Genomic DNA, 72,089 nt, shown 5'->3' with positions numbered 1-72,089 from the left:
GTTGATTTTTGTCTTAAGGTGTTATTCTAGTACAAACTCTATGATAGATTGAATGGAAAGAATAGCTTCGTGTTATTTTACTACGGACTCTTGTATAGATCGATCAGAAAGGATAACTTTGAGGTGGTTTCGTACCCTACAATAATCTCTTCGTTTGTTCTCCGCTATTAGTGACTTTGGAGTGACTCTTTGTTGCATGCTGAGGGATAGTTAAATGATCCAATTATGTTATTATTGTTGAGAGAACTTGCACTAGTGAAAGTATGAACCCTAGGCCTTGTTTCCTAGCATTGCAATACCATTTATGCTCACTTTTATCATTAGTTACCTTGCTGTTTTTATATTTTTAGATTACAAAAACCATTATCTACTATCCATATTGCACTTGTATCACCATCTCTTTGCCGAATTAGTGCACCTATAGAATTTACCATTGTATTGGGTGTGTTGGGGACACAAGAGACTCTTTGTTATTTGGTTGCAGTGTTGTTTGAGAGAGACCATCTTCATCCTACGCCTCCCATGGATTGATAAACCTCAGGTCATCCACTTGACGGAAATTTGCTACTGTCCTACAAACCTTTGCACTTGGAGGCCCAACAGCGTCTACAAGAAGAAGGTTGTGTAGTAGACATCAAGCTCTTTTCTGGCACCGTTGCCGGGGAGGTTAGCGCTTGAAGGTATATCTTTAGATCTAGCAATCAAATCTTTTAGTTTCTTGTTTTATCACTAGTTTAGTCTATAAAATAAAACTACAAAAAATGGAATTAAGGATGCCTCATATGCTTCATCTTTTTAATGTATTTCGTGAGAATAAGGATTCCGATAATTGTGCTCAAGTGCTAGAAGAAGAATGCATTAGAATGTTTGGCACTAAATATTTGAATGATGAGCATGATTGGAATGTTGTTAATATGAATTCCTTGAATATCCATGATGCTAATGATATGCAAAGCCACAAGCTTGGGGAAGCTATGTTTGATGAAGATGATATTTTTTGTCCCCCAAGTTTTGATGAGCAAATTTATTATGATGATAGCATGCCTCCTATTTATAATGATTATATTGATAAAAGTGGATTTGGAGAGGTCATGACTTTATTTAGTAATGATTCCACTATTTTGGAAGAGGCTCCAATTGATTATGAGAACAAAGTTGCTATCTATGGTGATTATTGTGATGACGTGTATGCTATAAAGAATAATGATATCCATGAAACTTGTCATCATGATTTTAACTTTCAATTGGATTATGCTTCACATGATAGTTATTTTGTTGAGTTTGCCCACACTACTATTAATGAGGATAGATTTGCTTATGCGGAGAGTAATGAAATTTCTATGCTTGGGGATCATGAAAAGAATGCTTTATGTGATAGTTATATTGTTGAATTCATTCATGATGCTACTGAAAATTATTATGAGGGAGGAATATATGCTTGTAGGAATTGCAATAATATCAAGTTTCCTCTCTATGTGCTTAAAATCTTGAAGTTATGCTTGTTTTCCTTTCCTATGCAAGTTGATTCTTGTTCCCAGAAGTTGTTTTCTCACAAAATCCCTATGCATAGGAAGTGGGTTAGACTTAAATGTGCTAGTCATATTCTTCATGATGCTCTCTTTATGTTTCAATTCTTATCTTTTATGTGAGCATCCTTGGAATCATCATGCCTAGCTAGGGGCGTTAAACGATAACGCTTGTTGGGAGGCAACCCAATTTTATTTTTGCTCCTTGCTTTCCGTTCCTGTTTAGTAATAAATTAATCATCTATCCTGTGTTATGATTGTGTTTTTTATGTTTTAATTAGTGTTTGTGCCAAGTAAAGCCTTTAGGATCTTCTTGGGTGATTGTTATTTGATGTTGGTGTAAAAAACAGAAACTTTAGCGCTCACGAGAATAATTTTCATTTTTACCAGAGAGTGATAAAATACCAATTCTACTTGCAGTAGATTAATAAATAAATTCCCTAGGACTTCCTAATTTCTCAGGATTTTTGGAGTTACAGCAGTATTCGAAACCTACAGATTACTAGAGATTGTTCTGTTTTTGACATATTCTATTTTCTATGTGTTGTTTGCTTATTTTGATGAATCTATGAGTAGTATCGGAGGGTATGCACAATATATGAGTTGGAATACAGTAGATATTACACCAATATGAATTTAGAATGAGTTCACAACAGTACCTAAGTGGTGATTTATTTTCTTATACTAACAGAGCTTACGAGTTTTCTGTTAAGTTTTGTGTTGTGAAGTTTTCAAGTTTTGGGTAAAGATTCGATGGACTATGGAATAATGAGTGGCAAGAGCCTAAGCTTGGGGATGCCCAAGGAACCCCAAGGCAATATTGAAGGACAACCAAGAGCCTAAACTTGGGGATGCCCCGGAAGGCATCCCCTCTTTCGTCTTCGTTCATCGGTAACTTTACTTGGAGCTATATTTTTATTCACCACATGATATGTGTTTTGCTTGGAGCGTCAATTTATTTTGTTAGGATTTTCTTGCTGTTATTTAGAACAATGTTTTGCATCTTTTATTTCAATAAATTGGCACTGATAGCCTTTACTATGCCTATTTTACAAGTCCACATGTTGCTGTTTGAAAATAGAAAGTTTACCGCTGTTGCAAGAAATACCTAGAAAAGTAAGAATGTGATAAAATGTTGAAACCTTTTTCATAATAAGATATGATAAATTTACTACAGTGGGAATTTTATTTCATAATTTTTGGAGGTAGGGAAGTATGGATCTTGCTGCACTCTTTACAGACTGTCCTGTTTAGGCAGATTGCTGTTATGTTTGCATTGTCTACATATGTTTGCTTCTTTAATGATTCTATTTGAGGATAGGACTATTAAATATGCAGGGGAATTTAGTATGCAATGTTGAATAATAATTTTAGTGATTTGCTACAGTAGAGTATGATAAGGTTTATACTAACTTACCTCACGAGTCCTTGTTGAGTTTTGTGTGGATGAAGCTTTTGAGATTTAGGGAGACCGTGATATGAGAGGAATTAAGGAGACACAAAATGTCGGTGTCAAAACCGGAGGATCTCGTGTAGGGGGTCCCGAACTGTGCGTCTAAGGCGGATGGTAACATGAGGCAGGGGACATGATGTTTACCCAGGTTCGGGCCCTCTTGATGGAGGTAATATCCTACGTCCTGCTTGATTGTTCTTGATGATATGAGTATTACAAGAGTTGATCTACCATGAGATCAAAGAGGCTAAACCCTAGAAGCTAGACTATGGTATGATTGTATGTGGTCCTACGGACTAAAACCCTCCGGTTTATTTAGACACCGGAGGGGGCTAGGGTTACACAAGGTCAGTTGCAAAGGAGGAGATATGCATATCTGTATTGCCAAGCTTGCCTTACATGCCAAGTAGAGTCCCATCCGGACATGAGACGAAGTATTCAATCTTTTATCTTCATAGTCCAACAGTCCGGCCAAAGGATATAGTCCGGCTGTCCGGAGACCCCCTAATCCAGGACTCCCTCAGTAGCACCCGAACCAGGCTTCAATGAAGTTGAGTCCGACGCACAGTATTGTCTTCGGCATTGCAAGGCGGTTCTTCTCCAAATCTTGAATATCTGTTAAGTAGTGTCCGACCCCATAAATGTTGGACTTCTTGGCTTCTGTGCCCAAAAGGGCTATCTTCCACGCGTCGAACGAATGCGAGGAGCCAGGGCATTTTTACATTCGCCCCCCTAGCCAGGTAAATAAATTGTCTATTAAAGGGATGGGGATTATTAGATCCAATCCATACCATCCTCCCACGGCGAGAATCCATCAGAGCGCGCTTCGGAAAAATCCACTCCAAAATGGCCGACCACCGCAGCTCCTCCTCCCACCCCCGTAGCCCTAAGCCCGGTGATTGGGAGAGGTGTTCTGTCCCGCACAGTCGATTAGTAGAGCTGCAGACTCAGGGATTTGTCCCTCCAGCGTATATGGTCCCTGTCCGAGCCGGGCTCGCCACCTATAATGGCGGGGAGCAAGCGGAGAGCTTCCCCAGTCCCTCTAAGGGGGAGCGGGTGTGCCTTGTCCCTTACTTACTAAGGGGACTCGGATTTCCAATTCATCCATTCCTCCACGGGCTCCTGGAGTTTTACGGCCTTCAACTGCATAATTTCACCCCTGCTTCCATATTACACATCGTCGGCTATGTTGCCCTTTGCGAGCTATTTCTGGGCTGCAAGGCTCATTTTGAGCTGTGGAAAATGTTATTTTGCCTTGTGCCCCGCACACGGAAGGGGTCACTTTATCAAGTGGGTGGAGTCGAAATATGGTGCATCGCCGAAACCGGATACCTGTCCGGTACTCCGAAGAAGACGTCCGAAGACTGGCCTTCGGAGTGGTTTTATATGGAGGACGTCCCCCTTCTAGACCCTGTTCGGCAGGGTCTTCCTGAGTTCAACAATGCTCCTCTGAAGAAACGCCGAAGCTGGCACCCACGGAGCCCCCAGGAGGAAGACAATGGAGAAGTCCTTTACCTGATGAACTGGATTAAAGCGCTGGCTCAATCAGGATTGACAATAGTCGAGGTTATGTCAATATGCATAATGCAGGGAGTGCAGCCACTTCAATATCGAGGGCACCCCCTGTGGTGTTTTAACAGGGAAGATGATGCCAGCTGCTACGGGCGTAAGGGACCGGACTCCGCAGCTGCTTTAGCAAAAATTCTGTCCGAGTTGTTCAAGGGAGAGGAAGAGGAGTTCATCCGTATCAAGCCACGGGATGGATTCTCCATGTACAACCCTCCAAGCTGGGTGAGTTATACCTCTTTAATCCCATTCTTCCCGCATTCTTCATCGTAGGTACTCACCTTGCCATTTTATGGCAGGAACTGCGAAAAGCTATAAGGGAGGTCAACAACCCATCTCCACAACCAGAGGACCCTGGCCGGGCCCTCGGTCCGGGACTCGAAGAGGATTCGGACATATTCGTGGAGCTGATAGACAGGCAATTCTATCAATTGAGCTGCGATGACGCCATGGTGGCCATAATGGCCGACTATCCCGGACTGCTCCCTGCATCACACATAAGAAAAAACCAAAATCCCAACTCCAAAAATAGGATCCCCCTTTTAGAGACTTCACCTACCATACACATATGGTGTTTTACAGGGAAGGCATTCGGGACGCCGTGCTGAACCCACGGCAACTCGCCAACAAGAGGCACCGAAGCCAGGTAGGCCAAAAAGGAAGGCGGCCAGGACGGAGATGCCGGCATAGAGGTATGACACAAAACCTCGCTCCGTGGTTGTCGTCTTTCTCAAAATGTACTGACGTCCATGTTTGTTTAATAGAAAAAACACTCGCCGGACTATATCTGGAGAGGCTGCCGATCACGCCTCCACCAGTCGGGCTCTAGGGCAGGACATGGAGGCGGAAGCCAACATGGGGCGGACGCCGGATGCTCCTCCTACAGAGGATGCAGATAGACTATCCGCTACAAATTCAGAAGTGGAGAGCGCCATGAATCACAGGCGTCACCGGGCCATACTCAGTGACGCTTGTTTCTTGCCAGAGGCATTTGATGCCTTCAATTCCGGAGACGCGTACATCCCTGCCGCTCAAAATGGTCTAGCCAGAGCCACAGACGATTATGTAAGGGATATACGGGTAAGAAAATCTGACGATTATATGTATCAGCAGCCCCTGAGACTTGAAACAGTTGACGCAACTGATTTAAGGATCAATATTTGTGCAGGTTCTTACAAAGAAGAATTCCCAATTGTCTCAAGAGTTGGACGAGTGAAAGGCCCAGCTAGAAGCCGTTGTTGCCGCATTGAAGGAGTCCAAAAAGGGTTCCCCTGGTAACACTTTTGTCTATTGCAAAGAAATGGGTACCATGCATGTATGCACACCTAACAATAGATGTTGCAGGTGGCTCCGGAGTGAATCCGGAGGCCGTGGAGGCGGATACGGCACGTGATAATCGACAGCGAAGTGCTGGCGAGCACGTGCTGACGCAAGTCAGGCAGGAGAAAAATGATCTCCAAGACGCCAATATCCTACTGGGCGTGGAACTGAAGGATGTCCGAGCCCAGCTTGCGGACTCCGTGAAGGAGAATAAACGGCTTCCTCGCGGCATTTTTAGTAAGTGCTTGAACAAACTTTTTAAAGGAGTTCGGCGAAGAAGCCTGATAACAGCGTTATGTCTGCAGGTATGCTGACGGGTCGTCCCGGGGAGGAGATGCCCAGGTCTTTGGGTGATGTTTTACCAGAGCTCTCACAACTGCATGAACAAGTTCGACAGGTGATGCAGGGTATTGCCCAAGCCTTGTGGCCATCCGCTTCCCCGCCATGAGGCATGGGGGAGCTTATAGAGAAGCTCAAGGGAGCACGGCGACGCTTCCGATTATGGAATATATCAGCCTGCCGACAAGGTGCAAGGGAAGCCTGGGCTATGGTGAAGACACGATATACCAAGGCTGACCCAAACCACATGGCCGAGGTCGGGCCTGTGGGGCCCGATGGGAAAGAGATCCCCGTCAGTTTAGTGTATGATCAAGTAGAATTAGCCGCAAAGTATTCCCAACAGGATTGTAGGCTAGACAGCCTGTTGGATGGTATAGAGGAAGAATTTAATCCGTCTTAGTGACTGTGTACTTCCAGTGACATATGTAATGTCCCTAGCTGGATTGTAAATCATTTGTCATGGCAGACCTTTTCGCTTCGACCTCTGGACCCGATAGTCCGGAGTGTATCCGAATACCCACTCGGTTATGTAAAAACGGGGTATGCGTGGAAACCAGGCATAGGGGTCATATGTGCTTGAACAGACAAGTACCCAACTAGCTATGTCCTAACTGCGTGACGTAGGCTAAAAACATCTGGGGGCATGTAGTAATTTAAATGAAAGTCATCTTTTATTCACCGACCGAATATTCCCTTAAGAACGCTAGCTTTCGGCTTCACCCAGTCTGAAGTACACATCCGGCTGACCCGGCAGTAACAATTGCAGAGGTGCTCCCCTTATGCGCTAGCCGAATTAACGGGAACGTAGGGCATAAATACAAGAGCCAGGCAACCCAGCTTGGCCAAAACTTAAGTCATATCGATGCATATAATGGCGAAAAAGGTACATGCGGAAGAATAACACATGTGCGGGGCATAAAGCCCGGAAAGGTAATTAGATTAAGCTTCTGTATAAGAAGCCCCCAGGTATATTGAGCACGGTTAGCGCGTCAAGATTGTGTAACCAAGACACAAGTGTAGCCCTTTAGGGCCTTGAAGAGAAAAAAGAGAAAGAAAGAGAGAGAAAACAGATGTGTAAAAAATTGATGGAGGTAAGGAGACGAACATAGAGTCCGGCGCTAGGCATAGAATCTTTGTAGTCTGGCTGCATTCCATGGGTTTGGCTCAAGTCGATTATCCGATGCATCCCGCAGACGGTACGCTCCACCGGTCAGAACCTGGTCAATAATGAAGGGACCTTCCCATTTGGGCTTGAGCTTGTTATTTTTCTTCTCCGGCAGGCGTAGAACTAGTTCGCCAGCGTTATAGGTTTTGGCCCGCACTTTTCTGCTTTGATACCTTCGAGCCCGTTGCAGATAGAATGCGGAATGGGCTTTTGCCACGTCATGCTCCTCCTCTAGGGCATCCAAACTGTCCTGCCAATCGAGCTCGGCTTCTCTTTCTTCATACATGCGCACTCGAGGTGAGTCATGAATTATGTCGCAAGGCAGCACCGCCTCAGCGCCGTACACCATAAAAAACGGTGTGTATCCGGTAGTGCGATTCGTCGTGGTCCGCAGCCCCCATAGTACAGAGTCGAGCTCCTCTATCCAATGAGTGTCTGATTCCTTTAAGGATCGAACTAATCTGGGTTTAATGACGCTCATGATAAGACCATTCGCTCGTTCGACTTGACTGTTGTTTGCGGATGATAGATAGAAGCATAATCGAGCTTGATGCCCATGTTGCTGCACCAAAGTTTCAGCTCGTCGGCTGTAAAGTTTGTGCCATTGTCAGTGATGATGCTGTGGGGGACGCCATAATGGTGTACAACCCCAGATATGAAGTCTATCACCAGTCCGGATTCAGCTGTTTTGACAGGTTTGGCTTCTATCCATTTGGTGAATTTATCCACCATGACCAGTAAGTATTTTTTCTTATGGGTTCCCCTTTAAGGGGTCCGAGCATTTCAAGCCCCCAGACCGCAAAGGGCCAAGTAATGTGGATTTTTGGAGGGCGGTAGGTGGCATGTGGCTTTGTTTTGCAAAAAGCTGGCAACCGACACAATGTTGTACCAGATGTTGTGCATCTGCCCGGGCCGTCGGCCAATAAAAACCTGTACGGAAGGCCTTGCTTACAAGGGCCCGGGCTGTGGCGTGGTGGGCGCCGAGTCCGGCATGGATTTCTGCCAAAAGCTTCCGCCCTTCCTCTTCGGAGATGCACCTTTGAAGGACTCCGGTTGTGCTTTTCTTATAAAGCTCCCCCTCGTGGACCTTGTAGGCTTTAGATTGCCGCACTATGCAACGTGCCTCATTTTGGTCCTTGGGTAGTTCCTGCCTAGTTAGGTAGGCCAGGAATGGTTCTGTCCACGGGGCGATGACGACCATTATCACGTGGGCTGAAGGTGTTATTTCGGTGGTAGAGCCTCCAATTATGTCAGAGTGTTCGATATCTGGGGTTGTGGCCGGGTCCGGACTATTTTTGTCGGTGTCCCCTTCCCATACCACAGATGGTTTAAACAGTCTTTCCAGGAAGATGTTCGGTTGGACAGGGTCACGTTTAGCACCGATACGGGTGAGGATGTCCGCCGCCTGGTTGTTTACCCGAGCCACATGGTGGAATTCAAGCCCCTCGAACCGAGCTGACATTTTGAGAACGGCGTTGCGATATGCCGCCATTTTAGGATCCTTGGCATCGAAGTCTCCATTTATTTGGGATATTGCGAGGTTCGAGTCCCCATGCACCTCTAGGCGTTGGATGCCCATGGAGACTGCCATCCGGAGACCATGTAATAGGGCCTCGTATTCGGCTGCGTTCTTGGAGTCCGTGTATAGTATTTGGAGTACGTATTGCACTATATCTCCGGTGGGGGATGTCAGGACGATGCCAGCCCCCAGACCAGCCAGCATTTTCGAACCATCAAAGTGCATGATCCAATTGGAGTATGCGCCATACTCTTTAGGGAGTTCGGCTTCCGTCCATTTGGTGACGAAATCGGCCAATACTTGCGACTTAATGGCTCATCGTGGTTTGTATGTTATGTCGAACGGGAGGAGCTCGATGGCCCATTTGGCAATCCGGCCCGTGGCATCACGGTTGTTTATTATGTCATTGAGTGGTACTTCGGAGGCCACCGTTATTGAACACTCTTGAAAGTAGTGTCGTAATTTCTGGGATGCCATGAATACCGCGTATGCTATCTTTTGATAATGTGGGTACCGTGATTTGCATGGAGTGAGGACGATGGATACGTAATATACCGACTTTTGAAGTGGGAATTTATGTCCGTCCATCTCTCGTTCGAGGACGAGCACTACACTTACAACTTGGTGAGTTGCCGCTATATATAATAGCATTGGTTCGCCAACAGTTGGCGCGGCCAAGATTGGGTTGGTGGCCAGGATGCCTTCTATTTATTCCAGTCTGATCGTGGCTGCGTCCGTCCACTCGAAGTGTTCGGTAAGCCGAAGAAGGCGATAGAGGGGAAGTGCCTTTTCTCCTAATCGGGAGATAAAGCGGCTTAAATCCGCCACACATCCAGTCAATTTCTGGATTTGCTTGAGGTCAGTTGGGATAGACAACTACGACAGAGCTTGGATTTTAGCCTGATTTGCTTCAATTCCTCTACTGGAGATGATGAAGCCTAGGAGCTTTCCGGCGGGAACGCCGAAAACGCATTTTTCCGAATTGAGCTTAATGTCGTATGTTCGGAGATTGGTGAACGTGGCCTCAAGTCGTCTATTAAAGAGTCGACGTGTCTGGTTTTAATGACCACATCATCTACATATGCCTCCACAGTCTTGCCGATCTGCTCTTCCAGACATGTTTGGATCATGCGCTGATATGTTGCGCCGGCATTTTTGAGCCCGAAGGGCATTGTGTTAAAACATAAGGGGCTGTATGGCGTGATAAATGCTGTTGCGGCTTGATCAGACTTTGCCATCTTAATTTGGTGGTAACTGGAGTATGCGTCGAGGAAGCACACTGATTCGTGTCCTGCGGTAGTGTCGATGATTTGATCGATGCGAGGGAGTGGAAAGGGATCCTTTGGGCAAGCCTTATTAAGGTCTTTGAAGTCGACGCATAGGCGCCAGGATTTGTCCTTCTTTGGTACCATCACCAGGTTTGCTAGCCAGTCCGGATGTTTTATTTATCTAATAAATCCGGCCTCCAGCAGCTTGGCTAGCTCTTCTCCCATGGCTTGTCGCTTAGGTTCAGAGAAACGCCGAAGAGTCTGCTTGACCAGCTTGAATCCTTTTAGCACATTAAGGCTATGCTCGGCCAATCTGCATGGGATTCCTGGCATGTCTGAAGGTTGCCAGGCGAATATGTCCCAATTCTCGCCCAGAAACTCCTGTAATGCGGCGTCTACAGCGGGGTTTAACTGTGCCCCAATGGATGCTGTTTTTGTGGGGTCCGTTGGATGTACTTGGAATTTTACTATTTCATCCGCTGGTTTAAAGGAGGTGGACTTGGATCTTTTGTAAAGTATCACATCATCCCTGTCCACCATGGAGCGCAACGCGGTTAACTCGTCCGCCACAAGGGCTTCGAATAATGCCTCGAGGGCTAGTGCGGCTATTTTATTCTCGGTGCGGAGTGCTATGTCCGGATCACTAGCTAGAGTGATGATTCCATTGGGTCCAGGCATTTTGAGCTTCATGTACCCGTGATGGGGTATGGCTTGAAAAATCGTGAATGCCTCCGGCCCTAGAAGGGTGTGGTATTCGCTACTGAATGGGGCCACATGGAATGTAATTTCTTCGAACCTGTAATTCTCCGGAGTGCCGAATACCACATCAAGTGTGATTTTCCCAGCGCAATGTACCTCCCGACTAGGGATGATTCCTCAGAAGGTCGTACTGTTTTGCTCAATACGGTTGCTGTCTATTTCCATTTTTTGGAGAGTTTCATCATAAATGAGGTTTAATCCGCTACCGTCGTCCATGAGCACCTTAGTGAGCCGAAAGCCATCCACAATTGGACTGAGGACCAAAGCGGCTGGTGCTTGGGCTGTTCGGAATTTAGGTTTGTCACTGGCATTGAAGGTGATAGTCGTGTCACTCCATGGATTTATTGCTGCCACGTGGCAAACTTCGGCAAGGCTGCGGAGTGCTCGCTTACGCCTATTATTTGAGGCGAAGGTCTTGAAGACCGTTAATACTGTATTTTTATCCATGGGAAGGTGCTCTGAGGTATTTTGGGTGAGGAGATCCTCACCGCTTTTGGCCACCTGCCGGAGTACCCAACATGCTCTAAGGCTGTGTGTTGATATGGTATCCGTTGTACTATGGATTTTGCAGGGCCCGTTAAGCCAACCCTCCAATACAGTTCCACGCCCTGCCGTGGGCTTTAGCTTCTTTGTAATTGAGCCAGGCGACTTATGAGAGTGCACCCTTTTAGTCTGGACTGGGGGTTTTGTCAGAGCCGGATTATCCCAAAATTGCGTTTGGGTTTTCCAGGCACTTTCCATCGCATAGTATTTCCGTACTATGGCCACCAAGTCAGTGAAGTGTGCTATGTCACGGCGACTTATGGCGTTGAGGACTCCCTTGTCCGTGCAATTGTTGCAAAAGAACGAAATTGCCTCTTCCTCACGACAGTCCTTGACCTTGTTCATTACAAGGAGGAATCTGGCCCAATAGTGATGTGCTGTCTCTTGGGGCGCTTGCCTAATGTGGGAAAGATCATTTGTATCTAGGTGGGTGGGTGGATTTAAGTCCAGACCTTGACCCAATCTGTGATCCCGGGGCAGGGGAGTTTCCGATCTTGGAAGTTTGGGCTCTAGGATGTTGCCTTGTGGGTTCGGTATGCGGCCTGATTCTAGATTCAGGGTTAGGGCAGTGTCCTCCCGTGAGCGAGTATCCGGCTCGGGGAGCTCGGGAATCCGAACATAGTTCATCGTCAGGATAGATGGAGAATCGCCGCATTGCTCCTCCACCACCGCTATCTTATGGGTGACCGGCGGAGAGTTAATCTCCCTTTGGTCGGGTTTAAGCCCGATCCGATCATAGTCTGTAGTGACTCCCAGAGCGGCGATGCGATCCAAGAGCTCGTTCAAAGAGGAGAGCTCCATTGGATCCATCTGCTCGGCAAATTTCGAGCCGATGTGGAGGCTATTTTCGATGACCTGAGAAGTCATCGTCCGCGCCGCGGCCGAGCGGGCGGTCATGACGAAGCCGCCTAGTCGGAGAGTTTGGCCTACAGCCAGGGCTCCCCCAAAGGTGGTGTTGTCCTTGACAACAAGGCGAGCCATCCTCCTTATGATGATGACATAGTGGTACTCTCAATGAAAGCACCAATGTCGGTGTCAAAACCGGTGGATCTCGGGTAGGGGGTCCCGAACTGTGCGTCTAAGGCGGATGGTAACAGGAGGCTGGGGACATGATGTTTACCCAGGTTCGGGCCCTCTTGATGGAGGTAATACCCTACGTCCTGCTTGATTGTTCTTGATGATATGAGTATTACAAGAGTTGATCTACCACGAGATCAAAGAGGCTAAACCCTAGAAGCTAGCCTATGGTATGATTGTATGTTGTCCTATGGACTAAAACCCTCTGGTTTATATAGACACCGGAGGGGGCTAGGGTTACACAAGGTCGGTTGCAAAGGAGGAGATATACATATCCGTATTGCCTAGCTTGCCTTCCACGCCAAGTAGAGTCCCATCCGGACACGAGACGAAGTCTTCAATCTTGTATCTTCATAGTCCAACAGTCCGGCTGTCTGGAGACCCCCTAATCCAGGACTCCCTCACAAAAGCTCAAGCTTGGGGATGCCCAAGGCATCCCAAGATAATATTTCAAGAACTCTCAAACGTCTAAGCTTGGGGATGCCCCGGTTGGCATCCCACCTTTCTTCTTAAACAACTATCTGTTAGTTTCGGTTGATCCTAAGTTTTTGCTTCTTCCCATGATGTTTGCCATTCTTAGAATGCCATTTTACTTTGTTTTGCTTGCTGTTTGAATAAAATATCAAGATCTGAAATTATTAAATGGGAGATTCTTCACATAGTTGCATAATTATTCAACTACTCATTGATCTTCACTTATATCTTTTGGAGTAGTTTGTCATTTGCTCTAGTGCTTCACTTATATCTTTTAGAGCACGGTGGTGGTTTTATTCTAGAGAAATAATTGATCTCTCATGCTTCACTTATATTATTTTGAGAGTCCTTTAGAACAGCATGGTAATTTGCTTTTGATATAATAAAAACTTTCATATAAGTGCATCGAATACTAAGAGAAGTTTGATACTTGATGATTGTCTTGAGATAAGGAGATAGTGATATTAAAGTTGCGCTAGTTGAGTAGTTGTGAATTTGAGAAATACTTGTGTTGAAGTTTGCAAGTCCCGTAGCATGCACGTATGGTGACCATTGTGTAACAAATTTGAAACATGAGGTGTTATTTGATTGTCTTCCTTATGAGTGGCGGTCGGGGACGAGCGATGGTCTTTTCCTACCAATCTATCCCCCTAGGAGCATGTGCGTAATGCTTGTTTTTTGATGAATTGTAGATTTTTGCAATAAGTATGTGAGTTCTTTATGACTAATTTTGAGTCCATGGATTATACGCACTCTCACCATTCCATCATTGCTAGCCTCTTCGGTACCGTGCATTTCCCTTTCTCACCTTGAGAGTTGGTGCAAACTTCGCCGGTGCATCCAAACCCCTCGATATGATACGCTCTATCACACATAAACCTCCTTATATCTTCCTCAAAACAGCCACCATACCTACCTATTATGGCATTTCCATAGCCATTCCGAGATATATTTCCATGCAACCTTCCACCGTTCCGTTTATTATGACACACTTCATCATTGTCATCTTGCCTTGCATGATCATGTAGTTGACATCGTATTTGTGGCAAAGCCACCATGCATAATTTATCATACATGTCACTCTTGATTCATTGCCCATCCCGGTACACCGCCGGAGGCATTCATATAGAGTCATATCTTGTTCTAGTATCGAGTTGTAATCATTGAGTTGTAAATAAATAGAAGTGTGATGATCATCATTAATAGAGCATTGTCCCAAAAAAGAGAAAGGCCAAAGAAAAGGAAGGCCCAAAAAAAGAAAAAAAGAAAATAAAAAGGGGCAATGCTACTATCCTTTTTCCACACTTGTGCTTCAAAGTAGCACCATGGTCTTTATGATAGAGAGTCTCTTGTTTTGTCACTTTCATATACTAGTGGGAATTTTTCATTATAGAACTTGGCTTGTATATTCCAACAATGGGCCTCCTCAAGTGCTCTAGGTCTTCGTGAGCAAGGAAGTTGGATGCACACCCACTTAGTTTCTTTTGTTGAGCTTTCATACATTTATAGCTCTAGTGCATCCGTTGCATGGCAATCCCTACTCCTTGCATTCAAATAAATTGATGGGCATCTCCCTAGCCCATTGATTAGCCGGGTCGATGTGAGACTTTCTCCTTTTTGTCTTCTCCACATAACCCCCTCATTATATTCTATTCCACCCATAGTGCTATATCCATGGCTCACGCTCATGTATTGCGTGAAAGTTGAAAAAAAAGTTTGAGATTACTAAAGTATGAAACAATTGCTTGGCTTGTCATCAGGGTTGTGCATGATGAGAGCATTCTTGTGTGACGAAAATGGAGCATGACCAAACTATATGATTTTGTAGGGATGAACTTTCTTTGGCCATGTTATTTTTTTTGCTTAGTTAGTATGCTTGAAGTATTATTATTTTTATGTCAATATTAAACTTTTGTCTTGAATCTTATGGATCTGAACATTCATGCCACAATAAATAAGATTACAGTGATGATTATGTTAGGTAGCATTCCACAACAAAAATTCCGTTTTTATCATTTACCTACTCGAGGACGAGTAGGAATTAAGCTTGGGGATGCTAATACGTCTCCAACGTATCTATAATTTTTGATTGTTTCATGCTATTATATTATCTATTTTGGATGTTTATGGGCTTTATTATGCACTTTTATATTACTTTTGGGACTAACCTATTAACCCAGAGCGTAGTGCCACTTTCTGTTTTTTCCCTTGTTTTAGTGTTTCGCAGAAAAGGAATATCAAACGGAGTCCAAACGAAATGAAACCTTCAGGAGCGTGATTTTTGGAATGAACGTGATCCAGGAGACTTGGAGTTGAAGTCAAGGATGCTTTGAGGTGGCCACGAGGCAGGGAGGCACGCCCTACCCCCTGGGCGCGCCCCCCACCCTCGTGGGCCCCTCGTGGCTCCCCTGACCGACTTCTTTTGCCTATATATGTCCATATACCCTAAAAACATCAGAGAGCAGAATAGATCGGGAGTTCCACCGCCAGAAGCCTCCGTAGCCACTGAAAACCAATCTAGGCCTATTCCGGCACCCTGTCGGAGGGTGCAATCCCTCTCCGGTGGCCATCTTCATCATCCTAACGCTCTCCATGACGAGGAGGGAGTAGTCCACCCTCGGGGTTGAGGGTATGTACCAGTAGCTATGTGTTTGATCTCTCTCTCTCTCTCATGTTCTTGAGTTGGCACGATCTTGATGTATCGCGAGCTTTGCTATTATAGTTGGATCTTATGATGTTTCTCCCCCTCTACTCTCTTGTGATGAATTGAGTTTTCCCTTTGAAGTTATCTTATCGGATTGAGTCTTTAAGGATTTGAGAACACTTGATGTATGTCTTGCATGTGCTTATCTATGGTGACAATGGGATATCACGTGATCCACTTGATGTATGTTTTGGTGATCAACTTGCGAGTTCCGTGACCTCGTGAACTTTTGCATAGGGGTTGGCACACATTTTCGTCTTGACTCTCCGGTAGAAACTTTGGGGCACTCTTTGAAGTACTTTGTGTAGGTTTGAATAGATGAATCTGAGATTGTGTGATGCATATCGTATAATCATACCCACGGATACTTGAGGTGACATTGGAGTATCTAGGTGACATTAGGGTTTTGGTTGATTGTGTCTCAAGGTGTTATTCTATTATGAACTCTATGATAGATTGAACTGAAAGAATAGCTTCGTGTTATTTTACTACAGACTCTTGAATAGATCGATCAGAAAGGATAACTTTGAGATGGTTTCGTACCCTACAATAATCTCTTCATTTTTTCTCCGATATTAGTGACTTTGGAGTGACTCTTTGTTGCATGTTGAGGGGTAGTTAAATGATCCAATTATGTTATTATTGTTGAGAGAACTTGCACTAGTGAAAGTATGAACCCTAGGCCTTGTTTCCTAGCATTGCAGTACCGTTTATGCTCACTTTTATCATTAGTTACCTTGCTGTTTTTATATTTACAGATTACAAAAACCATTATCTACTATCCATATTGCACTTGTATCACCATCTCTTCTCCGAACTAGTGCACCTATACAATTTACCATTGTATTGGGTGTGTTGGGGACACAAGAGACTCTTTGTTATTTGGTTGCACGGTTGTTTGAGATAGACCATCTTCATCCTACGCCTCCCACGGACTGATAAACCGTAGGTCATCCACTTGAGGGAAATTTGCTACTGTCCTACAAACCTCTGCATTTGGAGGCCCAACAACGTCTACAAGAAGAAGGTTGTGTAGTAGACATCACTCTTCCAAGTTATCAAAGTGTAAAATTACCCGACAACAGTCCATTGTGAGCCGTTTAATATGAGATAAGTTTTTTCTCCAGGCCTTTAAGGCATAACGCAAGCGCTTGAACTTAACTGACAAAACTGCAGAAGCAGACAGATCAACAAACACAGGCAGTTCCCAAGAACGTCTGACACAGTCCATAAACCCTAGCATGTCCACCTAATAATTTTCAAACCGAAAAACCCTAGCCTTGGGTATATTTGTATCAATAGAAACCACACAAGGCACATGATCCGAAGATGTTTTTGCTAGAGGCAGAACAATTGTATTAGGATAGAAAGAAATCTAGTGTGAAGTTGTGAAAAACTAGTCCAGCTGCTCTAATAAAGGTGCTCTTGCATATTGGACCAAGTAAAACTCCTACCCTTCAGAGGTAATTCAAGCAGACCTAAGTGTCCAATAATTTCATTAAAGATGAAGAGGTCATTAACATCACCCCCGGTCTGTTTCTAATATCCAAAGAACAAATGATGTTGAAATCTCCTAACAATATCCAGTTTTCATCCGTGGGGATATTCAGGTGATACAACCAGTTAACAAAGTTATCTCTAGGAGGACCATCCCAGGATCCATAAACTGACACTAGGGTCCACTTCTCAGCATTATGGACTGATTGGAAAGAAACAACGACTCCAAAACTCTGTATCTGAACCAGAGTCCCCTTAAAGATTGAGGAATTCCAAACTACCAGAATGCCACCTGAGGCACCTACTGACGGAGCAAACACAAAATTGTTAAAGTGCCTTGGACAGAAGGCTCGAATTTTGCGAATATCAAAATCATCACACTTTGTCTCCTGCAAGCATCCAATAGAGCATTGACTTTCCTCGATCTTTGCTCTCACATCCCTCCGACGAGCTTCAGAATTCAAACCACGAACATTCCAACACATCACATGCCAATTACGACAAGTTGTACTATCCATAAGAAACCATCATAAATAAGTCTAGTATTGCTAAGCATAACAGAGCAGAATAATAAATCACAGCCACAAGTAACAAAAGGGCATAGAGATCAACAAGTTCAGGTAATAAGTAGCAACCAGCAAAAGAAAAACTATGCCGGGCACAACCCCTCCGTCCTGGAGCATAAAACCTAGGTTCACTCATCATCGGACACTTGGTCAGAAGAAGATTTCTTTGGAGGAGCCGTAAGCTTCTCTTGTGTAAGCTGGTCTTCAGAGATACCAAGATGAGCACCTATTGCCTGCATCTCTGAAATTGGTGTTGGTGGAGGTATCGCCTGCGCTGCTTCTTCAGGTTCATCAACTATGACCTTGGCCTTCTTAGCAAGCGGACGCCTCAATGTTGATGCCTTGATGGGAATTGCAGAAATAGGTTTGTAACCCGAGGCCTTGGCAGAGCTGCGTGTCATGCGCCTGGTGGAGAAATCTGGAGTTTATGAAATTGCAATAGTTGCTCTTTGGGCACGTCTAGTCTCACGTCCATGCTTGCCAAGTACAGCAGGTAAAACAAACGAGAACTGAAAATCTCCTTCAAGGTGCTGTGACTGAATGTCCTCTACAGAGTTCTGGGTTAAGCTATCAACTTGTGGTGCATCAATCTCCACATGTTCAGACTGAATTTCCTCTGTGACAACATAAGTTTTGGGTGTTGCCAGTTCTGTATACTGCAGCAGATAACCAAATCTTTCCCCATAGTTCTTGGGCCAGACACAAGTTGTGAGCAAAGATGACCACTGCTTGTTGACTGGCAAAGGAGCTGGCACTTTCTTGATGAAAAATTCAGGCATGAGCGAGCGAAAAGACCTCTCCCAAATGAGGTGAGTAGGTAGAACAGGGCCCTACACCACTCGAACAATTCCAAGTTGGATCGGGTCCAATGGTGCCATTGGATGCTGTGCAACTAGGTCATTGAGTGGCTGCTATACTTCTTCCATATCCATCTCATTGTCAGAGTCCAATGAGGGGTTTAAGACCATCGAATTCTGCTCCTGGACTTGTTCATGCTGCTGCTCTAGTGCATCTGCCTGTTGCTATGGTGGCTGTTGAATTTGCTCATCCCATGGGCCCCATTCGGCATCATGGTTCATGTTCTCTCCCCAACCACCAGCATTATGGCCATTGTTAACTGGATTATGATGTGGTGGCACTGCATTCCACCCAAGCGCTGCATATGGTGGCATAGCCTAAAAGGGTTGCGAAGGATTCACTCCTGGCAAAGGGTGTGCATTGCCACCCAATGGCATCGGCTCCTCATCCTTAGGTATCGTGGCATCGGAAATTCTCCAGTAAGAATAAAGCAACCAACAGTCCATGATACAACAACTCCTCCCCAATTTGCAAATTCCTGGAAAACAATAGAGTGTGGAACCAGGGCATTATCCGGGAAAGATACTCGAACAAGATGACGATCTCTTTGATTCCAATAGTGAAACTGGCCAAATGTTCCAACCATATCCGCCAAGCACTGAGTATTGCGGTAATCAAGTGGCACTCCAATGAACATGAGCCAACTAGTCCAATGTCCATGGATGGCCCTGAAACTCTCTCCTTGGTTGTGCGGAATAAATCTGACAAAGAACTCTTCCCCATCTTCATCCACTCCCAGAGGAAAAGGTGGGTGCTGCGTAAACGAGCCACGCACAACTGGATCTTCCATCTCAAAAAGCCCCACCCACTGAAACCAAGTCTGAGCAGAGAGCATAGGGACATACAGAGTCTGGGTAAGGAAATAAAGAACCTTCAATCTACGAATCGCAACCAGATGAGCTGGTGGTAGCGTCTCAACAATGGCCACCATATATTGCTCATGGGAGCGAGGAAATGGAATTGCCGGCGTGTAGTAAGTCCGTGGAAGCCGATACTCGCCACCATCATGATGTCGTATCCAACAGGGACGAACCGATGCAGATCGATCACGTAGACCGCCATTGGGGACGAAGACGATGGTGCTGCTAGTGGAGAGGAAGCAGGAATGGCAGATGATGCTCGTGGGCTTGGCGGCGATGGGTAGGAGGTCGACGATTGGTGATTTTTGGGAGGCGGAGGTGTCTGGCTTGGAGAAACCAAAGAGACCAGGGAGTTGTCTTTCTTGGCGCGGGCTCCAAAGCCTTTGGATGGGACTTTTGGCACCCAAAAGGAGGAATTGGGTGGTTGGCCAGTGCAATCCCGTTTAATGTGACTAGACCGGAAGCAATTCCTACACCGAACCCGCACTACAAAAAAAGACACTTCCGTGATGATACGTGTTTGTCACAGTAGGTCACTTTTTCTGTCATGCATGTACATCCATGACAAATTTATGACAGAATCAAGATATTCATACCTGTGTTGTCATAGAAGTGTTCCATGACATTACCAAAATTATCATCATGGAAGTGTCCACTTCCATGATGATAAATTGCGCGTCATGGAAGTGATTTCGTCAAGGGTGACCGACACGTGGCATCCACCATAACGGAACGCCGTTAAGCTATCGGGTCCGGTTTTGGATCCGATAACCCGCTAACAGCCCGGACCAATGAGGATTTTCCACATGTAATATTCTCATTGGCCGGAGGAAACACGTGCTGGCTCACTGTTGGGATAGATGTCATCCATTCATTGGACAGGAGGCGCCTATGATACGTCAACATGTGGCACGGCCCAACAAAGGCCCATTCCAGTGAAAAGGCTGGCCCGTTTGACTTGTTCAAAAGGTAACGGGCCGGCCCGCGGAAATCCTGTTAACGTCATGTTCGTATATAGCCATTTACGGCCCGCTAACTCATGGCTCATTACGGCCTATCCGAATTAAGCCCAGTAGCTTCATCTGGACCTTCCAATATGATTCTAGCCCGTTATAATGTCCGGCCCATGTATGGCCCATGATATCTTTCGGCCCAAACGAGACCATTTGTAACTCTTGGCCCATTAACGACCCGTGGTGAATCTGGCCCTCAATGAACAGTGTACCCCTTTATACCCATTAATGGCCCATTATTCCATTGGGCCGTTTCCAACCTGTGTTATCTTTCAGCCTTCTCAGGGCCCATTTATTCTTGGGCTCATTTCCAGCATTCGGTTACTTACGGCCCGTCATTGGGCTTTTCTGCCTGCGGGCCAAATTCAGCCCGCGGTTACAATCGGCCCGTTTGCGGCCCGTTACTCCGTTTGGCCGTTTTCATAACGTCATCAAATACGGCCGATTAATGACGGCCTGTTATTGTCGGCCCATGAATGGAAGATTCCAAATCTAGCCCGTTTACGGCCCATAATGCGGTCTGTTATTGGCCCATGTTTGGCCTATCGATCATACGACCCGTAGAAGGCCCATTGATGCTAGGGCCCGTAGAAGGCCCATTCTTTCTACGGCCCTAAGAAGGCCCATTGTTTCTACGTCTCATAGGAGGCCCATGGTAACTACAGTAAATATGTAGCCCATGGTTATTGTGGCCTAGTTTTTAAAAATAGGTTATTGCGGCCACTAGCAAACCGCGGAAAAAGAACAGCACTGACTACAAGCAAACAAATAAACAAGACAACAAGGAATTAAATAAGAAAACAACTTATGCTAGGCTATCCCGGCTATTACACATATTACATCCACTGGGCATCAAAGTTCGCCACCAGTACAAATATAGGGAACAAAGCAGCATATCATATACACTGGTTGTCAAAGTTGGCGACCAATGCAAATAAACGTCGTAGCAAAACAAGTCTAGAACTGAAACCACTTCAAAAGATCTCAAGAAACAATATCCTGGGTACCCATAATGCTGGCAAGATGCTTAGCAAGCTTATTAACTTTCTCTTGTTTGGCGCTTAAATCCTCCAGCGGTTGCTGTTGCACCCGAAAGTATGCATCTGAATTCTGCAGGGACTTTCTCAGTCCTTCAGCTTCCTATCACAGCACATCTGATCAATGTCTTTCAACTTGAAGTTCAGACTCAAGAAGACTAACTGATTCAAGCAGGGAGTTCGAAGAGCTTGTGCCAGTAGTAGCGGCCAGTAACTCGAACACTACATCAAGACGGGACTTTGAGGTTCTCTCACTGTCGTCAAGGTAGTTTTTATCAGCTTTCTTGGAGACCAACAGGGATGTCTCACTATCTTGAACCTTATCTCCATTACTTCCTGTACCATTGCATAACGGGGTACTGTTCTCCAATATTTTGTCCGCATTCTAAAAGAGAAACAAGCAGACACATCATAGGATTACCATGTTGTATATGGAACTCATTTTGGTAAATCAGTTCAGTAGTAAAGTGCATAGGATAACAGCATGAAACAAACATATATCTATTTACCATGGTCACTGTATGGTCTATATCATTCTAGTTTTTGTTGCCAAATCAAGATAGAGACACAATTCAAGTAATATTTCTTCAAGACAAAGCAGAATAGACAGAATATAAGTGTGGGAAACTATAGAGCAATAACAACACTTGTAATGTGCATGACATGAGAACATAACTTTTTATTCAATCGAAACTGAAATCAACATAGAGCAAGTTACAACAGCAAACCAGTTAAAGAAACAGGTTTAAAACATACCTATTGCGCCATTGGAGTTTCAATTCCATCCTTCAAATTTGAAAATAGTTGGTCTGAGTAAATACAGTGATGCAAGAGCAAAGGAGTATGAACCATAGCTACAGAACCTGACCTGAGAACAATTCTTCTTCTCCTTCAAGCGTTGAGTTGGGATTCGAAGTGGTGGTCCTCGTGCTTTGGGCACTGCAGTTCCCTTACTAACTGCTCGTGTTTGGGTGCTCTGTGGTGGAGACGGTGCTGTGTCAACTGGAACTGGGTTACTATCTGCTGGGGTTGGTGTCGTGGGATTGTCACGGCAGATGTCCTAGTGTGAGGACTTAGTCGTGGAGCCATCGCAACATAGTTAACTTAAAGGGGTTAAAGCGGACAAAGGATGCAAGGAATTATACTGGTTCGACCCCTTACGATGGGATTGCTATGGTTTTGATGACCAGCGAGCGAATACGCTTTGCCTGGCTCTCAAGTTGTTGTTTTCTTGTCCTTAAACCGCCGCCGGGTCGTCCCTTTATATACACAGGTTGACGCCCGGCGGTTTACAGAATCCCGGCCGGCTCATAAATGTGTCCGGCTAGGTTTCTATCCTTTCCTATCTTACAACACAAGTTACACACTTTATGGCGGTTTATGTCTACGGGCCCTAATCCGCCTTTGGGCCCTGGGCCTTTAGATCTCTTATAGTAAAGCGCCATGCTCCTTGTCTTCATGGGCTTTGTGGGAGTCCTGGATTAGGGGGTCTCCGGACAGCCGGACTATCTCCATTGGCCGAACTGTTAGACTATGAAGATACAAGATTGAAGACTTCGTCTCGTGTCCGGATGGTACTCTACTTGGCATGGAAGGCAAGCTAGGCAATACGTATATGGATATCTCCTCCTTTGTAACCGACCTGGTGTAACCCTAACCCTCTCCGGTGTCTATATAAACCGAAGGGTTTTAGTCCGTAGGACAACAATCACAACATACAATCATACCATAGGCTAGCTTCTAGGGTTTAGCCTCTCTGATCTTGTGGTAGATCTACTCTTGTACTATGCATATCTTCAATATTAATCAAGCAGGACGTAGGGTTTTACCTCCATCAGGAGGGCCCGAACCTGGGTAAAACATCGTGTCGCCTGCCTCCTGTTACCATCCGGCCTAGACGCACAGTTCGGGACCCCCTACCCTAGATCCGCCGGTTTTGACACCGACATTGGTGATTTCATTGAGAGTTCCTCTGTGTCGTCGCCATTAGGCTTGATGGCTCCTACTATCATCGATAGCGATGCGGTCCAGGGTGAGACTTTTCTCCCCGGACAGATCTTCGTATTCGGCGGTTTTGCACTACGGGCTAATTCGCTTGGCCATCTGGAGCAGATTGAAAGCTACGCCCCTGGCCATCAGGTCAGATTTGGAAGTTTGAGTTACACGACCAACATCCATGGGGACTTGATCTTTGACGGATTCGAGCCACAGCCAGGCGCGCCGCACTGTCGCGATGGGTATGACCTAGCTCTGCCACCGGACGATACTCCAGAGGCCGCGCCCGCAGCTCTGACGCTTAGCTCGGAGCCAACTGCGCCAATCGAGGACGGGTGGCTAGACACCGCTCCAGGGGCTGCAGTCTCGACGGCGATCGAGCGAAACACCAGCATAATCCTCTGCATAGCCCGTGACTCCAAGGTGCCGGACTCTCTTCTGGACCCCGAACCATCCGCGCCCCTGCCAATCGAATCCGATTGGGCGCCGATCATGGAATTCACCGCTGCGGATATCTTTCAGCACTCGCCCTTCGGCGACATTCTGAATTCACTAAGGTCTCTCTCTTTGTCAGGAGAGCCCTGGCCGGATTATGGCCAACAGGATTGGGATGCAGACGACGAAGAAATTCGACGCCCACCCACCACCCACTTAATAGCCACTGTCGATGACTCAACCGACATGCTCGACTTCGACTCCGGAGACATCGACGGTATGGACAACGATGCGGGAGGCGAAGAGAAACCACCGCCCACAGGGCGCTGGACGTCCACTTCATCATATGACGTATACATGGTGGACACGCCAAAAGAAGACGACGACGAGGAATGGAAGGACGCACCGAAGGCTTGTTCCCTCGAGAAGCAGTCAAAGCGGCGGCGCAAGTGCCGCCCCAAATCCCGCCTCGCCAGAAATAACGATCGCACAGACCCAATGTTGGAGCAGGGCGAACCACTGCCGGACCACGGCAATACGGAGAATCAAACCGAACAAACCAATTCTGTCAAAGATAATAGTCCGGACGACACAACGCCGGACAGGCACCCGGAGCAGCAGAATGCCCGTCAAAGGCTTGTTGCCACCGCGAGGAGTCTGAAAAAGCAGAAGCGAAGGCTCAAGGATGCGCAGGACACGCTCCAAATCAGATGGAGTAAAGTACTCAACACATCAGCAAAGTACGGCAACAATCGCCCCACCAAGAGCTACCCAAAGCGGAAGTTGCTACCTGAATTCGATGAGGAGGCCTCAGACCCCTCACAACCAAAAATCAAAACAGCCACCTGGCCGGATAGACGACCTCACGGCCAACATAGAGCGGCAAACAATGCCACTCACAAGACAATACGCGATTCACGCGAGGGCTTGCACCAAAAGGACAGCGCAACCAGATCCATCTATGGACCACGCAAGCGCGCCCCAGCATACGATATAACACAACAAACATCCGAACAACGTGGTACACCCAGATACAGGGGTGCTGCACACCCCCTATGTTTCACCGACGAGGTGCTGGATCATGAATTTCCAGAGGGATTCAGACCTGTAAACATAGAGGCATACGGCGGAACAACAGACCCTGGGGTCTGGATCGAGGACTATATCCTCCACATCCATATGGCTCAAGGAGATGATCTCCACGCCATCAAGTACTTACCACTCAAACTCAAAGGGCCAGCTCGTCACTGGATTAAAGGCCTCCCTGAAAACTCCATTGGAAGTTGGGCAGAGCTCGAAGACACTTTTCAAGCAAACTTTAAAGGGACTTATGTCCGACCTCCGGACGCGGATGATTTGAGTCATATAACTCAACAGCCCGGAGAGTCAGCCCGAAAGCTTTGGAACAGGTTTGTTACTAAAAAGAACCAAATTGTCGACTGTCCGGACGCCGAAGCCTTGGTAGCTTTTAAGCACAATGTCCGTGACGAATGGCTTGCCCGACACCTCGGCCAAGAAAAACCGAGAACAATGGCAGCATTAACAAGCCTCATGACCCGCTTTTGCGCGGTTGAGGACAGCTGGCTAGCCCGATGCAGCACCAACGACCCCAGTACATCTGAAGTTAGAGATGAAAACGGGAAATCACGGCGCAACAGCAATAACAAACGCCGGAATAAAGGAGACATCACGAAGAGCACGACAGTAAACGCCGGATTCAAAAGCTCTCGGCCAGGTCAGCAAAAGCCGCCCTCTAAAGGCGCCAGAGATGAACTGTCCAGCCTAAATAAAATTCTGGACCAAATATGTCAGGTCCATAGCACCCCTGGCAAACCAGCCAATCATACCCACAGAGAATGTTGGGTCTTCAAGCAGTCCGGCAAGCTCAACACCGTACACAAGGGGGAGGATACACCAAGCGAAGATGAGGATGAGCCTCTCAAGGAAGACACTGGGGAACAAAAGAAATTTCCACCAGAAGTCAAAACAGTAAACGTGTTACACGTGATCAATGGAAGAAACAAAACGACACTCCCAGAAAAATATGCCCGAAGGCCTATCACCTTAGAGCCCTGCCACTGGTCGTCTCAACCGATCACTTTCGACCATAGTGATTACTCAGCAAGTATCCGGCATGCAGGATGGGCTGCCCTGGTATTAGACCCAATAATTGACGGATACCACTTCACACGAGTCCTGATGGATGGTGGCAGCAGTCTAAACCTGATATACCAGGATACAATCCGCGAAATGGGGATAGACCCAACAAAAATTTTCCATAGCAATATTACCTTTAAAGGAGTAATGTCAGGCCCAGGGGCTCATTGCACGGGCTCCCTGCTACTAAAAGTTATATTCGGCTTCCCCGATAACTTCCGTAGCGAACATTTAACCTTCCACATCGCTCGATTCCAAAGTGGCTATCAAGCACTACTCGGATGCGAAGCTTTCGCTCACTTTAATATAATACCACACTACGCTTCCCTCACACTCAAGATGCCCGACCCATGTGGCATCATTACAGTGAACGGAAGTATTAAGCGCGCCGAAGAGCGTGCGGCTGCCCTGGCAGCCGCACACTAAAAACGGCCTCACCAACTAAAGCATTTAGCAGGTCGTCATGACCTCGGACACGGTTAGACGAGTCCAGCGCAGCTATATGCAATTTATACCGGATCAATGATCACACCCCTCTTACAAATAGAAGGGGCTCAACGTGCACAGACAAGTGGAAATTCTTACTCACCTTGAATTATACATGGTTTCTTTAAAAACTATCTTTTTGCACGACAGCTTTTTCACCTAAGATCCTCTCTTTTACAGATAATCATCGTGCTACACTCATCCAGGATACGGCACAACAAAGACATAGGCGCAGACGGGAAGCAGGGACCCGCTCCAAGGATTCTTTTTTGATTAAGACCCTGCGTAAACCTTTTTTACTGTCTCTTGTTGATACATATCCACCGAATTCTCAGCACAGTTGAGAAGGATGCTGATATCTTGGCATGTGGCCACGTCAGAATAATGCACGTACCTGGACACAAGGGGCTTCTTACAAGCGGCACTATTTCGGACCGGTTTATACCATAAAGACCGAATACCTTAGGGAGTGTTCGGCGTCGCGAGTTTAGCCTTATATGCATCAGCTCCGAATCATTGTCTTTGGTCAAATGTTGGGTTTGCCCGGCTCCTGTGTTTTGGTGCCTTATGTTCCGCTTTACCGGCTAAGGTAGCACCAGGAGAACTACTGCGACTGTGCCCTGGTTCATCCGTACGAGCACCTCAGTAGAGAAAGCCGAAAACTGACTGTCATGATATAGCGTGAGACTGGTCAACCACTCGATGACCTATCGGAATGTTAGAATTCCTCCGCCTTAACGAAGGGCCATTTTCCGGCCAGGCATGTATGCACCCCGCGATCTGGAGAGTGCGGAGCCACCAGGGGCTATCTAGTAGCCCCACTGTCAAACTCCTATGGCTAAGTGAAAGTGTTAAAGCATTATAGTCCGGTTGCCTCGCTCGCTGCGCTATCACCTCCTTATTAGGACCAAGACGTTGGGTTAAGTGTGAACACACGTTTTTTGTGAGAACCTCCGCATTATATGCGTGGGGGTTGAAGCCGACGGCTGCAATCTTTCAGGTTATACACATGTATACATAAACGGCCGCACAGGAGGCTTCATACTACTTTCAGGCAAAAGTATAAACATAGCCTTATAAAAACTTCATAAAAGCGTTGTGTTTACAATGAGAATACATATCACTCAAACATAATATTCTTCGAGCATTGGGCCTCTATCAAATGAGCACCCTCGAGAACCTCCACGAAATAATGCTCGGCTGCCACTCGGCTTATGGCCGAACCCTGCGCCGCGACTACGGAAGCGTCCATCTCTGCCCAATATGCTTTAACACGGGCAAGGGCCATCCGCGAGCCTTCTATGCACGCCGACCTCTTCATCGCATTATTGCGCGGCACCGCACCAAGGAACTGCTGCACTAAGCTGAAAAAGCTATACGGCTTTTGCTTCTCCGGCCACAGCTGATCCACAACAGCCCTCATGGCGAGTCCGGACAACCTATTCAGTTCGGCCCATTCGGCTAGCTGGTCAGTCAACGAAAGCGGACGCTCTGGAATGGTGAACTGCGACTAGAACAGCTTGTCCACTTCACGATCTGTCTGACCTTGGAAGTACTTGGCAGCATCGGCAGCACTCGCCGCCAAATCCATATACGCATCTGCCGAACTCCACAGCCGATCCAGAGGGGCATACCGTGGATCTCCGAACTTCCTCCGTAACATGAAGGGTTTCCCAGCCGCAATATCCCTGGCTTCCCGCAGCTCCTCCTTCTTCGCTCTCATAGCAGAATAGGTGTCCTTCTCCGCCGCCATGGCCTTCTCGAGGTCCGCTGCCTTTGCTCAGTTTTCCTTTTCAAGGACCCAGGCAGTGTATTTTTATTCCACGGCCATCTTGGCCATCTTCTCTTGGCTCTCGTAATGTGCGGCCTTCTCGGCCTTCAACTCTTCGGCCGCCTTCAAAGCAGCGGCATTACTAATCCTCGCTTGTTCCTTGGCTCAGGCAAGTTCTGCCCTCAAGGCTTCCACGGAGGCAACTCCATCTGCAGTCACAACATATTAAAGATATTGGCATTATGCTGCTCTTACTATGTGGCGTTCACCAGATAATAACACTTACCCTGTGCCTCGTCAAGCCTCTTGTTAACAAGCTCGAGGTCGGCGTCTGCCGCATTCAGTTGCCGTTTTAATTTGGCAAACTCACTAGTCCGGCTAGCCACCGGAGCCTCCACCACCTGCACATAAGGGCAGTCTGGTTATTGCCTGAGAATATGATCCTCTGTTCGCCGCTGTTCTCTACGGGAACCAGAGTCTCAGGGGCTACTATCTACACAGGGCACACCTAACACGTGCAGTACTATCACATATTATCTTACGTACCTCATAGCCTGTCATTAGACTCATAAAGGCTTCATGTAATCCGCTTTCGGCGGACGAGATTCTCTCCATCACCGTACCCATCAGCACACGGTGTTCTTCTGAGATGGCCGCTCGCCCCACCAACTCCCTCAAAACGTCCGACCGCACACCAGACGGTGCTGGACTCTTTTGTCTGCTCTTGTCGGGACCCCGATTCTAAGTCACACTGATCTAGCATGTAACACCTCATATCACTTTGCGGCCTCACGCACGGTATTCCCACGGGTGTCGCCTTACCATGGCCCGGGACCGTTTGCGCCTTTTGGCTCACGTATATGATAGTATCGCTAGCATCCATATGACAGAGAACCCGGGCCGACATGGCTAGTCGTGAACCCAAAGCGGCACTAACCTATGGGGATAGGCATACATGATTCACATCGAGCATGTTGGTCAGCAGCGTGTGAATCCGGGTTGTAGCACTGGGCTAACAGGACTTCGGATGTCATCGTGTGACATTTCCCCGAAGGGACAGACACAGGAATGAAGTGAAACACATGCCGGCCAGTCAAGTGTCCTGAGCAGTAGTGCTGGGCTAGCAGGACTCCGGTGAACCGGGCTGTAGTGGACTACTATGGCTCAAAGAAGCACTAGACTACATTTTCCCCATAAGAGAGGCTGCCAAGGATAAACAACTAGATTGTCGGATCCCACACATAGCAATACACGTCACATGTACGCATAACATGCAAGTATGTGTTGTACAACATGGCATCACAACATAACTCAAACTCATAAAGATAAAGGCCCAGAAGGGCCACATAGCATTAAATACAAACAGGGGTCACATGACCCATCATTCAGAGCATGCAAGCAATGGAAGCATTACATGTCTGAGTACAGACAACTACAAAAGAAAAAGGATGGAAAGCCTGACTATCTACAAGTCCCTCCCAAGGGTACAAGATCATAGCTGAGGTAACAAGCTACTCGTCGAAGTCCAAGCGGTACTACTAGTGCGACAGATGTCTCACTTACAAAACATAAATAAAGCAAACGTGAGTATAAAGGTACTCAGCAAGACTTACATCAAATCCTATCATACATGCATTTGTATCAAGAAGGTAATGTGGGGTTTAGTTGCAGCAAGCCAGCTTTGACTCAGTGGCTATCCTATTCTACGACAACGAGAAACTTCTTTGAGACGAGGCAGCGCACACGAGTCCACTAACCACCACATCAATACACTACTATGGATTCATCCCCGTCTCCTTACGAGAAGCCATCCATAGCACTCACACTAGTCTTGAGCATTTTAGAGTATCCACTTTAAGTTGTCTATGTACCACGTAAGCATCAAAGAAGTCCATAACTGAGGACATGGCTATTCGAATAGATCATGATAACCCTGCAGGGGTGTACTTCTTCACACACGCTCTCACCACTTATCACCATGTACACGTCATGTACCTCGGCAACCTTCAAGCGGAAACCTGGCGAGGGTGTCGGCCACGACCTGAGTAACCACACAAGTCTCTTATCCAAGTTTATCGCCTATTCGGGTTCCATCCGCAAGGAGATCTGGCCGGGGTGTCGCTCACGGCCCCAAACGATGTGAGCAGGTGTCAGGACCCCGACTCAATGTCACATCGATCTAGCCTGTAACACCTCATATCACTTTGCGGCCTCACGCACGGTATTCCCACGGGTGTCGCCTTACCTTTGCCCGGGACCGTTTGCGCCTTTTGGCTCACGTATATGATAGTGTCGCTAGCATCCATATGATAAGGAGCCCGGGCTGACATGACTAGTCGTAAACCCAAAGTGGCACAGACTTACAGGGACAGGCATCCATGACCCAACATCGAACGTGTCGGTCATCAGCAAGTGGGTCCGGGCTGTAGCTCTGGGCTAGCAGGACTCTGGTAAACCAGGCTGTAGCGGGCTAACAGGACTCCGGTACTCAATGCGTGACATTTCCCCGAAGGGACAGACACTGGAACGAAGAAGGACACATGCCGGCCAGCCTAAGTGTTCCGGAGCAGTAGCAAGCTACCATGGCTCAATGGAAACACTAGGAGACATTTCCCGGTAAGAGAGGCTACTAAAGATAAACAACTAGATAGTCAGATCCCACACATACCAAGCATTTCAATAACATACACACAATATGCTCGATATGTGCAAGTACAACATGGCATCACAACATGACTCTACGACTCAAGTATTTGTTCATTAGGCTCCGAGGAGCGGAATATTACAAACATAGGTCTCATGACCCAACATTCAGAGCATACAAGTCAAAGCACAAGCAGAAGCTATCATGTCTGAGTACAGACATCTATAAATGAAAAAGGCTGAGAAGCCTGACTATCTACCAGATCCTGCCGAGGGCACAAGATCGTAGCTGAGGTAACAAGCTAAACGTCGAAGTTCATGTGGAACTACTAGTGAGACTGAAATCTCTCTCTGCAAAAAACATAAATTAAGCAACGTGAGTACAAATGTACCCAGCAAGACTTACATCAGAACTAACTACATATGCATCATTATCAACAAAGGGGATGGTGGGGTTTAACTGCAGCAAGCCAGCTTTGACTCGGTGGCTATCCTAACTACGACTGCAAGCAACTCTTTTGAGGAGGCGCACACGAGTCCACATATTCACCAACCAATACACCACTATGGAACCGCTCCCGTCTCCCTACGAGAACGCCATCCATAGCACTCACGCTTATCTTGCGTATTTTAGAGTATCCACTTTCACTTGTCTATGAACTGATATAAGCAACCCAGAAGTCCTTTACCGCGGACACGGCTATTCGAATAGATGATGTTAACCCTGTAGGGGTGTACTTCTTCATACATGTTTCCACCACTTAGCGTCTGCACACGACATGTGCTCGGCAGACTTCAAGCGAAAGCCGACGTGGGTGTAGACCACGACCTACCTAAACACTCAAGTCTCTAGTCTAGGTTTATCGCCTATTCGGGTTCCATCCATGAGGAGATCCGGCCGGAGTTTCGCTCACAGCCCCAAACGATGTGTGCAGGGTTCCCGAGATACCTAACGGGTATCCGGTACACCCGGCCACGTGCCTACCACATCACAGCCCACCCCTACGGTCAGCGCTGTCCACGGCCTCCAGCATACTACAAACACCAGAAACTACTTGCAACTCCTGGACAGAGGACAAGGGTGAATAAGAAGTCGAGCGGGGTCATATTTCAGGGCCCAATGCATGGTAGTAGCTGAATCATGGATCACAAACACAGAGCTCAGTTCCTAAGGACGGCTTCAATGAGACAACCCACCATGTACTCCTACATGGCCTCTCACCGATACCTTTTACCAAATCGTGTTCACACACTTAGCTTACACACAGTAGGACAAGTTCACACACCTCTGCTTCATTCCTGATGAATCAGACCTGACTCAACTCTAAGCAGTAGCAGGCATGACAAACAAACATGAATGAGTAGGCACAACAGGGCTCAAGCAACTCCTACTCATACTAGTGGGTTTCATCTATTTACTGTGGCAATGACAGGTCATGCAGAGGATAAAGGGGTTCAGCTACCGCAGCAAGTAACAAATGACTCGTTGTTGTCCTAATGCAGTAAAAGAGAGCATGGCGAGAGAGTAGGATTGTATCGGAATGAACAAGGGGGTTTTGCTTGCCTGGCACTTCTGAAGATAATATAGGTCTTCATCGGTGCCATCGAACAATCGTCGGAACGTCGTCTACTGAGAGGGGACAATTACCGGCAAACAAGAAAGAACACAATCAATGCGATGCAACAATATGATGCATGATAATGACATGGCAATATGCTGGTGTTTTGAGCTAATGCAGCTGTAAGCCAAATTAATTGAAGTGGAATTCAAACAAGGTTAAACTCCAACTCCAAATGTTCTTTCACAAATTACCCTAATCATGATTCATCCTATTCAGTGAGGTTAACTTGTTCAAACATGCATGATCATGGCATAAACAGATTCTTCATATTTTTCTGATCATTTTTCATATATAAATTATTTCATTCTGAGCTACGGTTGAATTTATATGATTTTTAGAAGTTTGGGGTATTTTCTGAAATTTCCTGAATTAAAATAAATCCAGAAAATCAATTACTGCGTCAGCCTGATGTCAGTGTGACATTAGCGGGTCAACGGGACACGGTCCGGGTCAAACCTGACAGTGGGTCCCGCGTGTCAGTGTAATTAGTTAAACTAAAATTACTTTAAACTAATCCTAAATAGTTAACAGGGCTGCGCCCCACCTGTCATTGACTCAGGAGAGTCAACCAGGGCCCACCCGTGGTCAAGGTCAACGCCGGCTACACCGGCGTTTAGCCGCCGGCGAGCCCGACGCGGCGGCGAGAGTGGTTTTGGCCACTCCGACGACCAAATGGGCCGCGGAGGGCATCTAGGTGGAGCTGGGGACGAGCCGAAGCTCTTGGTGGAGTTAGCTGGGGTCGGGGTGGCCAGAATCGGCGCCGGCGATGACCTAGGTGGCCGCCGGAGTTCGGCCGAGGTCGAACACGGCGCTGCGGTGCACTAGAGGAGAAACGGAAGGGCGCTGCGGGCTCCTGGGAGGGCGGCGAACTTGGTAACATGCTCGGGCGCAAGCTGGGGTGGCCCTGGCCACGGCGGCGCCATGGCCGGCGGCGAGGAGCAATCGGCTCCGGTGATTAGGGCGGCTAGAGGGTGCGTTCCGCAGCGAGAAGAGAGGGGAGAGACGGCAGGGCTCACGTAGATCACGAAGCGATGCTCGGGGTAGCCGGGGGCGTGCTGAGGATGACGAATCGTCGAGGGCGATCGCCGGCGACCGAAGCTTGAAGACGGAGTCGAGGCGGTCGTCTTGGGGCGTCCGGCGCTCGGGGCTTTCTCTAGGAGGTGTAATGGATGGGGGCGGAGCTTTCAGGCGACACGGGGAGGCGAGGGGAGCACGGTAGGCGTGGCTACGGCGAGCGGCGGCGACGAGCTCCGCTCGGGAGAGAGCCAGGGAAGGGGAGAGGCCACGGGCGAGGGAGAGAGGGGTCAGGGGGGTGCGTGGCACTCGGGGGAGGCATCCAGAGCGTCGGGGAAGGAGAGCGGCAAGCAGGAGGTGGCTCGGCGCGTGCCGGCGTGCGGTGGCCACACGCCTCGCGTCCTTCTGGCGCGAGGTGGGAGACGGTGGCGGTTCGGTGGGCTGGGCCACTGGAATTGGGCCAGGTGGGCTGAGAGGTGAGCGCCAGGTAGGGTTTCTCTCCTCTCTGCTTTTCCTATTTCTATTTTTTTTATTTTGTTCTGTGTTGTTTTAGTTTAGTAAAATACTAAACCATTTTATAAAATCCTGAAAATAGTTATGTGGCTAGAACTAAAATATACCAAACCACATAAAATGTTCCAGTATTATTGGACATATATTATGTATATATCAAATATATATCCAATGCAAATAGTTACTGAATTAATTCAAAGGCCCAAAATAAATGTTTCAGTCACTCCAAAAATATTGGATTGCATTTTATTCTTGCCAATATTTTTCAAAGCTGAAAAGGAACATTTCCTTGGAAACATTTGAAGCAATTTTTAATGTTGATCATCATTTTTTTAAAATGATTTCTGAGGCTCTCCAATTCCCCAATTAAAATTTAAAGAAATTTAGACATGATGCATGGATGCAATGCCACTAGTTACAAGCAAGCTCTAGGGCTGTGACAGCAGGGTTCCCAAGCCCACCATCCGGATGCCAGTTGGTACACCGTGCCACTGTGCCTAGTCTGTCCCAAGCCCACCTGGCTGGGTGCCACTTGGTAGACTACTGACACTACCTACAAACACCAGAAACTAGTTGCGACTCCTGGACAAAGATCAAGTTGGTTAATAAGTCGAGAGGGGTCGAGTTACCGGAACCCAATGTGTGGTAGTATCGAGTCATTGGACAACATACATAGAACTCAATGCTTAAGGGCGGTTCTAGTGAGACAACCCACCATGTACTCCTACACGACCTCTCACCGCTACCTATACCAAATCGTGTTCACACACTTAACTCTCAACATCAGAACATAGCACTGTACTCCAATTCATTCCCAATGAATCATACCTGACACACTCTAAGCAATAGCAAGCATGGCATGGTAGGAACACAACAATGGCTTCAATCAACTCCTACACATGCTAGTGGGTTTCAACTAGTTACTGTGGCAATGACAGGTCATGCAGAGGAATGGGTTCAACTACCGCAGCACAAAGTAGTAGTTGAAACGTTGTTGTCCTAATGCAATAATTGAGAGCAGGAGCGAGAGAGTAGGATTGTATCGGAATGAACAAGGGGGTTTGCTTGCCTGGTAGATCAACAGGGGGGCACTGCTCCTCTGACAGGTACTCTGGTTCGGTCTCCGGAGCAGGACCAATCGAGAAGGAACGGTGTCGATAATCAATACACAACCATATGCAGCAATATGATGCATGATCATGGCATGAATATGTGATGCTGATTGAGCTAATGCAACTAGCTTTTATTTGGATTAAATCCATTTGAACCAAAGATTCAAATGCATCTCCAAAATAAGCTCTTTATATAAGCCATTCATGTGTTTTCATATATACAGCATGTATAGGTTGGTTTGTCATTCATGAAAATGGTACAGATGGATAGATTGAATTTTTCTGATAATTTTTCATATATAAATTATTTCAATCTGAGTTACGGTTGAATTTCTATGAATTTTTGAAGTTTATATCATTTTCTGGAATTTCCTGATTTATTTTAATACCAAAAAATGATATATTGCGTCAGCACTACGTCAGCATGACGTAAGGGGGTCAACGGGGCTGACCAGGTCAAACTTGATGTATGGGGTCCACACGTCAGTGTCACAGGTTAAACAGAGGGTTATTTCTAATTAAACTTAAAGATTAAGGCGCCAGGGCCTACTGTCAGTGTCACTAATGGGGGGATTAGTCCTAAACTAATCTTGCCACGTCAGCATCACCGAATTAAGCACCAACGACCACATCTCGCGACGGAGGCTCGCCGGAGTTGCTCGGGCTCGCGCTACAGGCGGCGGTTTGCGACGCGGTTGGCCTCTACGGCTAGCTGGAGCTCGTGCGCATCCAGCGGTGGCAGTGAGAGGGAACAAGGTGGTCTATAGCGGTGGTAGCGGCGAGCTGGGCGGCGGCCAGAGCTCGGGTGTCGACGGAGTCGACGACACGGCGCGCGGGAGGACCAGCGGTTTGCACCTACATGTTCTACGAGAGCTCATGAACCCAACGGAGGCACGCACAGGACCATTTGGTCACCGGAGCCTCGTCGGCGACGAGCTCGTGTGGCGGCGGTATACGGGACTCGCGGTCATCGGCGTTGAAGCGAGAAATCGACCATGGGGAGAGGGGGAAAATGCTTAGGGTCTCACTGCGGTCACGAAGAGCTTCTCGGCGAGCTCGGGGAGGCGGAGACGGCGGCAAACGGGCGGTGGGGATCCACGGCGGCCGGCGGTGAAGAAGACGATGGTGGCAACGATGGAGGTCGTCCGGAGGTGCGTGGCTCGGCGAGGAAGTAGCCGGCGATGTGGCGGAGGTTCTGAGCACGAGGAGAGGGCGAGGGAGAGGCGGTGGCTATGGCAACGGCGAACGGCGGTGATGAACGCGCTCGGTCGCGAGCGAGAAAGCGAGGGAGAGGAGAGGAGAGGACTGGGGAGAGTGAGAGGGTCCGGGAGCGCGTGGCCTCGTCGGGTGCCTCCAGCGGTGAGCAGGGAAGCATGAGGTGGCCGGGGTGTGCTCGCGCGCGGCGACCACGCACCCTTCATCCTCCTGGCAAGAGGAGGAAGACGACAGGGGAGGTGGGGATGGGCCGGGCTGGCTAGCCAGCTGCGCCGGCTTCTCTCCTGGGCCAGGTAAGCTAGGTGAGGTTTTTCCCTTTTTGTTATTCTTTTCTATTTTCTAACATTTGTTTTGATTTGATTTTTATACCAAATCATTTCATAAACTTATGAAATTTATTATGTGGCCTGTTTAAAAGTATTCAAGGCCACTTGCAAACTTTCAGAGTTATTGGATCATATTTGAAATATATCAAATATAAATCCAATGCAAATAATTATTGAATTAATTCCAAAAGTCCAAAATAAATACTTATGAGCTCCTGAAAATGTTGGTTTGAATTTTTTCTGTGTCCAACATTTCAGAGAGCAACATGGGCATTTTCTTGGACCCTTTTTAGAGCAATTTTTTTATTTGGGTCATTTCCAGAATGATTCTGAGGGTTTCACAAATCTCCATTTCAATTTTAAATGTAATTTAAACATGATGCACAAATGACTAGCTGGTCTAGGTCATACCAGAACTAGGGATGTGACAACTCGCCCCCACTCGAAGAAATCTCATCCCGAGATTCAGGAGTTGGCGGAAAGAAAGCGGGGTACTCAAGTCGAACACGATCTTCACGCTCCCAGGTAGCTTCTCTCTCAGAATGATGAGACCACTGAACCTTGAGAAACTTGATGTTATGACGTCGAGTGACACGCTCTTCTTGATCCACAACGCGGACGGGGTACTCTCGATAAGTTAGGTTATCTTGGAGATCAAGCGTTTCGTGGTCCACTCCGTGGATGGGATCCGAGAAGCAACGCCTGAGTTGAGAGACGTGGAAGACATCATGCACTCGAGAAAGATGTGGGGGTAGTTCCAACTGGTAGGCAACCTCTCCTCGTTTAGCGAGAATGAGAAAGGGACCAATGTAACGAGGAGCCAACTTGCCCTTGATACCAAATCGATGGGTACCCTTCAAAGGGGTAACCCGAAGGTAAGCTTTGTCGCCAACTTCATAAGCCACTTCCTTATGACTACGGTCATACTGGCTCTTTTGACGAGATTGGGTTGTTTTCAAATTCTCACGAATGATGCGAACTTGCTCTTCTGCCTCCTGGATCATATCCGGTCCAAAGAATTGTCTTTCACCGGTTTCTGACCAGTTCAAAGGTGTTCGACACCTTCGTCCATACAGAACCTCAAAAGGAGCTTTCTTGAGGCTGGATTGGTAGCTATTGTTATAAGCAAACTCGGCGAAGGGAAGACACTTCTCCCAATCCATACCGAATGAGATAACACAAGATCTAAGCATGTCTTCCAGAATCTGGTTGACCCTTTCCACCTGACCACTTGATTAAGGTTGGAAAGTGGTACTGAAGGAAAGATGGGTGCCCATGGTAGTTTGGAAACTCTCCCAGAAATGAGAAGTGAAAAGAATGCCATGGTCTGAATTGATCTCTAGTGGAACACCATGAAGTGACACTATTCCAGAAATATATAAGTCAGCGAGCTGACTAGCGGTGATACTCTCTCGAACAGGTAGGAAGTGAGCCACTTTGGAAAGACGATCAATGACTACTAAGATAGCATTATTCCCTTTCTTGGTCCTGGGAAAGCCGGTGATGAAGTCCATACCAACTTTATCCCATTTCCACTCAGGAATAGCTAAAGGCTGAAGGGTGCCAGCAGGCCTTTGATGCTCTGCCTTAACGCGACGACAAATGTCACAGTTAGCAATGAACTGAGCAATTTCTCTCTTCATCCTAGTCCACCAGAACCTCTGGCGCAGGTCCTGATACATCTTAGTACTACCGGGATGAATCGTGAGAGGAGATTCATGGGCCTCCTTAAGGATTAGTTGCCGAAGATGTTGCTTCTTGGGAACCACCAGACGATTCCCGAAGAAAACAACACCTCGATCGTCTATAGAGAAACTACCAGCAATGCCCTTGGCAATGTTTCTCTTGATCCGGGTAATCCCCGTATCATGCTTCTGGGCTTCTATGATATGATCCACAAGAGTAGGTTTCACCACCAAGGTAGAAAGGAATCCGTGAGGAGCAATGTGAAGGTTAAGTTTACATAATTCCTCATGGAGAAGTGGTTGGCCCTACTGCAATATGTGATTGTTGCAATAGGAGTTACGACTTAGCGCATCAGCCATGACATTCCCCTTGCCTGGGGTGTAGGTAATCCCTAAGTCGTAATCTGAGATCAACTCCAACCAACATCTTTGCCTAAGGTTGAAATCTGGTTGGGTGAAGATATACTTGAGACTCTGGTGATCGGTGTAAATCTCGCAACGCTTACCAAGAAGGTAATGTCGCCAGGTCTTAAGTGCATAGACTACGGCTGCAAGCTCTAGATCCTGTGTAGGATAATTCTCCTCATGTGGATGCAACTGTCGAGATGCATAGGCAATCACATGACGATCCTGCATAAGAATGCAACCTAGTCCCTGTCGTGAGGCGTCGTAGTAGATAACAAAGTCTAGTGAAATCCGGTGGCACAAGTATGGGAGCAGAAGTCAGGCATCTTTTTAGTTCCTGAAAACTATGCGCACACTGTGGGGACCACTCAAACTTTTTATCTTTCTTGAGAAGTTCCGTGAGAGGTTTGGCCACTTGGAGAAGTTCTCAACAAAGCGTCGACAGTAACTGGCTAGGCCGAGGAAACTCCTAACTTGCTTAACTGTTTTAGGCGGAGTCCAATCAAGAACGGCTTGAACTCTCTCAGGATTGACAACAATGCCCTTACCAGATATCACGTGGCCTAGATAGGTCACTTCTGGCAACCAAAATTCGCACTTGGAGAACTTGGCATAAAGGCGGTGCTCTCTGAGTTTCTCTAACACAAGTCTAAGATGTTCGGCATGCTCTTCCTCATTCTTCGAGTAAATAAGAATATCATCGAGGTAAACCACGACGAACTTATCTAAGTACTCCATGAAGATCGAGTTCATCAAGCGAGAGAATGTAGCTGGAGCATTGGTTAGACCAAAGGACATGACGGTGTACTCGTACTGACCATAACGAGTGACAAAAGCTGTCTTAGGAATGTCCCCATTTCTGATCTTGATTTGGTGGTAGCCTAACCTCAAATCCATCTTTGAAAAGACTGAGGATCCAGCGAGCTGATCATACAGGTCGTTGATCCTGGGGAGCGGATACTTGTTCTTTATCATGACCAAATTAACGGGACGATAATCTACAACCATTCGGTCCGTACCATCCTTCTTCTTGACGAAGAGGACGGGGCAAGCCCAGGGAGAAGAAGTAGGACAGATGAAACCCTTTTGCAAGGATTCATCGAGTTGTTTCTTAAGCTCAACTAGTTCTAAGGGTGCCATCTTGTAAGGTCTCCAAGAGATTGGAGCGGTTCCTGGGACAAGATCTATGACAAAATCTACATCTCTGTCAGGTGGAACACCTGGCAGTTCCTCTGGAAAGACATCTGAAAAGTCACGGACTACCGGGATATCTTCAAGGTCAGGAAGAGGGTTGGCATTAAGAGAATAGAGCTGACGCTTTGCAACTCTAGTGGTGACGGTGACTATCTTGCCAGATGGGTGTGTAAGCTGAACAGACCTGGTGTAACAATCAATCTTGGCATAATGAGCTTTCATCCAGTCCATACCCAAGATGATGTTAATATCTGTAGACTTGAGGGCTATAAGTGATGCAAGGAATACAAGTCTGTCAACAAGGATTTCATTACCATGGCTTACACTAGAGGTTTGCCATTTGGATCCAGGAGTTTGAATGACTAGTGGAGAGGGCATATCACAAAATGACATGTTGTGCAAGTTAGCGTAGCTTTCGGAAATGAAGGAATGAGATTCTCTAGTATCGAACAAAACCGATGCTAGATGGCAATTGACAAGAAGTGTACCAAGAACGACATCTGGATCATCATGAGCGTCTCTGGCTGAGACGTGATGCACATGTCCACGTTCAGTGGAAGCTGACTTGACACTGATCATCTTGCGTGATGGCTTACCACGGCCAACGGACTTCTCCGGCTGGGGTGGAGTATAGTTGGTTTGAGAGCAGTCACGTGCATAGTGTCCTGGCTCTCCGCATGTGAAGCAAGTCCCTGAGGTAGGACGTGGACCTGCTTTGACAAGTGGTCTACCAACAGGCTTGGGTGGAGCATGTAACTGAACTGGGTGAGGCGCCACATAAGAGGGCCTCGGTGAATAACCGGGTGGAAGAGCGGAGTTCGGAACCCAAATCTGGCGCTTCTACGAAGTAGAACCGGAGGAAGAGCCCAGATCGCGGGTGTGCTTACGAGACTCCTCGTAAGTGAGTTGAGCTGTCTCTGCATTAATGGCCATGTTCACAAGAGCCTGGAACGTATTGCAATGATGCAAGTGGAGATCACGACGCAACTTGGGGTTGAGACCCTTCCGGAACCTAGCCTGCTTCTTGGCGTCCGTGGACACCTCTTCTGTAGCATAGCGGGCAAGGTTCTCAAACTCTCTACTGTAAGCATCAACAGCCGTCTTACTCTGGGTGAAACTACAGAACTCTTCTCTCTTGTGGTCGATGAGAGCCTGAGGAATGTGATGCTTGCGAAAATCCTCAGTGAAATCTCTCCAGGTGGGTATCTGGCCAGCTGCAAGCATAGCCTCATAGTTCTGCCACCAAATACTAGCAGGACCTTCTAGATGATAAGCAGCGTAGGTGACCTTGTCACTTTCAGCTACGTTCGCAGAACGCAGCTTGTGTGTGATACTATGTAGCCAGTCATCTGCATCGAGTGGTTCAATGGAATGATGGAAGGTAGGTGGTTTCAGACCAATGAAATCATAGATGGACGCTGACTCTTTGTGCTGATGGGAGGTGTTCTCCTCAATATGTGCTAACAAGCGGTTAGACTCTCGCTTGTTCTTCTCCATCTCTAACATGAATTCTGCCAACGAAGGCGGGTCGGGAGGATCCTCATCCCTACCATCTACGTAGTTCCGGCTATGAGCAACATAACTTCGGTTGTCTGACAACATCCTAAAGAACCAACCAAGGAAACAAAGGATGGATTCAGCATCATCATAAGGATGTAGAATATAGTACGAGGAAAATACTATCTCTTGAACTCCTAGGACAATTTCGGCAGCATAACGGCAGTAAAATGCTCGAAATGAGACATTCTGCAAAAGACGGGGTAGCACCATACTCAACATCATCACTCAAGGTTCTGAGATATCACTAAACAGACTACACCGGAAGTACTCGAACTGGGATATGACTCAGATCAACCAAACCTTAGAGACTACAGAGTAGTAACACGTGATCCTGATAGACAGAAGAGGAAGCCTAGTTCCTTAACCCCGTAGGAAAGATAGGATGACTCGGATCAGAAGGGCAAGAGGTGAAAGGAGTAAAAAGAGCCTTACGTTCACTTCCACAATCAATTCCCCTATATAGCTAAAGAATTTCTAGACCCAACTTCGACCAGGTTGGCTTGGTAATCCTACAGGCAGTCAGGCTTTGATACCAAAGCTGTCGGGACCCCGATTCTAAGTCACACCGATCTAGCATGTAACACCTCATATCACTTTGCGGCCTCACGCACGGTATTCCCACGGGTGTCGCCTTACCATGGCCCGGGACCGTTTGCGCCTTTTGGCTCACGTATATGATAGTACCGCTAGCATCCATATGACAGAGAACCCGGGCCAACATGGCTAGTCGTGAACCCAAAGCGGCACTAACCTATGGGGACAGGCATACATGATTCACATCGAGCATGTCGGTCAGTAGCATGTGAATCCGGGCTGTAGCACTGGGCTAACAGGACTCCGGATGTCAGCGCGTGACATTTCCCCGAAGGGACAGACACAGGAACGAAGTGAAACACATGCCGGCCAGTCAAGTGTCCTGAGCAGTAGTGCCGGGCTAGCAAGACTCCGGTGAACCGGGCTGTAGCGGACTACTATGGCTCAAAGAAGCACTAGACGACATTTCCCCATAAGAGAGGCTGCCAAGGATAAACAACTAGATTGTCGGATCCCACACATAGCAATACACGTCACACGTACGCATAACATGCAAGTATGTGTTGTACAACATGGCATCACAACATAACTCAAACTCATATAGATAAAGGCCCAGAAGAGCCACATAGCATTAAATACAAACAGGGGTCACATGACCCATCATTCAGAGCATACAAGCAACGGAAGCATTACATGTCTGAGTACAGACAACTACAAAAGAAAAAGGCTGGAAAGCCTGACTATCTACAAGTCCCTCCCAAGGGTACAAGATCGTAGCTGAGGTAACAAGCTACTCGTCGAAGTCCAAGTGGTACTACTAGTGAGACAGATGTCTCACCTGCAAAACATAAATAAAGCAAACATGAGTACAAAGGTACTCAGCAAGACTTACATTAGATCCTATCATACATGCATTTGTATCAAGAAGGTAATGTGGGGTTTAGTTGCAGCAAGCCAGCTTTGACTCAGTGGCTATCCTATTCTACGACAACGAGAAACTTCTTTGAGATGAGGCAGCGCACACGAGTCCACTAACCACCACATCAATACACTACGGATTCATCCCCGTCTCCTTACAAGAAGCCATCCATAGCACTCACACTTGTCTTGAGCATTTTAGAGTATCCACTTTAAGTTGTCTATGGAGCGATACAACAATGGCACGGGACAGTTAGAGTATATGTCCCATGTGATGTCCCGCGACGCACGATGGCGAGTCCGCTACGTGGCCGACCTCGTGTCGGCGAGGCAGGTCTGGTTCGACGATGGCAAACTGTGGCTTCGTTCCGAGGCTCTCAGGATCGTTCTCCTCGATGCCACGGGCTGCACGGTGGATGCGCGCTTTCTTAGGGAAGGTGAGTTCGTCGATGTTGGTGGCATCGTCCCTTTCCTGTGCCATTTTGCGAGGATTTTGGACAGGATTCCGGCGATCTCCGCGTTCCCTGGCGAGGGCGCGTTGGTACACGTTGCGGGGCCGTCACGTACGGGGACCAAGACCACTGTGGTATATGGGCACGATCGCACGCCCCTGGGGGCGCGTCGCCGCCCACCTCCCGTGACAGACGGACCCGGAGTCCTTGGGCATGCGCCGGCCCGCCATGGCCCTGATGCGCGACACGTGGGGGGAGGCGCATCCAACCGCCATCAGCGCAGCGGACCTAGGGTTCCCGGGGGCGTCGCGGATATAAATCATGCATCCGCCGCCCCCTCCCCCATTTTGGATCTGGACGAGGGTTTCGCTCACTTTTGGAGCGCTCCGCCTCCTGTCAGATCTAGGGTTCGTCAATCCTTCGCCTGGTGGGAAGGCAAAATCCATGGTGATAGCAGATCCTTTGAGCAAGTAGTTTCTTCTTCCCACCCCACAAATCCACCCGTTCCCCCTAGAGCTGCTGAGATGAGAGGTGAGGGCTTCGGTGCGGGCGGCCATGGCCGCGGGGCTGGTCGCTTCGACCGCGGTCGTGGTCGCGGCCCTGGTTTCGACCATGTGTGGAAGCGCAAGCCGGAGATGGTGCATTCATCTTCAACCAGAGCTTCGGGATCTGCCAGTCCAGATTCGACAAGTGGGATGAGGCCGCTGGCGAACGCCACGCCACCAATGTCCGTCTGTCCCGCTGGGACGACAACACGGAGGCAGGGCAGGAGCATGCTGGGGTGGAGGCGACGGGGAAGCTGATGGCCCCTTCCTCACATGGAAGGCGGGGAGCCCCGGACAACGACGACGCAGATCCACGCACCTCCACGAAGAACAAGGCCACTCCGGGGGATCGAGATCTGCACACTTCCTCTGGTACTCATACACCCTCTTTTGATGTCTGACAGATCTGCAATACTCCTGGCCACTTTACTGCTAGATGCCCACAAGCTCTTTGTGATCGTTGCAAGAAGAGGGGTCATTTATATGTTGTTTGCAATGAATTCTTTCCATGGGAATGCACCCCTACGATGTGTTCATTTTAGTCCAAAGGGCAAGGTTTCTTTTACATCCCTGATTTTGGTGTGGATAGGCAGCCTAGAGAGCGCATTTTCAATATTGTTGTCACTATTACTGAAGGGTCCGCTCTCACTAAAGATATTGAACATGAATTGAGCGTGTATGTGGGTCAGGGGTGGAGGTGTTCAGCTAGATTCTTTGCTCCGCAAAAAATTGTTATGAGAATGCCGAACCCTAGAGAGGTTGACAAAGCTCTTTTTGTGGTACATGTTAGACTTAAACAATGTGGAGTTAGTGTTAAATTTTCCCCATGGTCCGAAGATATTGATTCTGAAGGACTTCTGGAAGTTGCATGGGTCAGAATTGGCAAGATCCCACCTAACAAAAGATCTGATAAAGTTGTAGCCTATGTGAGGGGTTGGTTGGGATCACTCTGGAGGTGGATATATCGACCATTAATCGCCCTTCTTCTGTCAGAGCAAAAATAGGGTGCAGATCTGTATCCCAACTGCCTGTTACTGCGGAAGGAGTACTTGGGGGACGCTTCTATAAATTCACCTATGAAATTGAAGAGGTTCTTGTTAAAAACCCTGTTAATGAGGAGCCTGTGGATCCTGTTGCTGATGACAAAACTAATCCTGAATACACTCCTAAAAGGAAACGTGCTGATCAGGAGAAAAAAGAGAGCCCAGCTGATAAACATCAATCTGGCAAAAATGAGTACTCTTATCGTGGGGGCAAGGCCTGTCGCCTGCTACCTAGTGATAATGAAGAAATTGAGGAGGAGGCCTCATCTGATAGTGGGGCAGACACTTCCTTACTTATTGAAACAATGCAGAAGGAGATTGATGATTGTGCTAGAAAGGAAGAGTTGAACTCCTCCAAGTGGACCGTGCCTACTGAATCTGCTAATTTTGGGACAGACTCACAAGATGTTCAGGTGACTGGCGATGTTTGTAACATTGATATCTTAAAGTCTGTAGCTACTTTTACTAACTTTGATCAGGTTGTGGAGGTGGTGGGTGAAACAGATCCAGGCATGAAAACGTCATGTGACTATGTGGTACAACTCCCATCCCCGGACCATCATGAGGAGTTTGTCCTCACACCTCCTCTTGCAACTAAAGCTACTCTCAGGTTCAGCAAGCGTAACGCATCCAGAATGCAAGAAAAGATGGAAGATAGGGCGATGAAGCTGGCCTGCAAAAAAGACCCTGAAGGTACTTCCAACCCTGCTTGTAAAAATTCTTTTGATGTCTTGTCCAATTATGAACTAGTGTGTAGAGCTAGTAAAATGGGGGTGAGTATTCCTGATGACTCGTTCACTTCTGTGGATGTTATTAGAGAGTTAGAGATTGTTAGAGGTGAGCTAGTTAACAAGAGCAAAACTGAATCCATTGCTCAAGGTATGGATGAAGATATTGTGGTTATTGATGGGTTGGGCAGAAGTAACCCTATGGATCTAGAATGGCTTGATCAAGAAGAACACGTCCTTGAAAAGATCTCTTCCAGTAAATCCAAAAAGAATAATAGAAAGAAAGTAGGTATTAAAACTTCTAGACCTGTGACTAGAAGTCAAAAAAGTTGTGCCCTGGAGACAAATATAATCTGTAACCCTACAATGCCTCCTGGTAGGGTTACTCGGTCCAATTTTCATAAGAAACGTTCCAAATGAGAGGCCTCATCTGGAACTGTCGAGGGGTGGGCAAGAAAGGGATGGCCACCCGCCTCTCCGACATGATTAGTGACCATTCCCTTGATTTCCTGGGTCTTCAAGAGACTATGAATAAAAATTTCTCCCCCAAGTGCTTGAGGAGAATTGACCCCTTTGGATCCTTCCATTGGAACTGGATCCCTTCTACTGGGAAATCTGGCGGCATCCTTTGTGGTGTGAGGTGTGACAAGCTTGATATCATCTCCTGTATTAAGGGGAAACATATGCTGCAACTAGTGTTGCTGGACAAACCTAAGAATTTGAAGTGGGGGTTGATTGTAGTTTATGGTCCAGCTCATGAAGAACCAGAAAGGGGACTTTCTGGTCGAACTAGCTGCCACTTGCATTGGGATGCAAGTACCCTACATTGTTGGGGCGACTTTAATATCCTAAGACATTTTGGTGAAAAGAATAAGAAACTTAATAATCATAAATCCTCGGACCTGTTTAATTCTATCATTAATACCTTGGCTCTTCGTGAGATCCACATTAATGGGGGTAAGTATACCTGGACGAACCAATAGGCCCACCCCACTTTGGAAAAACTGGATCGCATCCTTATGTCTGAAGATTGGGAAGACAGGTTTCCGCTTGTCTCTGTTCGAAAACTAGTTCGTGAGATCTCTGATCACAATCCTTTGCTTATGTCCATGGGTGAGGAGGGGAGAGATGCCCCTAAACCAAGGGAGTTTCGTTTTGATCTTTCCTGGATTAAAGACGATAGTTTCCTGCCGCTAGTCAGTCGGATCTGGACTAGAAAAGTTAAATCTTCTGACCCCATTGACATCCTGAATATCAAACTAAAAAAAGATTCAAAACCTTTTTCAAAGGGTGGGGCTCCGATCGATACGGCCATAATAAAAAAAGGAAAGAGGACCTTAGAATAGAGTTATCCATGCTCGAAGAGCTCGAAGAAGATGGACCACTTCCTCCTGAGCCCTACAGTAGGAAGATGGATGCCAGCTTCGAGTTGCACGAGTTGCTTGTCAATGAAGAGATCTTTTGGCTGCAACAATCACATGAGCGTTGGCTCCTTAAAGGACATTTAAACACAGATTACTATCATAAGATTGCTAATGGCCGAAAGCGTAAAAACACCATCCATTCTCTTAAAGTGGGGGATGATATTACCGTAGAGGGCACTGATAATCTGATTTCTCATGCCACTGCCTTTTACAAAGATCTTTTTGGCCCAGCTCCTGGCAATTTGTTTCAACTTAGTCCTGAGACGTGGACTGATAATGAGAAACTTTCTGCGGAAGATAATGTGGATCTTTGCCGAGAATTTACAGAACAGGAAGTTAAGGCTGCTCTGTTTGACATGGCCCCAAACAGAGCCCCCGGACGTGATAATATTCCTGTTGAATTTTATCAGGTCTGTTGGGATATAGTCAAGGACGATATTATGGACCTTTTTGACCACTTCCATCAAGGTAAGCTTGATGTGAAACGCCTCAATTATGGGATTATTACCCTTCTGCCTAAAGTGTCTAGTGCTGAGAGAATCCAACAATTTAGACCTATCTGTCTACTCCGTTACCCCTATAAGCTCATAACGAAAGTACTCGACCGTAGGGTTGCTGTATATGCTGATAAACTCATCAGCCTCGCCCAGAATGCTTTTGCGAAAGGGAGGAACATCATGGATGGTGTGCTCTCACTCCATGAGATTCTTAACTATACACATGTCAAGAAAAAAGTGGGAATTGTCCTTAAACTTGACTTTGAAAAAGCCTATGACAAAGTAAATTGGGACTTCCTTCTTGAATGTCATAAAATGCGTGGTTTTAATGAAACCAGGTGTGGATGGATTAAAAAAATACTATATGAGGGGACAGTTAGCATTAAGTTGAATAACTGTACGGGGCCATACTTTCAAAGTGCTAAAGGGGTCCGCCAAGGCGACCCCCACTCTCCTTTCCTGTTCAACTTGGTTGTGGAATGCCTCACCAAAATGATTAAAAATGCCCAAAATAATAAGTTGATCACGGGTCTGGCGTCTGACCTTATTCCTGAAGGGTGGCTGTTCTGCAGTACGCAGATGACACCATCATTTGCTTGGAGGATGATATCGATAAGGTAGTTAACCTGAAGTTGCTGCTATATCTGTTTGAAATGATGTCTGGGTTAAAAGTGAACTTCCAGAAAAGTGAAATCCTCACCGTGGGGGGATGAAAATACTGTGAAAAAGTATGCAGAGTTGTTTAACTGTGAGATAGGCAGCTTTCCCATTAAATACTTGGGCATGCCTGTGAGTTATGCAAACATGAAAAGCTCTGATTAGGAGTTCATTGTGAGTAAATACCTGAAGAGATTCGAGACCTGGTTAGGTAATGCGGCTTCGATGGGTGGGAGACATACCCTGCTAGATTCCGTGGTTACACAAATTTCTCTATATCATATGTTGATGTGGCTTATGAATATAACCTTTATTGAGGAACTGGATAAACACAGAAGGAGATTCTTCTGGCAAGGGTGTAATAAGAAAAAGAGATACCACCTTGTGAGATGGAGTAGAATTTGCAGATCCAATGATAAAGGAGGTCTGGGTATCAAGGATCTGCGAAAACAAAACATTAGCTTAATGGTTAAATGGTGGTGGAAAGTTGAAACGCAAAAAGGACTCTGGCAGGATATTGTCCGGGCCATATATCTTCGCAACAAAATTGTTGCGGATGTTACTGCCAGATTTTCTGACTCACCATGCTAGAAATCTCTGCTTAAAGTAAAGAATGTATATATGTCGGGCAGAAAAATAGAAACAAAGAAAGGAGACATCACCAGGCTGTGGAAAGACTCGATCAATGGGTCTCCTTCTCTTCAGGATCAGTTCCCTTAGTTGTTTGATATCTGTAATTTTCCAGATTGTACTGTGAACAAGTTGGCCGACAACAATCCCATCTCTTTCTTTAGATGCAGGCTTACCCCTGATCTGCTTAAGTAGTGGGAAGCGTTGCGATCTGTCATTAATAACATCCCTCTTGCTAAGAGCGGTGATGGTGACAAAATCTCCTGGGGGCTTAACCAGAACGGTAAGTTTTCCATGAAATCTGTGTATAAGATGTTGGAAAAACCCTCGCTGGGTGTAACTATAAGTGGATATGGAAAGCAAAAATTCCTCTTAAAATCAAAATCTTCTTATGGCAGTTATCCCAAGACGCAGTGCTCACAAGACAAGTGATGAGGGAGAGAAAGTGGCCAGGGAATCCTTGTTGTTCTTCCTGCATGGAGGTAGAAACCTCTAACCACCTTTTCTTCACCTACCCCGTTGCTAGGGTGGTTTGGAGATCTATTGGGGTGGTGCTAGGCACTGATGTGTGCCCTAACAACTATTGGCAGTATTTCGTCTGGTGCAGTAAATTTCTTCCTGGCAAAGATACCTTCTATACTGTGGGTTTAGCTGCTACTTGTTGGGCCATCTGGCTGGCGCGTAATCGTGCTACCTTTGAGAAAAAATAGATTAAGACTCCTTTTGAGATTGTTTTCTCCCTTTGTTCATTTCTTTTGTACTGGATATGTTTACAGAAAGGAGAGGCGGCTGGAGAACTTCACGCAGGTGCAGAGATGATCAGGAACGGCATGCTGCAGCTGATGAAACTGTGTGACTCCGTCAAGCAATCGATCCAGACATGAAGTTCCAAGTTGTGGCCTCGCGCGTGGCGAGAGCTGGAGGAGATCTTCGCTGTCCTTTTTCGTCGTCTGATACTTTTATCTAGTTCTGCCAATTTAGGCGGTCTGATGTGTGGTTTGTGTCTGTCTGGTCGTTCTTTTGGTTGGCTGTAATAGACTTGATATTAGTGTTACATGTTTTCGCCCCATGTCATCCGTTTCTATGGCGGGCGGATGTGGAGGGTTTCCTGGTAATGCTTGAACCCGCTCTACCCTCTTTCCCTCCTCCTGTTATCTTGAACTGGTTTGTATTTCCGTTCTTAGTAATGGAAAGGGGCAACGCCCGGTTCAAAAAAAAAGTGTCTATGTACCACGTAAGCATCCAAGAAGTCCATAACCGAGGACACATCTACTCGAATAGATCATGATAACCCTGCAGGGGTGTACTTCTTCACACACGCTCTCACCACTTATCACCATGTACACGTCATGTACCGCGACAACCTTCAAGCGGAAACCTGGCGAGGGTGTCGGCCACGACCTGACTAACCACACAAGTCTCTTATCCAGGTTTATCTCCTATTCGGGTTCCATCCGCAAGGAGATCCGGTTGGGGTGTCGCTCACGGCCCCAAACGATGTGAGCACGGTTCCCAAGCCCACCATCCGGGTGCCACTTGGTACACCGTGCCACTGTGCCTAGTCTATCCCAAGCCCACCTGGCCGGGTGCCACTTGGTAGACTACTAACACTACCTACAAACACCAGAAACTAGATGTGACTCCTGGACAGAGATCAAGTTGGTTAATAAGTCGAGAGGGGTCGAGTTACCAGAACCCAATGTGTGGTAGTATCGAGTCATTGGACAACATACATAGAACTTAGTGCTTAAGGACGGTTCTAGTGAGACAACCCACCATGTACTCCTACACGGCCTCTCACCGCTACCTTTACCAAATCGTGTTCACACGCTTAACTCTCAACATCAGAACATAGCACTGTACTCCAATTCATTCCCAATGAATCAGACCTGACATGCTCTAAGCAATAGCAAGCATGGCATGGTAGGAACACAACAATGGCTTCAATCAACTCCTACACATGCTAGCGGGTTTCAACTAGTTACTGTGGCAATGACAGGTCATGCAGAGGAATGGGTTCAACTACCACAGCACAAAGTAGCAGTTGAATCGTTGTTGTCCTAATGCAATAATTGAGAGCAGGAGCGAGAGAGTAGGATTGTATCGGAATGAACAAGGGGGTTTGCTTGCCTGGTAGATCAACAGGGGGCACTGCTCCTCTGGCAGGTACTTTGGTTCGGTCTCCAGAGCAGGACCTATCAAGAAGGAACGGTGTCGATAATCAATACACAACCATATGCAACAATATGATGCATGATCATGGCATGAATATGTGATGCTGATTAAGCTAGTGCAACTAGATTTTATTTGGATGAAATCCATTTGAACCAAAGATTCAAATGCATCTCCAAAATAAGCTCTTTATATAAGCCATTCATGTGTTTTCATATATATACAACATGTATAGGTTGGTTTGTCATGCATGAAAATGGTACAAATTAAAGATTGAATTTTTCTGATAATTTTTCATATATAAATTATTTCAATCTGAGTTACGGTTGAATTTCTATGAATTTTTGAAGTTTATATCATTTTCTGGAATTTCCTGATTTATTTTAATACCAGAAAATGATATATTACGTCAGCACTACGTCAGCATGACGTAAGCGAGTCAACAGGGCTGACCAGGTCAAACCTGACGTGTGGGGTCCACACGTTAGTGGCACAGGTTAAACATGGGGTTATTTCTAATTAAACTTAAAGATTAAGGTGCCATGGCCCACTGTTAGTGTCACTAATGGGGGGATTAGTCCTAAACTAATCTTGCCACGTCAGCATCACCGGATTAAGCACCGGCGACCACATCTCGCGGCGGAGGCTCGCCGGAGTTGCTCGGGCTCGCGCTACAGGCGGCGGTTTGCGACGTGGTTGGCCTCTACGGCTAGCTGGAGCTCGTGCGCATCCAGCGGTGGCAGTGAGAGGGCGCGAGGTGGTCTATAGCGGCGGCAGCAGTGGGCTGGGCGGCGGCCGGAGCTTGGGTGTCGACGGAGTCGACGAAACGGCACGCGGGAGGACCAGCGGTTTGCACCTACATGTTCTACGAGAGCTCACGAACCCAATGGAGGCACGCACGGGACCATTTGGTCACCGGAGCCTCGTCGGCGACGAGCTCATGCGGCGGCGGCATACGGGACTCGTGGTCATCGATGTTGCAGCGAGAAATCGACCATGGGGAGAGGGGGAAAATGCTCAGGGGCTCACTGCGGTCACGAAGAGCTTCTCGGCAAGCTCGGGGAGGCTGAGACGGCGGCAAACGGGCGGTGGGGATCCACGGCGGCCGGCGGTGAAGAAGACGATAGTGGTGACGATGGAGGCCGTCCGGAGGTGCGTGGCTCGGCAAGGAGGTAGCCGGCAATGTGGCGGAGGTTCTGAGCATGAGGAGAGGGCGAGGGGGAGGCGGTGGCTACGGAACGGCGAACGGCGGCGACGAACACGCTCGGTCGCGAGCGAGAAAGCGAGGGAGAGGAGAGGAGAGGACTGGGGAGAGTGAGAGGGTTCGGGGGCGCGTGGCATCGTCGGGTGCCTCCAGCAGCGAGCAGGGAAGCAGGAGGTGGTCGGCGTGTGCTCGCGCGCAGCGACCATGCGCCCTTCGTGCTCCTGGCAAGAGGAGGAAGACGACAAGGGAGGTGGGGATGGGCCGGGCTGGCCAGCCAGCTGGGCCGGCTTCTCTCCTGGGCCAGGTAAGCCAGGTGAGGTTTTTCCCTTTTTGTTATTCTTTTCTATTTTTTGACATTTGTTTTGATTTGATTTTTATACCAAATCATTTCATAAACTTCTGAAATTTATTATGTGGCCTGTTAAAAGTATTCAAGGCCACTTGCAAACTTTCAGAGTTACTGGTTCATATTTGAAATATATCAAATATAAATCCAATGCAAATAATTATTGAATTAATTCCAAAAGTCCAAAATAAATACTTATGAGCTCCTGAAAATGTTGGTTTGAATTTTATCTCTGTCCAACATTTTCAGAGAGCAACATGAGCATTTTCTTGGACCCTTTTTAGAGCAATTTTTTATTTGGGTCATTTCCAGAATGATTCCGAGGGTTTCACAAATCCCCATTTCAATTTGAAATGGAATTTAAACATGATGCACAAATGACTAGCTGGTCTAGGTCATACCATAACTAGGGATGTGACAGCTCTCCTCAGGAGCTGGACGCTAGGGACTTCGGGGGTCTATGGGATTATCTTCTAGCCTCACCGGATTCAGGAGAGGCCCTCCGTGACGACACTTCAGGGTCGCCCGCTTCTGGAGCGGAGGAGTCCGGGGGAGGCATTTCGCTCTCCATCATCTCTGGAAGAAGATCCCCCGAAGACGAGCTCATCTGAGAGGGGCTAAGGCCCGAACTGCAAGATATATGCGGTGGTTATTTTCTCAGAAGAAAGATAGCATACCTTAAAGTATTTTGGGATCACTTACGACTCGTTGGAGGGCAGATCCCCCCGCGGACTGTGTGCGGCAGGAGCACCCCCCAAGGCGGGACCTTCTGTGGGAGATTTCTTCTCCCATTTGGAGGCTTCGGTTTCCGGATCCTCGGAAGCAGTCCTTTTCCTCCCCCAGTTGTCCTCCTTCATGGAGATGCTCATTCCCTCAGTTGGAACGAGCAGCAACGGGGGCCCGCATCCGCCCGTATTATCCCCCCCTAGTATCTTCCTTCGAGGGCTCCGGGCAAGGTGCGACCTCGAGCATCTTTTCCAATACCGGATTTTCCAAACCCTCAGGGAGGGGGGCCAAACACCGAATCATCTTCGCCTTCGTTAGCCAGTCCTGGTCAAAAAGCGAACTCTCAGAAAGAACTTCGAATAAAATACAGTGTGTTCGGCCAGAGGATTTCTTACTTGTTCGGCAGCGCGGTTACTGCTCAGGCCCACATCCTCAGTAATATCCGGACACTCCAGTTGAGATCCGAAGAATGACTTGTACATCTCCTCATGCGTCAGGCCGAGGAAACTTTGAATGGCACGCGGTCCCTCTGGGTTGAACTCCCACAAGCGAAGGGGCCGACGTCTGCAAGACTGGACTTGATGAACCAGCATAACTTGTATTACCACAGCCAAATTAAAATCTCCCTCGAAGAGATCTCGAATGCGGCTTTGCAGTATAGGAACGTCCTTGGCTGGACCCCAGCTCAGGCCTCTGCTAACCCATGACATCAGTTGTGGTAGGGGGCCCAAGTGGAAAGCGGGGGCAGCCGCCCACTTGGCACTTCGGGGAGCCGTGACGTAAAACCACTCTCGTTTCCATAATTCGGACACCTCTGGAAAGGAACCTTCCAGCCATGGAGCTACTGCCATCTTGCCTATTGATGCACCTCCGCACGCTGCCTGTCGCCCCTCGATCATCTTCGGCTTTACTTCAAAGGTCTTGAGCCACAGGCCGAAGTGAGGGGTAACATGGAGGAAGGCCTCACACACGACAATAAACATCGAGATGTGGAGAAAGGAGTCCGGAGCTAGATCGTGAAAATCTAGCCCGTAATAGAACATCAAACCCCTGACGAAAGGATCCAGAGTGAGGCCTAGACCTCGGAGGAAGTGGGAGACGAACACAACGTTCTCGTTGGGTTCAGGAGTAGGGACGACCTGCCCTCGAGCAGGCAGCCGATGCGAAACCTCGGCGATCAGGTATTTGGCCTCCCTCAACTTCTTAATGTCCTCTTCCGTAACGGAGGAGGGCATCCATCAGCCTTGAAGGCTGGATCTGTACATGATTGAAGATCCGGAGCACCTAACCTGGGCTTTGGGTGTTAGAACTCGAGGCAGAGGAAGGGTTCGATTGAGCACGAGAGAGAAAAAGCAAAAACCTCGTCCCTTTATAAAGAGGGTGAATATCAAGCGTCCTCTCCATAGCCGTTTAGCACTTGCCTATAATCTAGGAGTCCTAGACACGGTTGGGTTACCCACGACCGCATTAATGAGAATCCCGTAATTGGGGGAACACGATCTCCGCTTCGGCAAAACGTGTCATGAAACCACCTCGCGTTATGTGTGGAGCTGGTTAAAAGAAACGGTTCGAATAATCACCGGGCCGTGACGTAACGTCATGCTGCTAAAACAAGCCAGCAAATTAGATCTGCGAAAATGTTATTCTCTTTGCGGTGGAACATGGAATTTATTTTGCAGGGTCGGACACTATCCTCGTATTCAACTTCTTTTGTCATGTATTCGGAGAAGGAACCCGCCTTGCAATGCCGAAGACAATACTGCGCGTCGGACTCGTCGTCATTGAAGCCTGGTTTAGGGGCTACTGTGGGAGTCCTGGATTAGGGGGTCTCTGGACAGCCGGACTATCTCCATTGGCCGGACTGTTAGACCATGAAGATACAAGATTGAAGACTTCGTCTCGTGTCCGGATGGGACTCTACTTGGCGTGGAAGGCAAGCTAGGCAATACGTATATGGATATCTCCTCCTTTGTAACCGACCTGGTGTAACCCTAACCCTCTCCGGTGTCTATATAAACCGAAGGGTTTTAGTCCGTAGGACAACAATCACAACATACAATCATACCATAGGCTAGCTTCTAGGGTTTAGCCTCTCTGATCTCGTGGTAGATCTACTCTTGTACTACGCTTATCTTCAATATTAATCAAGCAAGACGTAGGGTTTTACCTCCATCAGGAGGGCCCGAACCTGGGTAAAACATCGTGTCCCCTGCCTCCTGTTACCATCCGGCCTAGACGCACAGTCCGGGACCCCCTACCTGAGATCCACCGGTTTTGACACTGACAGGCTTCAATATGGATAACTCCTTATGGGTATAACCCGGCCCCTCCTGGTCGGTTTATCCTCAGTAGTTATATCCCCAACATTAGTCACCAGATTGATTTGAACCTTTTCACGTCAATCTTCAACACTTTAGGAAAATTTCTTCTTCAACACTTTCGAGTGAACCTTGTAATCCGCCATGACATCATCTTCCAGGATTATAATAAACCTCCATGACATCACATGTTCATTAAAAAATAGTATATACCTTCCTTTTATTACCGAGCCTCCGAAAATCGAGGCGACATCTCTGTCACATATCCAACTTTTGGGCTCCTCGATTCCCGCACCTGTCTCTTATCCCTTCGTCTTACAAATAGGACCGAGGGTCCCTTTCCTTTTCTCCCCTTGCCTCTTCGTCTTTCTTCCACCTCGCGTCGCCTCAGTACCCGAACGCTGCCGCCGCCGTCGACCTTCGTATCTGCCCCAACAACAGCCACTGCATCAACCTGATTCGACTAGAGAATCGTGGCACCCTTCCCTTGTTTAACAGTCTCGGTGAGTTCTTCTTTCTTTCCTCTATAGATCCGTTTAGGGTTTGCACAGGCTCATGGAAGCTTTGCAGTGTTCTTCCCCTGTTCTTTGTTATAGCCTATATGATAGACTCCAAACATAATACACTCTTGTGCAGTAGCAATGATAGTCCCTCTTTTGGCATCAGATCATCTTTTTTGTGTAGAAAGACTCAATCTGGAACTTCATGAACTGCTCAAGCACCAACCTTTAGGTCTAAATATTTTCCTTTTCCTGACGTGCGGTAGATCTGAAATTCTAATGTGAAACTGTGAAACTTGTTCTTCCTCACTTAGTCATTTTTCGGCTTCAGATCTATATTTTCATTGTCCATGTAGGCGGTTTATCTTTTAGAAAATAACCTTCCATATACCATTAGTGCCCTTGTAAACCGCGAATTGGTTTATCCTTTATAATAGCATTAATCTCTGGTTTAATAATTTTTGCATGCCTGAAAACCTTTTGTCCCTTAACCTGCAATGCTTTATGCTTGTTAATCATGAATCTTAAACCGGCACAATACTTCCTTCAGGTTGTCTAAGAAATGGACAAGACCTTTTATGCTTGTAACTAGGTTCCATCCCGGGTTACAGAAGAAGATCTGAAAGGATGTGTTATAACCGACGCTTTACCAAACAGAGTGAAATCCAGTAGTGAACCCCTGGTCAAGAAAATCCTCCTAAGCCCAAGGATGGTGAGATAGTTCTGTTTGTTGATCATCTGAACCATGGTTTTAAACCTCCTGGGTCAAAGTTTTTTCGCGGTGTGCTTGCCAGCTTCCAGATCCACCCTCAAGATATTGGACCTAACTCTGTGTCCGATATTTGTATTTTCCAAGTGTTTTTGTGAGGCTTATCTGCAAGAAGAACTGACCGTTGAACTGTTCAGGGACTTTCTCTATTTAAACCGCCGTACTGAATTTGTAGACGGGCCCAATACTGAACTTGGCGGCATTTCAATTCAGAAGAGGAAAGACGTCAGCTTCCCTCACGCCAAGCATCATAGTCACCCTAAGGATTGGAACCATACTTGGTTCTACTGCAAAGATACTTCCCCTGGCGATGAGAATCCTCTGCCGGGTTATCGTGCTCACTGGTTAACGAACACGCGTCCATTTCCGCAAAGGTTGACTGCAAAGGAACAGGCCAAATATGCACCACAACTTGCCAAGCTCAGAGCCTTTATGGCTAATGGTTTAACAGGAATTGACTTTGTTCGTTGCTGGATATCGTGGAGTATTTTGCCTTTAAGTCGTCGCCCCGGTTTAATGTGCGAGTACACAGGGGACTCAGAAGATCCTCAACGACACACTGACATTCAGTTAACTGACGCTGAAATCACTGAAGCTATTAAAAAGATACTGGATGAATCGGTGGCTGTCTGCAGCAAATCAGGGCTAAGTCCCTTCCGCATTTTGAATAAACCGCCAGCTGTAAGAATTGCCTAACTCCTGTTTGTTCCTGATATTCTTAACTTTTTCTTACAACCTTTGTCAATCTTTTAACAGGGTGACGACCCATTTTGGAAGAAGAAACCTCAGGATAAACCGGCCAAGACCCCTCGTCCCAAGACAAAGGTTGTCAAAAAACCTGCTAGGAAGAAAACAACTGAATCACCGGGCTGAACCTCGACGAGGACCTTGATAATCCGGACTCAGAGGTAGAACTTGATTCTCTTGGTTCATTTTTCATACACCTCATTGACAATGACCCTTATCAGGAGGACGCTGAAGCTAGCTGGGCTGAAGATGTAGAGGTAATTATTCTTTCCTCCGGTTCAGATCCTCAGCCAACACAGAAAACCCGTCAAGCAAAGTAAAATTTTCACACCCTCTAGCTTATCTGGATCCCAACTTTCTTTTGAAGAAACAACAACATGAAGCTCGCCGCACAACCCGGCACAGCGGCCATGTAGTTACTTCAGCCGGTTTACCGAACACTCCAACCCGGAAACATCGATCAAAGGTCTCATACATTTACGATACTCCTTATCCCAAGGCGGGTTATTTCAGGCAACCTCTTAATCTGTCTGATTCAAACTATCAGGGAGCACCTCATTCATCATCCGGTGAGTCAACGACGACACAGCTCCCTCCTCTGAAGACTGTTCCTGGGTGAGCACATTAAACTTAACTCTTGACACTTTATACTTATTTGTTATATCTAACCTTTATGTCCTTTTCTTTAAGAGCCAAAGCCAGGCCCAGCAAAAAGGCCAAATTGAATAAGCCAGCTGATGATAACCCGACTAATGATAACCCGACTGATGATAACCCGGAATAGACCCCGGAACAATTTGAGCCAAATGCTGACACTATACATGATGATCCACCACCAGAACATCCTGAGACCTTTGCTGAATCGATGGAAGAGGATCCAACTGGGCATGCTACTGATCCGCCAAGCCCGGCCAAAGCTGCAAGTAAACCGCCAAGCCCAGCCAAAGCGGCTGATGACCAATCGGACGATGTCATTATCACTAGCATCGGCCACACCACCCCTGGCAATCCTATCGCTTTATCAAAGCATAGTGCCAAGGAAGAGTTTTCTACTATGTATAAGGGCAAGTGGAAAACAGATTTATCCAGCTATGCCCACCTCAACACCCAAGAGATTCATTCGGGCTTCTTAAACCGCCTGTATACAAGCTGCGACTATGAGACCGATTTAGTGGGCCAGATGAAGGAGCGATATGAGGTAAACACTGCTAACTCTTCATAATTGTTTCTCTTGTGCCCAATTTCTAATATCAACACCAGCAGCCCCCAAGGGCCGGTTTATGACATCATCTTGAACCGGGACTTTGTAATACTTCAACTTTGCCAGTGTAGCCCCCACAGGCAGGTTTGTCGTTTCAGGATGAACCGAGACTTTTAAGTATGAATCTTACAATTTTTTGCTTATGTAGCCCCCAGGGATTGGTTTATACCTTTAGGATGAATCGATACCTTTCTGTCATGAAGCTTCCAAAACTCTTGATAACCATCTGTGTAAACCGATTGATGAAGAAAAATCCATAATTTTCACTTGAGCAAATATACATTAGCCCCCAAATGCCAAGTGTATAACTTGTTATGTGTTTGGGACTTGAAGTGTCAGTTGATAAAAGCCATATGCATTAGCCCCCCAAGTGCCAAGTGTATAACCTATTATGTTCTTGGGACTTCAAATATGCACTACTAACTCATTATATGTCGCTTGCAGGCCGATCTGAGCCAAAAAGAATCTCAAATCGCCGACCTTCAGGAAAATATTAAGTCCCAACAGGCAGAAACTTCCAAGGCTAAAGAAGAGCTGACTGGCGCTTTAGCAGCCATGAAACAACTGAAAGAAGGCTTTAAAAAGGCGAACGGGTAGGATGGGACGCTGAAAAAGCAACTCTGCTAAAGTGGGCGGAGGACGCTGAAACAGCTCTTAAACCGGTAGCAGAAGAATTGACTAGCCTGAAGCGGCGAATCAATGCCACACTACAAGAAATATGTCAACTTGTGACCTTGACTATTGGTCACTGAAAGGTCATTGTTTTTCATTTGCGACCTTTTTGTGACCAAAAATAGAAGGTCAAAAGCTGGCGGTCGTAAACTGAAATTAACGACCTTCTCTGTGAGAAGGTCGTAGACGTTTATGACCAAAATATGCCTACTGGTTTGTTTTGGTCACTAGCAACCTCCCCAGGCCACGTAGGCATCCAGCGTGGTAAGCTGATGTGGCACAAGATTCAGACGGTCCAATTCGGTTTTCTACATGGGCCTAGCCCAACAATTCGTCCTTTTTACTGTATATTTTCTCTATTAATTTTCTCTAGCTACATGGGCCTGGCCCAACAATTTGGCCTTTTTATTTTCTAGGCATGGCCTTTTTGCTAGTCTATTGATTTTCTATTTTCAACCATTTTATTTTGCAGTTGGTCCTACCACAGATTGGTCCCACTTGTCATACTTATCCCAAAATTGGTCCCACACATCAAAAATTTCGAACTTTGCCAAACAATCATTATATCATTTCACAGGTATTCAAATCACATACACAATAATTATCAGACCAGAGAGCAAACAAAATTCATCCAAAACAACACTACATTGGTCTATTACAATCATTACAATATACTACAAGCCAGATATGCCTACTACTACCTACAATTACAACACATAATATGCTACTGTTTGTTGATATGCTTCACAGCTTCAGACTTTGATTCGCACTTCACCTGTGCAAAGAATAAGAATGAAAATATAAGAATAAGAATGTGTACAGAACATCAAACAATAGCCAATGAGGAATCCAATAACTTATAAGCAAAAATTGACAGCAAATGCCATGTAGATAAATAGTATGACTAACACTAACTAGTATATGTACATGGAGTGACAAATGTTCTCACTAGCTAGGATTTTTTGGCATATAGTATACTGACATGTGCAACTCTTAACTAAATTGATCATATAAATGAAAAGAACTGTAAGAACGAGTTCATTCATTCATTCAAAATCCAGGCATGTCAAATTTTAAGCACCAACAGAACAGATCTAACAAACCAGACTATAATCATCATGCATCAGGATTTATGGTTCTAGCAAAACAGTAAGGAGACAGAGATACACGCATCAAGCATACCAGCTACTACAATAAGAGGTTGAGATGCTCCAGAAACTATAGGGAGTATGCACCCCGCCAGTCGTGCAGTAGCTAGGGATTGAGGAGGATGAGCTTGCTCCCATTGTACCTGGATGGTAGACAAGAAACCAAGTTATGGCAGCAGAAGCATCATGTTGTATCCACTATACCTGGGTCATATTTAGGTACATAATTAGCTAATATGTTGATAAAAAGTACTCAATAGCTAAAATGTATAGTTTACACGTATGAACGGAAGATTGAGCAAATGCACGTTGATAAAACAGTGAAAACAATGGTATCAGGTATACCTCCATGCATGAGCACTTCATGATATTTATATTCATCACCAAAGCAACCTATAACCACCTATGCTCATTGTTACAAATCTATGCATAGTTAAAAAAATAAACCTATCTATTTGAAACCAGAATAGATTTCTCACTCAAATTCGAATTCATTAGTTTATCCTCCAGACTATTGAAATCTCAGGCCTCTAATTCGCTAGGTTCTGGGGCAACAAACATCATTGCAAATTTGCAATGCAGCATAGATAAACCAAATATACGTTCGTAAACAACAAGGTAGAATCATCTAGACCACATGTTTACCAGCAAAAAATCTAGAACACATGTTCAACCGGAATGCACTACTCCATTCTCGTAATATTAACATAGAGGAACTTCGTCTATTAGACGATCCCCACAAGGACCAAGCATCCACACTGCACAAATAGCACGCTCGCATTCACAGAAATACAGCTCAGGCAGTAGCAAATAAACATTGATGGATTACCCACTGTGCATAGACCAATCAGCAATAGCGGCAACAATAGGTAGTAGAAGAAGCAGAAGCGGGAGGGCACTGTCTTGAGAGGAACTCCCCTGATTGCAGGAACCACAAAACAACTGGTGGAGCATGGCCGCCGCCATCTGCGCGAGCTCACTCCTTCCTTGGTAGAGGGCGGCAAGGTCCAAGCCACGACCTTGATGCCCGCCGGCGGATCTGGTGGATGTGCTCGCCACCACACCAAGATCGATGGTATAGGGTTCCCGGAGGAAGCGACCAAGCCACGTCCGCCGTGCATAGGGCCACGACCAGGCGTCGGAGAGGACGGGGCCGGAGTCGGTGAAGAGGCCATCATCCTTCTCGTGGTGCATGCCGTTGCCGTTGGAGTCGGGCATTTTCGGAACTCCTATAAATGAGATGGAAAACAGATTAGTCATAAGTAAACAATCATTGTTTGCATCAGTACATTGACACTTGCAAGTTTATTATTGCACTAGTAACCAGCAAGGCTATGTTTCAGTAACTGCAAATTTTGGCAAATTTTGGTTAATTCGCCCTGGTATGTAGTCAGTACTATCCAAGAATACATGAATGATATATATAGTAAACATAGAGTGTAGGGAGCACTGCATAACTGTATGATATCTAAGCTAAAAAGCACTGTGTAACTATATGAACTCTACGCTAAAAGGTCTTTGGAAGTGTATGTCAGCAGACAGAATGGTAATCGGTGTACTCTGCTATTTTACCTACTATACACAAAACAGATTAAATGTCCATGGACAATTCTAGTAAACGCAAAAATAGTATCATTAGTTCGGATCACTTCTGATTTTGCTTGCTCGCACACCAACCACAAACGTGATCACAACCAAGTATTTAACTAGTTTGCCGCCAAGTTTAAGTTACTACTAACCGGAAGTGAATAATCAATTATGAAAGATAATGAAGTTAATTGAACAATTTTTACACATGCATAATGGCGTGAATAGAGCAATAGAGCAATGCCCAATCTAACTAGGTGATATGTGTGGCTTGACAACAATAGCAATCTAAGAAAGTAATCTAGCAACATCTGATCTGAGATAATCATCCATCCACGCTTGTGATTATGTAGGAACAGTAGTAGTAACCGGCACGATGCATTGAAAGGAAACAATAACTGGTGATTAACAATACAGTACATTATCTACACAGTTAACTAAAGCATTGCTGTCTAAATCCACACAGTTCACTGAATATCTTAGACACTGCATCTTCAGGTCTGACAAGGCAGGGAGAGGGAGAGGGTTACCTGTAACTGCAGGCAGGAAGATGGGTGGGAGTTGGGCGACGTCCATGCTGACCTTCCTTGCTTCCTCCCTCCCTGCTCGGGTCGTTCTACAATCCAACACATCCTCCAGGCCTAGCTAGGGTTTTTTCTTCTTCTCTTGCAGCAATGGAAAGGGAGGACCATGGCATCACCAACAGTACAGAACTAAGCAACAAACAAAAGCAGAAGCAAATCGAAATCGAAATGAATCAGGCACCTTGGCGATGGAGCTCCATGGATGGCTTGGGGAAGGTCGGGGCAGAGGAGGCGCAGCGAGCACGGGATCTTCGAGCGCCCCGAGGGAGGAAGGAAGGAGGCGGTGGCGAGGCGACGTAGCCGACCTCCGTCGCTTCGAGTGGGTCCTGGCTGCCGAGTCGACCTGTGACTAGGAGAGAAGGTGCAGGCGATGGATGTAGGGGATCGCCTGTGGGGAGGTCGCCGGGGTGGGGGTGGTGGGCGGCGGCGGCGCCGTGGGATGGACGTGAATCAGGAGAGGAATGGAAGAGACAGCGAGTTGCGCGGGCTCGACGCGGTCGAAGGGCGGGAAGTTGAAGTCGGTGAGCAGCGGGTTGCTGCTGCTATCGGTGTTCGCCATGGCGTTGGGGGCAGCAGTGTATTAGGCGGAGCGGGTGGAGGTGGCCGGGGTGGTCGGGGCTGGGGGAGGAAGAATTATGGGTGGGGTAAGGGGAGGGGCGAGAGGAGTAGGGCATGGGGGAGGATGTGGACGGCGGCGAGCTCCACTAGAGGTAGGTGGTGGCGGCGATCTGGAAGGGAGGAGGCGAGCTCTCGCTCTCTCTCTCTCTCTCCATCTGGCGAGACAGCAAGGAGAAAGGAGGATGTGGGAAAGAAAGGAGGGGGGGGGTGGATGGAAAATGACCAGCTAGGGTTTCGGGGTTGGTGTGGAAGGGTTGAGGACAACCGTTGGATCCGCGAGCATCTGACGGCGTATGATGCATGATCCACGTGGGACGTCCACGGACCAATCAGAATGCAGTATGATTTTATGACCATCTAAGTAGGTCATAGTTGCCTAAAAATAATGTGTTAAAATCATGTCAGCTATTCTATGACCTGAGAAATTAAAAAGGAAAATGGAAACCTTCTCATTGTGTCACCAAAATGTGAACAAGTTTTCAGAAAAAAAATAACAAACATGAAAAAAGATAAATATCTTTAAAAATGTGTCGTGAGATATGAGTTTTTTGAAAAAAAAACATTTTCCATTTTTCGAGTGCCCGAAAAGAGGCTTTTTTGTGAAGGACCAACCAAATATTTGTTGCAAAATTGTACTAAATCAATTTTCTAAAATACTAGGACATATTTGATGCACAATTGACCAAATGGTTGGGTGTAAAAAGTTTTGATCAACCTCTCGTGAAAAAGACAAATTTCCGCCGATTCAGTAGGAAGCGGGTCAAATTTGAATTGTAGCTGCCTTGTAGTTTGCTCTTTATTTTTTCCAAAAATCATTTCTAGGTACATAAGTATATATTTAATCAGAGAAACACCAAATAATTTTCAAGATTCAACCACTAGCTAGGAACGGTCATTCCCGCCGTTTTGACTGCATTTTGAAATGGGCATAAAAAATTCAAAAAAATCAAAAAATTGGGAAACCTTCGCATTGTGTCATTATATGTGGTCAAGTTCACAAGAAAAATAATAAACTTGTAATACGACAATTATTTTAAAAAAATGTTCTCAGAAACGAGCTATCACGTGTGAAGATTCATGGCTTTCAAGCCAAATGATCAATCTTATGGCCACATTCATGGCATAGTTTGTTCAAATGATCTCATATTGTGCACAAGGTTGCATATTGTAATTCCAAACAATGTTGCCTAAGGGACTTTTTATTTCCTTTGCACGAAAAATTCATTTTTCCATTTTCCGAGTCCCGAATTGAGTTCTTTTTGTGAAGGACCTACCATATATTTGTTGCAAAATTGGACCAAATCATTTTTCTAAAATACTAGGTCATATTTGATTCACAATTGACCAAATAGTTGGGTGTCAAAAGCCTTGATCCACCTCTGGTGAAAAAGACAAATTCCCGCCGATTCAGTAGGAAGCGGGTCAAATTTGAACTGCAGTTGCCTCATAGTTTGCTCTTTATTTTTTCAAAAAATCATTTCTAAATACATAAGTATCTATTTAATCAGAGAAACATCAAAATTTTTCCAAGATTCAACCACTAGCTATGAACGGTCAAACCCGTCGTTTTCATCGCATTTTGAAACGGGCATAAAAAATTCAAAAAAAATCAAAAATTGGGAAACCTTTGCATTCTGTCATTATATGTGACCAAGTTTCCAGGAAAAATAATAAACTTGTAATATGGCAATTATTTTAAAAAGTGTTCTCAGCAACGAGCTATCACGCGTGAAGATTCATGGCTTTCAAGCCAAATGATCAATCTTATGGCCAGATTCATGGCATAGTTTGTTTAAATGATCTCATATTGTGCACAAGGGTGCATATTGGAATTCCAAACAATGTTTCCTGAGGGACTTTTTATTTTCTTTGCACGGAAAATCCATTTGCATTTTCCGAGTACCCGAATTGAGTTCTTTTTGTGAAGGACCTACCATATATTTGTTGCAAAATTGGACCAAATCATTTTTATAAAATACTAGGCCATATTTGATTCACAATTGACCAAATGGTTGGGTGTCAAAATCCTTGATCCACCTCTGGTGAAAAAGACAAATTCCCGCCGATTTAGTAGGAAGCGGGTCAAATTTGAACTGCAGCTGCATCATAGTTTGCTCTTTATTTTTTCAAAAAATCTTTTCTAGATACATAAGTATCTATTTAATCAAAGAAACATCGAAAGTTTTCCAAGATTCAACCACTAGCTAGGAACGGTCAAACCCGCCGTTTTCATTGCATTTTGAAATGGGCATAAAAAATTCAAAAAAATTCAAAAAATTGGGAAACCTTCTCATTCTTCATTATATGTGACCAAGTTTCTAGGAAAAATAATATATTTGTAATACGGCAATTATTTTAAAAAAGTGTTCTCAGAAACGAGCTATCACGCGTGAAGATTCATGGCTTTCAAGCCAAATGATCAATCTTATGGCCACATTCATGGCATAGTTTGTTTAAATGATCTCATATTGTGCACAAGGGTGCATATTGGAATTCCAGACAATGTTTCTTCAGGGACTTTTTATTTTCTTTGCACGGAAAATCCATTTTCCATTTTCCGAGTGCCCGAATTGAGTTCTTTTTGTGAAGGACCTACCATATATTTGTTGCAAAATTGGACCAAATCATTTTTCTAAAATACTAGGCCATATTTGATTCACAATTGACAAAATTGTTGGGTGTTAAAAGCCTTGATCCACCTCTGGTGGAAAAGACAAATTCCCGCCGATTCAGTAGGAAGCGGGTCAAATTTGAACTACAGCTGCCTCATAGTTTGCTCTTTATTTCTTCAAAAAATCATTTCTAGATACATAAGTATCTATTTAATCAGAGAAACATCAAAAGTTTTCCAAGATTCAACCACTAGCCAGGAACGGTCAAACCCGCCGTTTTCATCGCATTTCGAAACGGGCATAAAAAAATTGGGAAACCTTCGCATTCTATCATTATATGTGACCAAGTTTCCAGGAATAACAAACTTGTAATACGGCAATTATTTTAAAAAAGTGTTCTCAGAAATGAGCTATCATGCGTGAAGATTCATGGCTTTCAAGCCAAATTATCAATCTTATGGCCACATTCATGGCATAGTTTGTTCAAATGATCTCATATTATGCACAAGGGTGCATCTTCGAATTCCAAACAATGTTGCCTAAGAGAGTTTTCATTTTCTTTGCACGGAAAATTCATTTTCCATTTTCCGAGTGCCCGAATTGAGTTCTTTTTGTGAAGGACCTACCATATATTTGTTGCAAAATTGGACCAAATAATTTTTATAAAATATTAGGCCATATCTAATGCATAATTGACAAAATGGTTTGGTGTCAAAAGTTTTGATCGACCACTTATGAAAAAGACAAATTTCTGCCGATTCAGTAGGAAGCGGGTCAATTTTGAACTGCATCTACCTTATTGTTTGCTCTTTATTTTTTTCCAAAAATCATTTCTAGTTACATAAGTATCTATTTAATCATAAATACATGGTTTGGTGGCGATACGTCGAGGTTTGGATGTGGCCCAGGGCCCCAACTCCAAAGCGCGTAAACTCGCATGCCCGCCGCGTGGTCACCGCGTGACCTTGGCATTGACATGCTTTCTGGGAGGTCTAGGCATGTATAGTGGGTTGGGCACTCCCCAGGTAGGTGCTAGGAAAAAAATTACAACAGAAGAATCTCACGAGGAGACTGACCTATCCTCAAAGATGAATTAGTAACCAAGTGTTTGATTAGCGGTACGGGAAATGCACATGGCCAACGGGCATGAGTTTTGGCTGAGGATGATCATCTACTAAGGATAATGTCTTCACAAATTTTTAGCTCAAAAGGAGGATCCTAGGTGGTACTTTATTTGCAAAGTACCACGCTGGACAAAAAATATGAATGTTGAATCTGGGATCAAAATAATGAATGGATTGAGCTGAAATTTGGTGGAGGATGGTTATTTGGGCATAGGAAAGCATTGTAGAAATTTGATACCATTTGGACATGCCAAAGTAGTACTTCCTTCACAATGCTCTTCTATGGACAGAAACTTGGGAAAACTAGTGAGAGAGATTGGATGAATGAAATGAGCTAAAAATTGTTGTAGGTAAGTTACATAGGTATGGTCATGCGCTGGTAAATTTTCAGATCATTTGGGTAAGCCTAGCTAGTACTTACTTCACAAAGCTTCTCTCGAGGTAGAAACTTTGGGAATTTCCTGAGAAAGATTTACTAGGAAAATTGAGCTGAATATTATCATGTGGCAATGATTTGGGTATGGAAGAGTGCCCGAAAAGTTTGAGGGTAATAGGAGGGGTCTATATAACACTTGCTTTGCAACATGCCAATTTGGCCATAAAATATAAATTGAACCTGGTCTCACATAGATGATTTGATTGAGGTGCAATTTGGAGGAGGGTGATAATTTGGTCATATGAAGGAACTGTATAAATTTCATGTCATTTCGATATATAAAAAAGGTACCTCCTTCACAATGCTTCTATGTGGACAAAAACTTTGGAAATTTGCCGAGGAAGATTTGCTAGGCAAATGGAGCTGAATTTTGTCATGCGGTAATGATTTGGATAGGAAAGAGTGCCCAAAAATTCCAAGGGCAATCAAGAATATATAAATAGCACTTCCTTCATAAAGTGCTATTGTGAACAGAATAGGAAAATGAATATTGCTGAATTAGTTTTGAACTAGGCAAGGAAGGATTTTTACATATTTGATGAAGATATGACCCAAAGAATTTATGAGATTTTTTTGGGAATGGGAATGACAGAAATATAGGTTGCTTCACAACCTAGGGCAAAAATTGCCACATGAACATGACACATAGGCAAAACTGATGAGGTGGCGCCTAGTCATACCAACCCACCACAATTTACAAGGTTATGACCATCTATATTGGTCATGATCAGCTAGAAATAAGGCAGCAGACTAGTGCTATATGCTTTATGACCATTTCGTGTAAGGAAATTACGACCTTTCGGACCAAAATGGTCGTTACAGTTTAGGGTTTGGAGCCCCCCGAACAGCTTTTGACCAATTGGTCTGAAATGGTCATAGATCGATGACCAATTCTTCTAGGGTCACTGACAGAAGGTCACTAGTTGACATATTTCTTGTAGTGTTAGGACCACTTCTATGGTTGGTAAGTACCCTTATGATAAGCTTCAACATGTATCATCCCATAAACTGCCGGTTTATCAATATGTTCAATGATGTAGGATCTCGCGTTACCCACCTGGGATCTGATATGCAGAAGAAGTTGAAGGCTACCTATACTCTTATAGAGCAGTTATATACCGGCGCACAACGGATCATTTGTACTACCGCTCATAACAAATCGCCCCCAAACCTGATCAAGGAAACATTAGAAAAGCTGTCAATGATGCCTGCCCGATTGGACGAGTTAAAAAGATCAGCTGCAAGGGCAGGTGCTCTGACTGCGCTAATCCGGGCTAAAGCCTGGATACCAGATCTTGACTCGGCTGATATAGGACGCGTCTATCCAAGAATAAAGGAAGACGGGTCAGAGTTTGATAATGATGATCTTCGAGCTTTGACAAAGGAAATGCGCCCATTAGCGAGCAAATTGGCCGAAGAAACATATAACTATCAGCCGATTTATGATGCTGACAACAAACGACTTGCTGCTCCAACTCCTGATGTGGAGAATCTTATCCCACCAATCCGTAAGCATACCTACGCTCCCGATGTTGACCCCTCCACCCTTATAAGCGACGAAGATGTATTCAAGGCCCTAACTGGAATCGATTGGACCACCATTGATTTCCAGCCGCTGGGTGGAGAGGAGGAGGGCGAACTAGTGCAGGATGATCCACAACCGTCAAGCCAGCCTGGTGAAGAGTCATAATCCGGAGGCCGGTTTAATCTTCTGCATACTGAAATACTTGCTGAAAACAATTATCCTTTTGGGCATCAAAACGCCTTGTAATATACTAGTTTAAACACTTGGTCTGCTATGCCATCGTGCATATTCACTTTGCATGATATTGTTAATCCATCATGATTTATGTTACGTCTGCTTATGATCGTTAGCAGCTTTATTTGACCTGTTTCTACATATAACAAGTTGAAAGTGTCCTGGCGGTTTATCGCTGGATGGGTCATAATGCCCAACATATAATCCGTGTTTATAACCAGGCTGTATTGAATGACGATCAAATATGAAATATATCATACCTGTGACATTGAATCACATCGTTGGCTCACCGACCTTCTGTAGTAAGGGTGATAACCCAAATCTTGAGTACTGATAACTCCTCCCCGTTTTGCCGGTTTATAGTAAAGCCATACCGGGTTGTAATAAACACCGAATTATTCATATATCATACTGGCGACTTGTAGTCGAAGCTAGACTGGGTCAATCAACACCGGATTATAGTTGAATGTATACTGGCGACTTATAATCGACAGCAAAAACGGGTCAATAAACACTGGATTAGTATAAAACGCCTCAAAAGAAACATCAGAAAGATTTCAGAAGAAAATATGAAAAAAACGGTGAGGCTTTTCATGGGCTGCTAGGCCACTGAGTTAAACCATTTTACAAAGCCTTTATAAGATGGGCCTCACATCAACCAATCTTCATTTTAACTATGACAAGTTCAGGGTCTTTATAAGATTGTCTTGTTAGACGTTCGACGGGTCTACCAGGATTAGCTAGACGGAGTGGCTTAATTAAAAAGGCAGGATAACCCGGGGTTTCAGGTGAATACACCTGGCTTCCAAGACTGGATTTTATAGCCTATTACAAGGTTATAGACTCTTGGTTCTTGTAGAAGCAAAGAGCCCCCTAGTAATATTTTAAGCGGTGCTCAATGGGTGCCTATGTTTGAGTTGTGCTTTGCAACAGACTCTCTTTGGCTCCTTTTGACCTTGGGTGGCAAAACCCCAAGTGTTTTTTATGTGTGGTTTATGAGCCGGATCAAAGGGTAATTAGAGCTCCGCTTTATAAACAGGAGCCCCCATGTAACCAAAAACCTTCCAAGGAATAACAGCAGAGGCCCCGCTTTAGTAGGGATGCCGGTTTATTGTATTGATCATCATAATATATACATTGTCAATAATATGTACATAAGAGGAGCCTATGGCTCAGGTGTAGTAAGGCCGAAGATGAGCTATATTCCATGGCCGGTGGGTATCCTCCTCCGATTTAAGTGAGTCCTTGTGCTCTCGAACATTGATAAGGTAGTATGACCCGTTGTGTAGATTCTTGCTGACCACGAAGGGTCCTTCCCAAGGCGGGGATAACTTGTGCATATCAGTATGATCCTGGATGAGCCGGAGCACCTGATCCCCTTCTTGAAATGTTCTGGTTTTAACTCGGCGACTGTGATAACGGCGCAGATCTTGCTGATAAATCGCCAAACGCGCCGCTGCAATATCACGCTCCTCATCTAACAGGTCAACTGCTTCCTGACGTGCCTTCTCATTGTCAGCTTTAACATAAGCTGCCACACGGGGTGAGTCATGACGGATGTCACTAGGGAGAACCGCCTCTGCTCCGTAAACCATGAAGAAACGTGTATAACCCATAGATCTGTTGGGCGTGGTATTGATGCTCCATAACATAGAAGGTAACTCCTCCACCCAACAACCCGGCGTCCGTTGTAAAGGAACCATAAGCCGGGGCCTAGTGCCTCGTAGGATTTCTTGATTGGCTCTCTCCGCTTGACCATTAGATTGGGGTGAGCCACTGATGACACGTCAAGCCGGATGTGCTCACGTTGACAAAATTCTTCCATAGCACCCTTGGATAGATTAGTCCCATTATTAGTTATGATGCTGTGTGGAAAACCAAACCGGAAAATCACCTTCTTGATGAATTGAACCTCCGTGGCTGCATCACACTTACTAACTGGCTCTGCCTCCACCAACTTAGTGAACGTATCAACCGCCACCAAAAGGTGGGTCTTCTTATACTTGGTCATCTTAAAGGGACCAATCATATCCAGCCCCCAAGTTGCAAATGGCCAAGTGATTGGAATCATCCTTAATTCTTGAGCCGGAACATGAGCGCGGTGTGAAAACTTCTGACAACCATCACACCTCTTTACCAAGTCGTCAGCATCAGCATGAGCCATCAACCAATAGAAGCTGTGACGAAAAGCCTTAGCTACCAAGGATTTTGAACCAGCGTGGTGACCACAATCTCCTTCGTGGATCTCACGCAAAATCTCACGGCCTTCTTCAGGAGACACACAACGCTGAAACGCCCCTGTTACACTGCAATGATGCAATTCCCCATTGATAATGGTCATTGACTTGGATCGCCGGATTATCTGCCCGGCCAAAGTTTCATCCTCCGGTAACTCGCCCCG

This window comes from Triticum dicoccoides, chromosome 6A (genome assembly GCF_002162155.2).
Source record: "Triticum dicoccoides isolate Atlit2015 ecotype Zavitan chromosome 6A, WEW_v2.0, whole genome shotgun sequence".
Lineage (NCBI taxonomy): Eukaryota > Viridiplantae > Streptophyta > Magnoliopsida > Poales > Poaceae > Triticum > Triticum dicoccoides.
This window is presented reverse-complemented; position numbering follows the sequence as displayed.